The 72,089-nt window shown below is 36.4% G+C and overlaps 5 protein-coding genes across 6 annotated transcripts; 2 read left to right on the forward strand and 3 right to left on the reverse strand.

Annotated features, from left to right (window-relative positions):
- Positions 1 to 6,628: 6,628 nt before the first annotated feature.
- LOC103931765 (60S ribosomal protein L30-like) lies at positions 6,629 to 7,089 on the reverse strand. The gene has a single exon (XM_009341295.3). It carries the CDS (start codon positions 7,087 to 7,089, stop codon positions 6,757 to 6,759), a length of 333 nt encoding a protein of 110 aa, XP_009339570.1. The 3' UTR covers positions 6,629 to 6,756.
- A 784-nt stretch (positions 7,090 to 7,873) lies between these two features.
- LOC103931764 lies at positions 7,874 to 14,918 on the forward strand. Its single transcript, XM_009341292.3, has 8 exons — positions 7,874 to 8,030; positions 9,030 to 9,260; positions 11,317 to 11,422; positions 12,408 to 12,590; positions 13,299 to 13,784; positions 13,891 to 13,974; positions 14,047 to 14,132; positions 14,531 to 14,918. The coding sequence occupies exons 2-7, from the start codon at positions 9,213 to 9,215 to the stop codon at positions 14,109 to 14,111; spliced, it is 972 nt and encodes a 323-aa protein (XP_009339567.1). The 5' UTR covers positions 7,874 to 8,030; positions 9,030 to 9,212; the 3' UTR covers positions 14,112 to 14,132; positions 14,531 to 14,918.
- A 552-nt stretch (positions 14,919 to 15,470) lies between these two features.
- LOC103931779 (cystathionine beta-lyase, chloroplastic) lies at positions 15,471 to 23,023 on the reverse strand. Its single transcript, XM_009341308.1, is given in 10 exon segments — positions 15,471 to 15,629; positions 15,794 to 15,862; positions 15,864 to 15,912; positions 15,997 to 16,078; positions 16,171 to 16,267; positions 17,772 to 17,883; positions 17,959 to 18,046; positions 18,637 to 18,706; positions 22,811 to 22,881; positions 22,993 to 23,023. Coding segments are annotated over 10 exon segments (828 nt in total).
- A 4,962-nt stretch (positions 23,024 to 27,985) lies between these two features.
- LOC103931763 (condensin-1 complex subunit CAP-D2) lies at positions 27,986 to 35,679 on the reverse strand. Of its 2 annotated transcripts, none has more exons than XM_018643624.2 (16): positions 35,438 to 35,679; positions 34,289 to 34,626; positions 34,010 to 34,170; positions 32,730 to 33,912; positions 32,390 to 32,581; positions 31,403 to 32,041; positions 31,087 to 31,263; positions 30,725 to 30,792; positions 30,406 to 30,628; positions 30,223 to 30,322; positions 30,001 to 30,116; positions 29,867 to 29,924; positions 29,085 to 29,236; positions 28,796 to 28,997; positions 28,478 to 28,654; positions 27,986 to 28,393 (listed from the first exon to the last, which is right to left on the reverse strand). In XM_018643624.2, exons 1-16 carry the CDS (start codon positions 35,568 to 35,570, stop codon positions 28,290 to 28,292), a joined length of 4,023 nt encoding a protein of 1,340 aa, XP_018499140.1. In that variant the 5' UTR covers positions 35,571 to 35,679; the 3' UTR covers positions 27,986 to 28,289. The 2 variants fall into 2 exon arrangements, with proteins under 2 accessions (XP_018499140.1, XP_009339565.1); XM_009341290.3 differs by having other exon boundaries at positions 34,304 to 34,626; positions 35,438 to 35,678.
- An 8,571-nt stretch (positions 35,680 to 44,250) lies between these two features.
- Positions 44,251 to 48,604, forward strand: LOC103931762 (transcription factor ORG2). The gene is made up of 3 exons (XM_009341288.3): positions 44,251 to 44,754; positions 47,703 to 48,071; positions 48,182 to 48,604. The coding sequence occupies exons 1-3, from the start codon at positions 44,326 to 44,328 to the stop codon at positions 48,254 to 48,256; spliced, it is 873 nt and encodes a 290-aa protein (XP_009339563.2). The 5' UTR covers positions 44,251 to 44,325; the 3' UTR covers positions 48,257 to 48,604.
- Positions 48,605 to 72,089: the final 23,485 nt, after the last annotated feature.

Genomic DNA, 72,089 nt, shown 5'->3' on the forward strand with positions numbered 1-72,089 from the left:
CGAAGCGTTTCACCTAGAAATGAAACCATTTATGTAGATATATAACGAACTAACGTAAATTTGTGTATTCTTTCAAAGTACGACCAATAAATGAACTATTTCAAAACCATCGAATTTCGAAAAACGAAGAGGGGATTCGGATTCGGCACATCGAGAAACCTAAGGAAGGATCTCGAGTTCGTCCACGCGCCGCTGCAAGGTGGCTATATTGGTAGCCACGTGCTGGCCATCACACGTGCCCATACGCCTTCTTCGCGATTTCCAGATTTTTGTAGGTTTTTCTCCAACTTTCAGAGCTTATTCCGAGCTTGATACTCAACCAAAATCAATGTTTCAAAAACCTAAATGAAGTTAGAAATGTAGGGAATAGATCTATACCCATTTGAGGTCGTGTCATGGTTGGAGTTGGTCGGAAAAAAGGTTTGAAATTGGCTCGACAACCCCGGTTCTGGGTTTCCAAAAATCTAGGGAAGTCTCCCCATTCATCATTTTTGTATCAACCTTCCCTCAAATCCAGTATAAAGGTTAAAAGCAGTACCAGATCATGTTTAAAAGGAGAATCTTAGGGATTTCAAGGTCTACCAACGTCGGGGATGGTGGAACTCATTAAAGAAAATGTTGGTGAGCCATCGTCTAGTTTGATGTTGTGCAATTTGTGCAGTAAGCAAATGATGTGAGATAGGAAGGAGAAAGACGAGAGACTGTGAGGTAAGAGAGCTCGCTAGTGGTGGTAAGTGAATTGTGTATGGTGCTCGACCTCTTTTGTATTACAAAGATGAGAATGAGAGAGATAAATAGAGTTTGAGTGAGAGAAGGGTAAGGTGAAATGAGAAAGAAGGATCTGAGAGCGTTAGAGAAAGAGTGAGAGATTGAGATAGTGAGGGAGATACGAGAATGAGGGGAATGAGTGATGTGGGCTCCACTTGGCAGATAGCTCAAAGTCACAAAAGACAATACAAAAAAAAAAATCCTTCGTAAACATGAATTTACCAAAACGCCCTTCATGCTCCGTAATTCGTAAAATCTTTATTGTAACTCCAAATTCAGTTTTGCTTGCGCCCACATGTTCGCATCGTAGAGTACTCCAAGAATATATGTGTGTGTCTTTGGGTCCAGCCCAAATAATAATTAACTAGGTACGAGACCTAATTAATAAAAGGAGATTATATTCACACACCCCAAATTACTTCTCTCATTCAATTTTAATTTTTTTAATAGTTTTTCTATCAAGTGTTAGTGGTGTGTAGAAAATATTAAAAAAATTAGAAAGGTGTGAGAGAAGTAATTTAGGGTGTGTGACTATGATCTCTCTTAATAAAATACTAACGTAAACGGGCCTCCTTACCCATTTGCTTAATGAACTCAGTGAATAAGTCGTCGATATTATGGTATCCAGCCTGCAATACTGACGACTCACTATTGTCTTGATAAACAAGTAATAAATTCCCAATAATACAAAATTACCATTCTGCCCATCATTGTGCAAGGTGATAAAAAGTGATAAGGATAAGGATTCAAACGTCCACGAATATAGTCCAACAAGAGCATTTTTGTAATTTTAAAGGTTAGAGAATAAAATAATATTAAATTCGGGACGTGACGCCACAACGTTCCCTGTCACATACTAATTGACGAAATTTTTTTGAATTTTGTAAAATATTTTTTATTTGTTTTAAACTCAAACGCAAATTATACATTAGTGGGTACGTATGGTTTTAAAAATCCAAATGACGATGTACCTATAGTCAAAGCGTAGAGGACGTGATCAAGCATTTGCATTTTTTTTTCTTCACTTTTTTCTCACTTGTAAATGAATTATTATGAATTTTTTTAATGTGTTTTTGATATTTTGTAGGAAAAATAAAAATATCACATGGCCTTATCAGGTGCTGCCACATGGGTTGTGTAAGAGTTTGGACTAACCAAAAGGCGCCACCTGTCTGGGTAGTGAGAAATTCTGGTACTACCTTCATTGAAGTGGAACTAGCATTTTTTGGATGATCACTCGTGGCAAGTTATGAAATAGTACCTTAAACCTTAATGATGGCCCATAAGTTGCCACGTGGTAGAGAATTAGATATTCAGAAAGAGATGTGACGATTGGGTATTAGTGGAGACAGAGATCGAGTGGTGGTGACTGATACGTTGTGAACTGGGGAAGGGCAGTAGACAAAGAGTTTTGTTGTAGTCGATGACAAGATGTGAGTAGTGAGAAGATTGTTGCCAGTGAAATTGGGTGGTCAGGAGGGGGTAGGGGAGAAGGAAAGAGGGAGGGAGAATGGAGACGAGGGAGGATGGGGATGCATGTGAAAAGGCTAGAAGTTAATATTTTTGGAATACTTAATTTTAATTATAGAATTAAAATGATTGATTAATTAAGTGATGTGATATGTAAATATCAGTTGTTACATAGTGTAACATCCAACATCGACCAACGGAGAAGAGGTGATGTGTCTTATATGTATATGCCCACCTCCATATAACACGAGGCCTTTTGGGAACTCATTGGCTTCGGATTCAATCGGAACTCCGAAGTTAAGCGAGTTCAGGCGAGAGCATTCCCAGGATGGGTAACCTACTGGGAAGTTCTTGTGCGAGTTCCCAGAAACAAAACTATGAGGGCGTGGCCGGGGCCCAAAGCGGACAATATCATGCTATGATGGAGTCGAAACTGGGATATGACAATTTGGTATCAGAGCCACTCTGATGTGTGGTGCCAGTGTGCCAACAAGGACGTTTGGCCCCTAAGAGGGGGGTGGATTGTAACATCCCACATCGACCAACGAAGAGGGGGTGATATGCCTTATATGTACATGGCCAGCTTCATATAGCACGAGGCATTTTGAGAACTCACTGGCTTGGCTTCAGATTCCATCGGAACTCTGAAGTTAAGCGAGTTCGGGCGAGAGCATTCCCAGGATGGGTGACCCACTAGGAAGTTCTCGTGTGAGTTCCTAGAAACAAAACCGTACGGGCATGACTAGGGCCCAAAGCGGACAATATCGTGCTACGACAGAGTTAAGATTAGGATGTGACACATAGCGTCTCTAAATGAGATGTCAAAATCCTAGGTGAAATGCCATATTTGAAATAAAAATTCTTTGTAATTGAAGTGTTATTTACTGATTGAATTTAAAGACTTTGTAATTAAGAGTCAAATTTAACATCAATGCCAACATTATTTTTAATTCATTTGAATGGTGGGTCCCTTATTTCAACCAATAAAAATTTTATTTCAACATTTTTTAATAGCTACAATAATTTAAAGCTTTATTTTAATAAGAAAATAACATTTGACAATTCGGTTGATGACACACCCTAACCCAGAATGTCCACTTGAACTTCGAATTGAGCTGCGCTAGCTGACCCCAGGAAGGTGACGAAACCATAAAGTGTAGTGATGTGGAAAAAATGTGAATAAATTTAAACCTAAAAGTGCCTAAATATAATAAGTGCGCATGTGAGTGGGATTGAACTCAATTCACATGTGATGCAGAGCATAAGTAAAGTACAATAGAGGTAGGATAAGAATTATACCATCGAGGTAATCACCTATATCAAGATTTGCCAAAAATCCTCGTCAACACGAAAGCTCATCTACCCAAACCTAGAGGGGTGAAAAATAAAGATGAGTGAGCCTAAAAATAAAGTCTTGTAAAAACCTTTTCAAAAACTTAATAACCACTCACCATAAAACAAGTATGGTTTTCAAACTATACATGCTATGTATAGTATGAAAATACTTAACGTAGCCTACAATATCTCACGAAATCAATATGTCACAATATTTCGTAAATAAACATCTAACGTCTGCTAATCATATATTCTCGCATGAACAAACATATTATATCAAGTGCTCATCGACATATGCTGACACACGAGTTCATGCAGAGGTATTCTGACATGAACAAAATTAGGTGTAATAATGATTTACGTTTTAGTATTACAATCACATGAAGACTGGCGTTATGCGCATCACATATGAGTCCTAATTGCCTTTCGCAATCTAAGACAGGATTGGCACCTACAATGGATCCAAAGTGAGCGTACAGTGCGATGTGAACATACATGTGAAGACTGGCCTTGGCCCGGGCTACTACTACCACCAGTGTAGCACACGATGAGCATATAACGTAAATATAAATATGCATTGTAAATCGATAATTCTATTCGTCACAATACTACTCATGGTTGTAAATATGACTAAGGCATTCCATAGGATTTATAATGATCTCATAATTCTCATCATTACGACATTTCCTATAATGTTAATTTAATTATGGCCACGTAGAAAATGCATCGTTAATATATGTATGGAAACTCAAATAATATATATACTATATAAAAGAAAAGACCCACTCATAGATACTTGTGAAGTTGTAGCCTTTCGAACGAAGAAAGCCAGAGTCTCCAATTGTAATTACACCTAAGCGTAATATTGGGATCCGTTGGTAAAACTCAACTAAAATGATGAAATTTGGGAGTGCAGATTTGGAATCAATGTGTTAAAATACGTTAAGAAGGGTCCTAGATAATTTTCGTAAAAAGTCAATCAAGCCGTCTCAGCGGTCAACTAAGTTAAAAATTTGGAATTTCACTAAATGGATGTCAAAAACGGACTTAGGGCGTCGAATTAGCCAAGCAGGGTTTTTGAAAAAAATCCAAAAAAGTCAACACAAGGAATATTTTGAGCCCATTTGAAAATGGGCCGAGCTGGAACAATGAGCCAAAGGTTTGGGCCGGGTTTAGGCTTAGGCCCTTTTTTTTTTTTTTTTTTTTTCTGGTTGACCCATTTGGGCTTACGGGTTGTACCCGCCAGACCCAACGAAGAAGAAGGCTAGATATCGTAGGATTTGGCTGGGAAACTTCCCGAACTCCGTTAGGGGTCTAAAACTCAACCATTTTTAATGATTCAAGAACCAAAATGAAATTATGGATGCCAGGATTAAGAATGTACCATCGTGGTCTCCTGCCATTGCTGGAGTTGGCCAAAAATGGCCTACAAAAATCTCGAGCTCCGTCGGAATCTGGGAAAACAACTTCCTCGAGTTATCTCAGTATTAATTCATTGTCAAAACACACAGAGAACTCAGAAATCATACTAAAAAGTCAATAAAAAGGGATTTTGAGCGTTCTCGATCCTTACTCAAGTCGGAATAACATCATGAACTAGTCGAACATCCCGTTTGATGTCAGAGCTCATCGATTCGAGGGTTTCCACGGTTTTGTCCTCAATTATAATTTCGGGGAGAGAGATAGAACGAGGTGGTGGGTTGGGTGTGGTGGCAATGCACCTGTAGTGGCAAGGCAAGGTGCTTTTTGGGTCTCGATGCCAGTGGTTGCTGAGGGAGAAAGTGTTTAGAGTGAGAGAGAGATAGGATAGACGTGAGAGGTGAGAGAGACAAAGTGAGGTGGCAGCAAGGGAGAGGTCCAATAGATCTGAAAGGGGACATGACAACAACAGAAGAGTGGGGTGTGGGTCCCACTTTGCTCACACTCCAATCCCATAAAAGATAAAACCAAAAAATATCTCTCGCAACATGAAATTACTGAAATGCCCATCACATTCGTGGCTTTGTAGAATTTTTGTCGTAATTATGAATTCGATTTCGGTTATGCCTACGTGTTTGTAACGTTGAGTACTACACAAATATGCTAAAATAGTAGCTTACACGTGTCACAAAATGACGGTCAATGAAAGTCAACAATCTCGTCTCTAGGGCATTTTTGTCAATTCACTCTTTTAAAAATTAATAAAATCATAAAATTAGGGACGGGTCATTATAGTTGAAGAAGTACAAAATTTGACATAAGAATTCAGATTGCCATATGAACCATCAATTGTAATTTGACTCTTATAAGTTGACATTTCCTTTGAAGATGTGTTTTAAAAAGATGGTTCAAATAATTAGTCTGCCTAGTATTACCTTAAATTAAAGGGAAATTTGGATTAGTAACAAATTTTGAATCCTTAAATTGAATGCTAGCCTAGTTTTCATAAATTTTATAATTCCAACTAAATTTATTATGCTCTCACAACAAAATAAAATGCATTTTGGAAGGGGAATTGTTATTGGCACTCAAAAAATCTCATTTTACACTTCAATTTTTCTATAATTAGTAGGAAAATTACACTTGTGAGGTGAGGAGTGTAGAATGAGATTTTTGGAGTGCTAATAATAGTTCTTTTTGGAAGAATTCAAATTCATTATTTCTTTCCTTCACCATTTGTTTTCTTGATTCTTTTTCTTTAATTTGCTCTTCGTTTTTCCTGGAATTTTTTTTTCTTGTATCAAACTATCCACTGATTTGGTTGGTCAATTAAACTACCCATGGATTGATTCTTGAGAAAACGAGTGAAAAATTAAATTCTTGAAAGTTTCATCAAATTCATTCAATAATAGCAGATTGGTGTGTTATAGAAATGAGATGACTTTACATATTCTTTCATCCCTTTTTTTTTTTTTTTTTTTTTTTTCTTTTGGGAGTTTTAAAGAAACATTTTCGGTATTGTTCACTTTTAACGTAAATGATATTTTTACTCTAAAAAATCACTCATGGTACTATTCACTTACAACACCTTTTTGTCATTTTGATTAAAACTCAAAATTTTCGAGCCCTTTTTGTTAGTTTTCAATTTTATTTTTTTGTTAAAAAAAAAAAAAATTGAGCATTTCTTTCAAAGAAAAGAAAAGACAAGTCTCTAAACAAAACACTAGACTCAACATAGAGGTATCATCATTCTACTTTCCTTCACTAACCACCAGGCAGCGTCTTGATAATATCCGAATCACCTGCATCAATGATGCTAAGACAAGACACCAACAAGTACTTTCCACATGTTGTCCTAAGCTCAACATTGTTTCCATTGTAGTGGTGAACGCCAACCTTAGCGAGCATAGCATAGTACTCGATTTTAGATTTCCGCAAAAGTGGGCAATTGTTGGAAATGATAGTTAGCTTCCCTTTGGAGTTGCAACGGGCATCGATGACGGTCTTGTAGCAAAGAGTGTACTTGCCACTCTTCGTGACGGGAGTGAGCCTAGTGTTGATGCTCTCATGGGTCTTCTTTGTCTTTGGGGCCACCATTTTCGATGATTGAAGGTTTTTTATTGCTTCCCTCTCTCCCTATGCCTGAAAAGAAGACGCAATGAAGAGAAGATAGAAATAATTAGTATTACTAAGCGCAACTAAGACTTTTTATCTTAGTTTTTTATTAGAATTATAAGAGTTTAAAAAATTTGGCTAAAATTCATTTTGTGATTAAATTTCCCTAAATTAAATATAATTTACTAAAAAAGAACAAGAGTCAAATACCAAGATGAAGGCTCAATTTCTCGTTTTTTTTAAAAATGGGCAGTGCTCCACAACAATACGGTAGAGTCCAAGCATTTGTTAAAAACATACTAGGCAGCTTTGGCTTGTCCTCATTTCTTCATAGACAACGATATGATGAACCGATAATTAACACTTGGTCAAAGCAGTCAAACACTAATCCTCGTTGGTAATCATTCTTTATGAAACCTTCTTTTCTCTTTCGATATGATAAGCCACTTAATATTGCGACCTAGTATTATTTTTCTTTATTGGTAAATGAATGGTCGTAGGTTCGATTCTCATCAAAAGCGATTTTAAATCATATTATTGCTAGCTAATTATGAAGTTAAACTCACTCATTTTTTAAGTAGATAATATCGTTTGTTTAAAAAATAAAAAAAAAATCATTCAACCTGATCTCCCACCGTAGGTCCCCCCACCACCCTCCGCTAGCGCCACGTGGCGCGAATCCCCCGCTTCGATCAGTCTATTTTATCCCCCAAAAAATAAATAATAATAATAATAAAAAAGACAAATTAACTAAAAAGCTTTGGGGACCGAGAGGAGGAGGAGTTCCCCATTAAAAGCTTCGTCACCTTACGCTTTCCAATTCTCTCTCTCTCTTCTCTCTCTCTCTGATCAGGCGCTTTATCCCTCGAAGCTTTTCTCCCAGTAAAAGCCCTGGAAATTTCCAAAAGCTCGATTGAATTCAGGTAAGATCAGCTGGAAACCAGTTTCTTGTTCCAAGAGATTCCCCTTTTTTGTGGTTTGATTTTTCGTACTTTGATTTCTGAATTGTGATTGCGTTGCATGTGTGTGATTGTGTATGTATCGGTCTGTATCTATCTGTCTCTGTAATTGGGGCGATTTGTCTAGGGTTTTGCTTTGGTAATTTCATGTGATCATGGAACAAAATTTCATTTTCTGATTGTGATCGATTCGGTGATGTAAATTGATCAAACCATAACCTAATGCTGTGTTTGGTTGAAGAGAAAACCGCTCTGAGTTTCTCTGTGGTTTCGAGTAGCGGGAATTTTTTGAGAATTTAAAACTCGAATTGGTTTTGGTTTACTCCCATGCCATATTTTGAATCCTCTTTTGGTAAATGCTTTTTGTTTCTCTGATTGGACCCAAATTTCAATTTTCATCCCATATAGATTATTCTGTACAAGCATTTGAGGAATATGTGATTTTTCGCGGCATTCTTGTGAACGGAGCAATCAAAACAATCCTAGTATTGAATAATATTTTATTTGGTGTCGCGGTGCTAAGCATTTATTCATGTTTGATGTGTGTAAAAAAACAAAAAAACTAGTTAGTACAGCGGGATGTTTCAGTCGGTGTCTTCTTTTGGTTCTTTGATTTTGTTGATTTTTGGGAAGGCTGGAGAAATAGATACTACTTAAATATTCCAATTCAGTATGATTCTGACATGTTAAATTGGGTTGGAATTCAGTGTAATCTTCAGCAAGTACCATTTTGAAACGGATAATTCAAGATTTTTTTTGTTTTGAAGTGTCAACGAAGGTGTAGCTTGCCATTTTAGTTATTTGTTAAATGTCTCTCTCTCTCTCTTTGAAGTACATATTATAAGGTATTTGATACCATACGAATGCCTGGGCCCTTTTACTTAATTGCTATTATTGTTAAAGCTTATAGTTTTGAACCAATAAGCTTGAAGAGCTAGTTCAAGTCCTTTCTTTTGTCATCAGGTTGGTGCATCACATTTATATGTATACGATATATCTAAATCTGAAGTGAAGAATCCATCAGTCTCGAAGTTCACTGGTCATTTGTGGCATTTGTTTTACTAACAAGAAAGATTCGTTTATAAGTTTAAAAATCAATCAGCGTAGCTTTCTTACACAAGAATCTTCCAACTGGAACCTTGCAATATGTCGAGTGGATCCGTTAGACGGGTCTCACGTGAAGATATACAACTGGTAAGTTGTTCAACTAGATTTTTGTTGATGACCTATATCATTGATTATCCACTTATGCTTGTTTTTCTTTGTTTAAAAATACAAAAAGAAAAAAATATAAACCATTTAAACTAGGCTATAGCAGTGGAACTTTGACCGTGAGATTTTTTCTGATGTAAAGTTGCAAAATGAAATAGGAAGATAACAACACAGTGCTTTGTTATAATACATCTTTTATTTTCTATTCCTTGTTCTTCCCCTAAGTGCCCAAGCATAATTTATCTTAGTTCTTCTGTGAAATGATTTATTGGGAAGTGAAATGTACGTAGTTGACATATTTTTTCAATTCTATTTGCAAAAAGTGCAAAGTAACCAAGTGAATTTTCATGACCTTTATAGTAGCTTTATATTGTTTCTATTGGTGTTTGGCAGAACTGAGCAGCAGGGTTGAGAGTAGTTTAGTGGAAGCGATAAACACATAAAACTGAAATTAAATGAATATTATAGAAAACTGGAATCTCTCCAGGGGCATCACACTCGTTCTTGGCTTCTCACCAAGACTTTTGGCATCTCACTAAAGTAATCCCATCGTAATCCCGTTGCAGGATTAGATCCAATCTCTGGAAAACAAAACTTTTCTATATATCAACTCTTCATCATTCTAAAGGTCGGGAATTAGAAGGATATTTGTAATGACTTAAACATAATGAACACAGCAAAGTAGGCCTATTATAGGAAATAAATCCTAATCCAAAATAGAATACAAAACTAGGTCAACTCTAAAGTTTGACAATTTCTAGGATTTCAAAATACATTCAGTATCAAACCTTTCTTATAATAGCTCTATATTGTTTTCAATTCTTTTATTAAAAAGTAGGCATGACCTGCTAAATCAAGTTTTATCAATTTCTAGGATTTTGAAATACGTTCAGCACTGTTCTAAAAATCCCAGCCTAGTGCCGCCTAGGCCCCTCCTAGGCACTAGGCGGCTGGCCACCAACTTGATTAATGCCTAGGTGTTTGAAAATTAAGAAATGGCGCTTAGACCTGCTGAGGTAGCCACCTAGACGACCTAGCCCGCCCAGACCCGCCTTGCCTAGGTCGCAACTCACTTAGACAGAAAATAGATGACTTTCATTTTGCATTTTATTTTTTTCCAATAAATTGTAGAAGACTTGTTGCATACTTAAATGAACACACATTATATTCTTATTTCACATGTTTTCATTATGTTCCAATACTTCATAATCTATATGCATTCTATTTTGTAGTTTATGATGAAATTATATATATTTTAAGTCTAAGCAAACACTTATTTACATGAAATATGATAAATTTACTTAAATCCGCCAAGTCCACCTAGGCCCCGCCTAATCACCTAGGCGCTAGGCCCCAGCCCGTCATCCGACTAACGCTTAGCGTCTTTTAGAACCCTGGATATTCGAGAGTTAGATATAAGATTAATTATGAATGTTCTACCGTCAAAGCTAAGTGATGTTTAGTGCATTTAGATAAAAAAAAATTTGGTTAAATGAACTAGATAAAATCCACTTTTATCTACAATATCATATTTGACATGTATTCCCCACTTCTAACTAGCTCATCAAATCTGATATGGGACTACAAACTAGATGCTTTAAAATGCAAATCTTAGCATACTGCTAAGTGTGCAAAGTTTATATGCTTACGAAATTGAACAAGCCAAGTACTGCTTCTGTCATCTAATACATAAAATAATAACACAAGCCCAAGATAAGATTAAGATTAATTAGAGCACCAAACTAACCAGAAAAAGTTAAACTATTACAGGAATAAATGTGATGAAAAGATAAAATTATAATCTCAAGCAAAATTTTCATTATAAATTCATCCACTACTTTAGTGAATTAAAACAATAATGAAAGAATGGATCACTAATTAAGTTGACTAATGAGTTGGAGTCAAGGGAGGATAAAGCAACTAATGGCTACACGGTTGGTTTTTTCACTCAACTATATGTAGAAATTTCTATAATTTCTTTCTTTTTATTGTATCCCTTCATTCAAGTTTAACATGCAAAATGCTTGTTTATTTTCAGGTGCAAAACCTTATCGAGCGATGTCTCCAGCTTTACATGAACCAGAAGGAAGTGGTAGATACCTTACTGGATCAGGCAAAAATAGAGCCTGGTTTCACAGAACTTGGTAAGATGATATCCCGTACTATTCTATAGGCTTTCTTTCTTATTTTAGTTGTTTGTTATCCTCTTTATGTTTTCCTTTAATCTGAAATCCTTTTTCTTTGTCTCTTTCTGTTTGTTTCTCCCCTCGCTCACCAAACTGTTTATTTCATTCAGCAAACTGAACATTACACAAAGAATTGGTTTGCTCCTTTTTATGGCCCCTTAGGCATACCTTATTGTGCATGCCAGAATAGTTGTTCACTTGGGTATTTTTTCAGCAGTTTACTTTTGTACAGTGCTTGTATTCTTCTTGATGGGGCCATCAACTTCTATTGCCTTCTGCTATCATGGCCTCCATAAGCTACTAAGGCCACCATGCACCGTTATTGTCCCCACTTAACCACCTAGGCCCAACTCCATAGGTGGTATCAAGCCCAATGGACCTCAAATGTGGGGTTTTATCTCAAAAAGGCCTCGGTGCAATTAGATGTGGAACACCTATAATTAAACTTTAGATTATTGTTGTACTTCTCCGATGTCGGATTCCCTTCACATCCATCTTGGCTTGTATTGAGCCAACCTTTTACACCAACACCTACTGTTCTGAATTGGAAGTTATATCTTCTTGCTTACGGTGTTTCATTTTATTAGCCAGTCTGGTGGACTTTGATTTTGGGGTCGTGTATTAGCCATCATAGCTGCTGTAACTTGTAGATTTATTCTTTTTCTTCAGTGGTCAATGGTGATGAGAAACCTAACTTATAAGCCTTCAAATCTGAATTTGTTCTGCAGCAATTTAGAAATGATTAATTTCCTATGTAGGAAACTTTGTATCCTGAACTGTCCCATGTAATGAAATTTTTAGTTATATTGCAATGACTATGAAATGTTAAATCTCCAACATTAACTTATAAAAATATCTGCTCTGTCAATAATTAGGGAAATTTAGGGTCATGTTCTGTGTGTTTTTATGCTTATCTTGTCATTAATTCTGGCTGCACTTCCAGTTTGGCAGAAACTTGAGGAAGAGAATCGGGAATTCTTCAGGGCTTATTATTTAAGACTGATGGTGAAGCACCAAATAATAGAATATAACAACTTGCTTAAGCAACAGGTGGAGTTGATGAGTCAGTTACACTCAAGTAAAGTTGCTTCAATATCTAGTTCCAATGGATCTCAAATTTCATCAAGTAAGTTCTTCTCACTTTGATGGAAATTTTATGATGCTTAAGCTTTGGGCTTCTTTTGTATCCGTCCAAATGAAGCTTTATAGATTCATGTGGATTTTGATCTGTAAACGTATGTCATTTTGGTTATTTCACAATTCACGTTAATGGTATGCCACTGAAAATAAGCGATGTAATAGATGGGAAAAGAAGAAAGTGGTTAGGGGCTGATCAGTGTGATTTACTCTCTTTGAAATTATTTTTTGGATACTCTCTCCACCCCAACACCCCCCAACCCCCGCTGCCGCCTTCTCTTTGTCAGTCTGTCTTTTTTACCAGAAACAACTTTTCGATTAAGTTTTCATTTTGCATGGAGGAATAATAGTTGGCATTTAGAAATATATCACATCAAGATTACAGATTTTTCTTTTAAAATTACAGATTCACAGGACTAAGAGATCTGAACCCGTAACCTGATTTCGTGTCTCTGAAATTGTAGGGCCTCAGTATAAATAAATCAGCCATTTAAAAATACTTCTCTTGGTGTTACTTAACTTGTCAACAGTGATGCACACAAACTAAATACCAAGACATAACGACTGCTATTTGTCTCCTTAAATTCATCTGATCACATTTCATTTCAATTCTTATCCTTGCTTTTATATGTCATCCATGCTCTAACTGCGGGTATAACAGTAATAATTTGAAAAAAAAACCATGACAATGTCACAGTGCACCAAAACTCGACTTGCTACGCACCAGAGCAGGTAGGACCAGCGCTGAAGACAGAAAATATACACCACCAAGTTGCTTCCTGCCTACCTAATGCATTTACTAATGGTGGGTCGACATTGCACACTAGTATGCACAATGCTGTTAAAATGTCTGCTCATACCAATAGGATTGATGTCCAACCAAACATGCTTCCGAACCAGAGCTCCAACATAGGTCTGATGCAAGGAATGAATGGGGGAATTGTCAAATCAGAAGTTGGATATTCAGGCAGTTCATACATGTTTAGTGCTGATGGAAACATCCTGGAAACGCGGCCCGCTATTGGAGATGCTTCTGTTGCAGCATTCAATAGCGTAGAGTCGAACTCACAACCCCTAAATGAATCACTGCTTGATGCAGACTGTTCGTCATTTGGTTTTTTAGGTCAGATTCCTCGAAATTTCAGCCTGTCGGATCTGACAGCTGACTTTTCTCAGAGTTCAGGTGCTCTCTATCTCTCTGTCTCTAGAAATTGCTATCTAAACACTAAACATGAGGAGTCATTACACTCATGTTTATTATTTAATAATCCCTGTTCTAAATGTTTTAGACATACTGGAGAGCTATCCTAGATCACCCTTCTTGGCTACAGATAATGACAACTTTCTGGATTCTCGTGATAGAGAACATCAAGGTGAGGACTTGACGTATCTTTTCCTCATTACACTGCAAGGGGCTTTCTGATTTTGATCCGTCACTCTTACAGGAGACAATAACAGATTGGACACCATTTCAGAAGGTGTAAGTTATGAAGATTTTGGCAGTGAATAGTTATAACATTAAAATCCAAAAGTAAGTTACCCATTATATACCTTTTCTGTTATCCAATGTTTAACATAGCTTTGCTTCCTCCTACACATTTTACCTCTTATGTCAAATTGTTTGATGTTTCTCCATACATAGAAATTGAGTTTAACATTTATAAGATCTAATTATTGGATCTTCATTCTGTGGATACATTTGAAGTCCTTAGTTTCTCTGTCAGAGGCCACGATAACTTACTATATCAGTAGCTTCACCTTTGTACTGACGTGATTTAGAGTAAATGAATCTTATGACTTGTTCCGTAGCTGCTTTCTCGGAAAATCACATTTGAAGAAATGCAAATTTTGTTAGGGCAAGAGTTTTAGCCCAAATAATGCTGTTAAATTTACTAAAGGCACTGACTTTCGTCTTTGTGTTGTGTACAGGGAAATTTTCAAACCTAGGACAGAAGGGTTTGTACATACACCATTTAAGATTTTGGCTGGTGTGTAAAATTCACTGATGGTAGTGAGAATGACAGTTAGAGTGGTTCCGTACAACAAGTGGACAGCAACGCTGGACACCGCTGTGGAAGCCTTTTTTTTGTTATCTTGGATATTCTGCTAGCTGCAGGTTTTATTTTCAGTTGGTTTTGGAGGTATATTTATCGTAGAAATGTATGTCGTTTGTTCTAATGACAATGACGGTCGTGATGTGATGTTACAAAAAAGGAGGAAAAGGAAAACCAATGCTTCAGTTAGAATTGTTGACAGTTGTTAAAGAAATTTGGCTGTTTTGGTTGGTTGATCTAATGAAGAAATGTAGTTTTGTTTATCTTTTCTTGGTCTGGAAGAAATGTACGGATTTTTTTGTCAGACGGAAGAAATGTAGTCGAATATCAGATTTACCGAGACAAAAATCAGTGCGTAGGAGATTATTATTTGTACAAGTCTCACACACAATTTTCTTAAGTGGGCATATGATTACCAGATTTGTTGTGTTTAGAACGTGTCTTCTTTAAAAGAACGGATGTGTCAACGATCCATGTTTGCATTAATAACCATTTGGTTTTTAGTTTTCGTTTTTAGTTTTTAAAAAAATGAAAATAGAAAACCTGTTCAATGCTAGGTTTTGAAGTACTTATAGTTTTTGGTTTTTGAAAATAAAAACTACAACTAATTAGCAAACAAGATTTTTGTTTTCAATTTATATAAAAAATAAAAATAAAAAGAGGCATGCAGAGATTGAATGGTTCAACAACTGTTCCAGTTATGCCACTTCTAAAACTGTGTCTGAGATTCATATAAATAATCACGGCAGGCGGATATCATTATGCCAGTCATAACCCTTGGGCAACTAGAGAGGGCCGGTTTTAAGTGCATGGTCCTAGTCAGCAGTCAGACCATTTGCGTCCTCGATCCCCACAGAAATACGAATAAGGTCCTCTGATAGACCTCTGGCCTCACGCACTGCGGATGGTATGCTTGCATGAGACGTGAAGCAGGGCAGGCTTATAAGGGACTTCACACTCCCTGCAGACGCAGTCTACTCATAAAACACAGGCCACGGTAATCAATCTCTACAACTCACAAAACAGGAAAAGCCGATAGTTGAGAGCATATGCAGTGTCTAGAATGATCTAATGTTTTAAAATATATGATAGATTGATATCTGAAACGACAAAGTTACAAGCGCAGTTGAAACCACACCTGTTGCTTCTCAACATGCAATGCCATTGTCTTCATTCCTCGTAAACAGATCCAACAGTCAAATGGAGCTTAACCCAGAGCCTTCTGCACTTCGTAGGAAATATAACTGTTTCGCCAAGCTGTTAATAGTGGAAACAATTAGGAAGTCAGGTCTGGATATAAGACATACAACCAATGGTAAAGATAAGAGTAAGAAGCTTAACCTATAGCCTTTAACAGCTAAAACACCTGCCATGGCATCACTGTGTCCAGCAATAAACTTTGTGGCCGAGTGCATAACAATGTATGAAAGAATGATGGACGAACAAAAAATAATAACAATTCAAAAGGATTTGTAATTTGCAAAAGCTTGGAAGTCAGCAGGTTATTTTCTTTACTTGCTCCTAGATCCAGTGGCTGTGACAATACGGGAGACATTATACTGTTATCCACTAACACAATAGCACCATGTGCAGGAGCCATCTCTGCTATTTTCTGTCAAGGACATGAAATAAATTTGTCTTTAGAAAATAGCACCCTGGTGTACTCATCATAATTTTGTTAACTACAGAAACTAAATAAGATACAGAACTCAAAGATATTACCGGAAAAGATCAACAAACTTGATGATATCGAAGGAATGACAAAAATCACTTAACCGAAAGAAGTGAGCAACACTGTTATCTATTGCTTCCAAGATTCTAAAAGATATTAGGCGTTAGTCGGACGATAGACCAGGGCCTAGTGCCTAGTGTCTACTTTTACTTAAAAAATACATAATTGTATTGGGATATAAATCTAAATAGAATGACATATAAATTATATAGTATTAGGACACTGAAAACATGAGGAACAAACATATAATGAGTGTCCATCCAAGTATTTAACAAGTCTCCTATAATTTATTGAAAAAATAAAATGCAAAATGAAAGTTATCTATATTCTGTCTAAATGAGAGTCGCGGCCTAGGTGGGTCTAGGGGACCTAGGCGTCCTTTCTTAATTTTCAAAAGCCTAGGGATTAACTGGGGCGGTGGCCAGCTGCCTAGCGCCTAGGTGGGGCCTGAGCGGGGAGTTTTAGAACAGTGCTTGCTTCATCTATCAACAATATAACCCAGCATCAATGCAAAAGTAGTGTAAAGAGTCGGAACTAATTATTTATTGAACTTTGCATTTGGGTGGTCATGGCAACCCATGTGCCTTTCAAACTTTCTATTTAACCCACAGATTACTTTCCTTTAGTAGATAATTAAAACCATAATGTTACATAACCCTGCTGCTGTACCATAGAATCCCTGAATTACTCTAACATACTTGCCACTAGAAACATCTATACCTACAAATCAAAATTTTATGCAATATGCTACCCACTCAAGTTATATTATGCCTTTGTTGTTCACAGTATATTTCAATAGCTTTTCTAACTACTAAATGGCTAGCTTACATATCTCCTAACCATTTACAACTAATTTGGGTACTCTTATCTATAGATTGTAGAACATGGAACCTGGGTTGAAGTATACAAAGAAAGTTACAATTTGGTCTACTACGTCACTGGTGGGATCAATGAGCAACATAGCACAAAAAGTAAAAGAGTCAGGTACAAAAAGGAAAAATTAGAAGCCACCATACTGCATATTTGGCCATGAACTTTGATCTACAGAAAAGCAAGCACATAAACTATTGGAATGGAAAAACAGTATGAAGCTCTAAGTACTTTGATTAAATAGTACAGAAATTTGAAACACAATAAGAACAATAATTTTCATAAGGCAAAGACAACCGCACATCAACTTCTAAGGCAAAGACAAGTGCATATTGAACTTCTATATCAACTTCTAGTCAAATGACAAATATTTTATTGCTTCGCAAGATATTTTACATTACAACCTCAAAGGGTACTTCCGAGACCATCTTTAGCGAATGGAAATTCATTCCCAAATCATACCAGCAATCAAGCACTTATGAGCTTGTCTAATGCTAGTATATAAATATCTTACACGAATATCAGAAATGATTTGTCGAGGATTGGTAGGACTCTCCAGCCACACAAGCTTCGTCGAGGGGCCAATAGCAGATGAAACCTCATCTAAATTACTTGTGTTCACTCATCTGTGTGATAAAGCATTATAATTCAGAGTTCACTCAAACTGAATGAACATAAGAACAGAAAAAAATCATACTAACTTCACCACAACTCCAGTCTTTGGGATTATTTGTGATAGTAACGAATCGGAACCTCCATAAATGTCATCTCCAGCAACAATCTCCTCACCTAAAATGGCATCATTTCCAATTGACAATATTCAGATAGCTTCCAAGAAGTAAAATTTATTTGAGTACTCGTGTACAAAACTAACTTGCTCCGAGAAAGGACTTACAACAAACTGTAGTCCAGATCATGTGATGAATATAGGCAGATTGCAAGTTAAATTAGGACTCTCAATCCGGCCTAGCTAGCTCAAAGCTCAATACATCGCCCAAAACTTTGGGAGCTGCGCTTTATGAGTTCCATGTTCAGGGTGATTTTGGGCCGTATAAGGACTAGCCCTATTATGGGGCCCATCTGCTGATTTTATTTCAATCATCCGAACTGTCTGTATTCAGGTTTTTCCTTTGATTTTTTTCTTATATATATTTTATTTGTGTTTTCATATTTTCACTTAACATTTCAAAAGGCCTCAAAGCATCCCTTACATATTTAATTAGTTATCATGTTCCACTCACTAATCCGTGTTGTATCTGATGCATGTTGGGGCGTATTACGGGAGCAAGTGTTTAGCATCTTAACCGAGACTCTTACTCGAATCTAGTAACTAAACTAATCTGTACGGCATTATATGGTACTATAGTTGAAAATAACACCTGTTCCTACATGATGAGCAACAGCAGCCATTCCACTGGTGAAACAAAATGCTCAATCTGAGCTTCTCCACTATAATTTGTTTCGATTTAGTTATTAAGATTTTAGAAGCAATTCGATCTCTGTGAGACGATATCCGTGCTTATATGCTATACAATCATCCGATTCGTATACTTGTGACCACTAAAATTCAAGACTTAATGAGTTTAATTTTTGTTATCTAATTTTCGCAACAAATTGATAGAAGGATAAATGATGCTGCTAATTTCATAAAAGAAGACGAAGTATATACAATTACTCCAAGTATAACAAATGCATAATTAGTTCCACAATTGCCAGTTCAACCTTAGGAACCAGAAACAAATACAACTAAGAAAGACACTAAATGAGTCCCAGTTCAGCTCAAGGAGTCGGTGATCAAGACAATGAGGCATCAAACATTCTATGAATGGATTGTTGAGCCACTTCTGGTTGAAAAAAAATAGGAAAGTGAGAATTCTGAAGAAGAACTAAGACAAGAAGTGATGACTCAAAGCCAAACTAATACTGCAGAGTATTAGAAAATGAGGACAAAACTTTGTCTTCAAATGTTGAATAATGCAATCAACAGTTACCACTTCCAGAACACTTGTATTTCCAAGAGTGGACTTCATATTCAAATGAACCTTGTAATCGTAAGAAAGTAGGAAAATTGTTCAAGATAATGATACTTTGAAAATGGAAAAGTAAGACTTGAAAAAGCAGAAGCAGTTGGAAAAAGAGAATAAGCAATTGAAAAAACGAGAAGAACGAATTGAAGGAAAAGATTAATCAATTGGAACAGCAGAAGAATCATTTGGAAGAGAAGAATAATGAATTGTAAGAACATAATAAGGGATTGTAGAAGGAGAAGATGAACTGGAATGGAATCAGGAAAAGTTCTATAAGATGTGCGGAACCAATGCAATCTACAAAGAAAAAATTGATAAATTGAAAGAGAGACTAGAAGTCCTTAGACAATCTCCAGTGGAGTCTCTAAATAGGGACAATCATCATATAAAGTGATTATAAAACAACTATTAAGACAAAATGATTCTCCAATGAGTCGGAATGTGAGTCCTTAAAGTATAGGGACTCACCAGATACTTGGTATATGTACCCATACATAGGGATTGTATAGGGGCTAAAATGGTGAACCCATTGTACAATTTCATTGGAAAGGTGACCACCAAACCGAGTGCTATGCAACATGATTCCTACTTGCTGCTGACATGCGGCTAGAATTATGGTCGCCTACAGCAGCTGACGCCAGCTGTAGGCGTGGATCCCAGTCATATGGGTTGTCTTTTTATTTTTTATTTTTTATTTTTTTTTTTTTTAACCGTTTAAAATGGAGAGTTCAGATTGATTCTTTAAAAAAAAAAATTACCGTTAAATGATCAACTACTCCATTTAAATAATTGTTACTACTCTCTCTCATCTATTTCAAACACCATCTTTTCCATGTTCAAAGATCAACAAGTTGTGACTAAATTTTTTTTACTGTTGAAAGATCAACGGCTAGTTTTGATTAGTGTTTTTACTATTGAAAGATCACTCCAATTAAATAGCCGTCACTCTCATATTGTTCTCTCACCCCTAAAAATAACAAATCATTTAATCAAAACTTACCACAACTTCATCTTTTATGTTCAATTCACTCATTCTATATAATTTATTTTGCTTAGTTTGTTGATTTATTTTATTCATCAATGGCGGGTTCAAGTGAGGCTCAAATTTGCTTTATGTCGTGCTTTTATAGCCATTAGTGAAGATCCTATTATTGGGAATGACCAAGCCTTGATAAATTTTTGGGAACGCGTTTTCAAGGTATTCAATGAGATCATGGTCGGCAAAGGAGGAAAACGAAGTGGTAAAAGTCTTAAATCTTGATGGTATAATACAATCAATCCAAAGTGTACCAAATTCAACGAGTATGTCACGAATATACATCAAAGACCTAGAAGTGGGATAAGTGATTTCGATAAGGTGATATTTTTATTAAATTATATTTTTAATAGTTACTTGCACAAATTACTTGTTTCATTTTTTGTGAACTAACTTAAACTTTTTTTTTTTAAATCATGCATAGATAAATGATGAAAAAAAAAGTATCGTGAGAAGGTAAGCCATCATTTTCGCATGGATTATTGTTGGGAGATTACAGAAACTTTAGCAAAGTGGCCGAACAAAATGGTTCCCAATTCTCCCCATCTCAAGCGTTTCCATATATTGTCGGGGATGACGATGAATTAGAGACTGTTCTCAAAATCCAAAACCTCACAAAAAGGCTAAAGAACAAAAAAGAAAATCAAATGAGCTAGATGAGGGTAGCGAAGTAGCTAAATAAATGAGAGAATTCAGAAAATGTTTTGAGAAAAAGGTTGACTTAAAGACGATGTTGGCTGATACTTCTCATATGAGTCTAGATTCAAAGGTGTGGATTGCATACCCAAAAACAGAAATAAAAGAAAAATAGGCAGCTCGTGCTATAAACTTGATGATGACTACCACCCTGCACCACCACCATCTTAAATTATGTAATGATGTATTTCTTTTAAGCTAAGTATGAATTTAATGTTTTATTAGTTAGGTATTAAATCAATGTATTTCTTTTAAATAATAGTACACTAATGTCATCTTATCTTCCATTTTCCTTATATTTATATATGATTTTCAAATTCCAATAAAAGAAAAGGATATGATTCTGATTAACCCACATTCTTATCTTCCAATATGTTAATCAAATTGAGAAACCAAAAAACAAAGCAAGAAACCAAACGCTTTACTATTTGAACGTCCACAACTGTCCATTTTTCTAAATAAAAATAAAAAATAAAATCATGCATAGGTAAATTACTTGTTTCATTTCTCACGCATCGTTATCCTCCCTCCTTTTCTCGGGAAACAAACAAACAACCAAACTCAATTCAGATGCATTTACTAATTATTTTATTCATTTTAAATTACAAACACACCAACTATTTACTTAATCAACAAGATTTAACTAATAACATTACAATGATATTTCTAGTAACTTATTGAAAGCATAAAAAATTGATTTGCAAATTATTTAATTCTCCACTCCTCATCCGTTCTACAAGTGTTCAACTAGATCATTTAAAAGAGCAATGTGGCAAACTGGATATGTGATAGCGTTGTGACGATGCAAATATTCATAAATAGTTGAATGATCTTGTTCAATTTCAATTAGGGCACCATTCACGATATATTCATCATCAAGGCCATCTTCGTCACGCTCTTCCTCCACAATATTACTATGAGGAATAATACAAGCTTGCATAATTTCAAATATCATATTCAAATGTCATTTTCACCCAGGGCCCTTAACAATTGCAAAACGAGTCTGAATGATGTCGAATGCTCGCTCAACATCCTTTCAGAAAAACCTTTTTTTAGTAAATTTTTTCATTTTTTGTCAAAAATAACATATATGAATGCCACAATAAGCGGCAAGGCATGAAAATAAGTGTATTCTTCTTTTGCTCTTTTAGTGAATGAATGAGCCCTAGGCGTATGAACGATAATAAATTAGTCTCTTGTTTCATGGAAACATATTTTTTCTTTTCCTCAGTAGGTTGTGATTGATTGGATGATGGTGGTCCACTTCAGATAAATACCATCTGGAAGATAGTATTCTTGACTATATTCTTTTCCATTAACATAAAATAGAAGTATCCTTGACTATATTCTTTTCCGTTAACATAAAATAGAACCCTTGGAGCACGTCCCTCTAGTATATCATTAAATAAAGATGAAGAGTAAAGTACGTTGAGATCATTATGTAAACTTGACATTCCAAAGTTAGCATGCCATATCCAAGTATCGAATGATGCCATAACTTCGAGAATGATTGTTGCGCAACCATGGTGGCCGCCAGTGTATGCACCGTGGTGGGCCACAAGACAAATTTTCCACTCCCAATACATGCAATCTAAGCTTCTAAGCATGTCAGGAAACCTCGTCATTGTCCTTTCCCCAATAGCCTGTAAAGGGCAGCAGGCGTTAGTGTGCGGAGGTATTTAGGCCCGTTCCAATGCCTCTGGACCTGTGCTTTCTGCGATATTTAAATATTCGTAGTTTAGATCGGCGGGCGTCCCGTCCCCAAAGCTGGTGGAGAGCAGCTGTGGACTTTACTTGTGGTGAGAACCCAAGTTTCCCCACTGCATCAGGTTTTTGATCAAAGAAATTGTCGAACTGAATGGCTCCTTCAAGGGTCATATTAAACAGTGATGGCCTCATGCGAAATCGTCTTCAAAAATGAACAGGTGGATACATAGGAGGGTTATCGAAATAATGACGTATAAGAAGTTCATTACCAGCTTCTTCGGCTTGATGATGTACCTCCATGTTTAGCATTTGTCACTGTCTTCCTCTAAAATCTTTGTCATTCCTCGTGCATAGCCGTCATCATCACCATAGCTTGGTTGTCATCGTTGGAGGATGAGCTATCATACCCTTGTTGTGCCATTGTAGTTTGGTGATTGGGAAGAGTAATTTGAGTGTTTAAAACATGTATGTAGAAAATGGCATAAATGTGAAAGAGAGAGACCTCACTTGTATTGTGAGAGGATAAAAAAATAGATAACAATCCAACATATGAGATTGAGATAAGAAAATCTAATCCAATGATTCCAAAGAGTTGAAATCTTATCTAGATCAGAAATAATTGATCATGACACAAGCATGACATAATCTAATAACGAAGCCATGGCATAGGCATGACGTAATCCAATAATGAAGACATTCTAATTATTTTTTTTAAGAAAAAATTTGGCATCAAAATATGAAATATTTTTTTTTTTTTTGGTCAAAATGTTCTCAAAATATTTTACGACAACATAATGTTAAATTAATAAAAAAAAGTTTAGCACCTAATCAAATTATCATATAAAACTATAAAATAAAATAAAAAATTTCTTAGGGAGACGAAGATTATCATATAAAACTATAAAATAAAATAAAAAAATTTCTTAGGGAGACGAAGATTCCATTTAAGTCTTTAAATGAGTACTCAAAAATAGTGGTAGGGACTCCCATTGGAAATACTCTAAAGGTAGAGGATAAAATGTCTTTGAATGACATGGTGAAGAAGTTGGAGCAAGAAATTTGTGAGCTGAACAAGACATGGGTTTTATCAATGGAGGTAGATTCTTTGCCCTCTCACTTCCCATGCCCTCCTCTTTGTCTAGTCACGGTTAAGCCATGTCAATATTTATTACTATTCCTTTTTGTCTTATTATTTCTATAAAAAAAATAATATAAAATGTTGATGTGACTTAACCGTAATCACACAAAACATCTGCCTCCTTTATCAATGATGTTGATCCTGAAAAGAAAAATGGATCTGAGGAACCTCTTCATCATGATAAAACTGATTATGCTTCTGATTCTAAAACCAAAAGTGAAAAGCTGGACTCAGCAAACAATAATATTTGGTTCGGATCAAGAGGCAGAGATTGAGTCTGAAAAAAATCTGCAGACTCTAGAAAAATGACCAACTGAGTCTCAAAATTGTTTAACCTCGAACTCTATCAATGGTCCGGAATATCCAGAAAAAATGTAGTTAATAATTGAAAACAATAAAAATGAAAATAAAAACAATATTTTAAACAAAAATAAAAACAATAAAAATAATGGTTAGTAATTTAATACATATATATATATATATATATATATATATATATATAAGAATAGTCAAGAACACTCAAATGTTAATTAATTAGTAATTTAACATGGCGCTAATCACTCATTTAGACCTGGTTTGGTACTGAGGTGATTCTGAAAAAAGCTGCTATCAAAAAAAGCTGGGAGCTGTTTTTGTGTTTGGTAAATACTCAGCTTCAGCTTTTTTTCACAGTTTTGGATGAAAAAAAGCCAAAAACAAGAAGCTGCAAAACCTAGCTTTGAAAAACCATCTTTTTTTCACATCTGTTTTACATAAAAGTTTACCAAACACTCTAATACTGCTTTTTTTTTTTTCAAAAGCACTTTTACAAAAAAGTTTACCAAACACTCTGCTGCTTTATTTCACAGCTACTTATTCTCACAGCACAGCAGAAGCAGCTTTTTTTCAAAGCACAGCAATACCAAACCAGCCCTTAGACTTGTTTCGCAACATTATAATCCAAACCGATTATTTTATCCCTGTAAAGCTTCATTGGAATCGGTAGATGTTTATTTCTCTAACTAGGAGTTTAGAAATAGACAAACACTGCATTGTCAGTAAATAATGAAATGTTCACAATAATGATTAAACGGCTAAAAGATTTTCCGATATAAGTAAATTTTTACAACGATAATCTATGAATGAAAAATTAAAAAAAAAAATGGTTCGAATTATAAAATTACTTTATGGAGTGGGTCGAAATGAGTGGTTAACACCAATTCAAATTACTAACTATTAAGCATTTAAGGGTTTCTGTAAGAATATGTAATATTTGTGACACACTCCGACTCGGAATGTCTACCTGGACTCTGAATAGAGCTGTGTTGGCCGACACCAGAAAGGTGATGAAGTCATAAAGTGTAGTGAGGTGAAAAATATGAGCAAATTTAAACTTGAAAGTGACTAATGCAAGAGTGCGTATGTGAACCGGATTGAACCCATTTCACACGTGATGTCAGAGCATAAGTAAAGTACAGTAAAAGTACAATAAGAATTATATCATTGGAAGTATTCTCCTATATCAATAATCACCAAGAATCCTCGTTGACACGAAAGCTTTGCCACTAAAACTTGGAGGGGTGAACAATAAGGGTGAGTAGGCCTAAAAATAAAGAAATATAAAACCTTTTCGAAAATGTAATAACCCATCACCGTAAAACAAGTATAGTTTCTAAAATAGCATACTATGTATAGTATGATAATACTTACAATAGTAATATCTTAAGAATGCAATACTTTACAATATTTCGTAAATAAACATATAACATCCGGTGCTCATCAACATATGCTGACATACGAGTGCATGCAGAGGTATTCTAACATGAACATGATTGGCTGCAATAATGATCTACTCTCTAGTACTACGATCACGTGAAGACTGGTGTTATGCGCATCACATACGAGTCCTAATTGCCTATAGCAATCTAGGACAAGACTGTCACCTACCAAGATCCAAGGTGAGTGTATTGGTGCGATGTGAACATACACGTGAAGGCTAGCCCTAGCCCCGGGTGAGTACAAACACCAGTGTAAGCAAGTATGATGAGTAGTAAGTATGATCATGCCATGGTAAATCAATAGTCCATATAATATTGCTCTTGACTATAAATATAATTAAGGTATCCCGCAATAATATGCATACATGTGCATCTCGTAAGATTTATAGTGATCTCAAAATTCTCATTATTACAACAGTTCTTATAACTTTAATTTAATTATGGCATCACGTGGAAAATGTATTATTAAATCTATATGGAAACTAAGTATAATACATATAATATTTAAAAGAAAAGACCCACTCACAATTACTTACGATATCACATCCATTCGAGCTAGGAAAGTCAGAGTCTCCGTTAGTAATCACACCTAAGCATAATATTAGAACCCATTAGTAAAACACAAATAAAATGTTCGAATTTGAAAAAACGGATGGTGGATACAAAATCAGCGTGTCGAAATATGCTAAGAATGGTCCCGGACAAATTTTGTAAAAAATCAACGGTCAACCCAAAAAAGTCAACCGAGACACCAAGCCAATAACAACGTTAAAACTTCAAAATTTCGCTAAAAAAATGCTAAAAATGGATTCAGGGCATTGAAATTAGTTTAGGAGAATTCCCGAAAGAATGTCAACGATAACAAAATTCTAGAGAATATTTTAGGAAAATATTCCAGAGAATATTCTAATTGAATCTGGGTCGGGTCAACGGATCAACGGGTTGATGTCAGATCTGGATTTGGATTTGGATTTTTTTGTTATCGGGTCGGGTCGACCCGATTTACCAGAAAACTCATAAGAAACTGGATAAACTCGTTGAATTTTTTGGGAAATTTTCAAATGGTCATATCTTTGTCATTTTTCATCCAAATTCAACCCATAATATATCAAAACGAAGCTAGAGAAGAATAGAACAAGATTATACCTATGTAGAAGCCAAATGGTGGCCTGTGATGCATGGAAAAAGCCTGCAAAATGTCGGAGGTTGCCAGAAACTGGAGAAAGTTCTAATAGTTATAACTTCTTCAATACTCAACAAAATTGGGTGATTCAAAAGTGAAAATCATGCCTCTCGATGAGAGGAAAATAATGGTACCTTTCTCGACAACTAACTCGCCGTGGTTTGGCTAGAAAATAGCTGGAAAAGTTGCGGCCCGTTTGAGTTTCGATCTGAAAAGAATTTCGAGGCGAGGTTGGGTGTTCTAAGCACGTGAGGACAAGACAGCTCGTGGTGCTCTTGGTTTGGGCAGTGGTGGTTGGAAAATTTGTGCACCGTGTGTGCACAGTGACAAAGGGAGAAAGAGAGATGAAAGTGAGACTAAGAGAGAGGGAGAGGAGAGTTAAGTGGGATGTGGGCCTAATGAGCCACAAAAATCTCCAAAAATATTAAAAAATATATATATATAATAATTATAATATAAATAATAAGTAATAAAATAGGTAATGAGTAAACTATAGGAAATAGTAACCTTACAAAAGTATCTTCCAAATTCGTATTCCATAAACCTTCGTTCTCATTTTGAATTCAATTCCGTTTGCATCTACGTGTTTGTAGAAACAAGTACTACACGAATAAGGTAAAATAGTAGCTCATACGTGTCATAAAATAATGGTCAACGTAAGTCAACATCTTTGCCTCTTGGGGTACTGTGATCAATTCACACTTTTGGTATTAAAATATCGTAAAATCAACGACAAATCCTAACAATTTGTCACTTAATGGTACAATTTAGTAGTTTGAGAAAAGAAAAAAATACTACAATTTAGTGGTGGAATTATGGATGTTCCGACAAATCAAATCAAAACGAGGTTTCAAATTTATATTTCAAAATTTTTAATTCAAATCGAACCTTCCAAAGCCAAAATTTTCTAAAATAATGAAAATAATTACTAAACAAGTTTCCACTCTTAAAAACACGAGAAACCAAAATGATTATTAAACAGCGCTTGTTAAATCAAGTGAAGTTTTGCAATCAGATTGAGTATCCCACACCCAAAAAAAAAAAAAAATTCTGTCATCCATTTTGTTTAATTTCTCTAGAGAATGATAAATATACACCCTTTTTAGCCTTCATACACTTCTATTTAAGCTCTAGAGAAGTTAAAACAGCATGAAAATCACCTACTCTCAAATGCCACATTACAATTAAATCATCTAAATAAGAGTAGAACTAGCAGTGTTAATTGAGACAGGACTACATAACTAAACAAAAGCTTTACAAGCAAAACAAATGTAGCTTGGGTCGTACCAAAAATCAAGTCTCCACTTGGATAACTCTTCTCCTTAAACCAATACAATATTTGGTTTCAGTTTTTCTTCTTGATTGTGGTAAAAAGCAGTCAAAATATTACCCTTAAACATTACAAACACTTGAAGCAACTCAGCCGCAAAACAGATTCTTGCTTCTACTCGCCAAAAGTGATTAACCCCAACCCACTCTTTACAACTCTTACCTTTGCTTTGACCTCATACTTTTCCTTGTGGATGCAGAAATCTTACTTTGTTCATCCTTCTCTTTCATGTTGCTTTTCTTGGCTTTCGATTTCGACGCTCCTGTGATACGTCAGCAGTTTAGAGCAAATGCACAGTACACAAGTAACGTTACAAAAAGCTGTGGTGCCTAAAGCCTTAAACTACCTCTTATGTTAGTTTTTGCTGATTGAACTTCGACATCACCTGGTTCTGATTCTGTCAACTCACTCGAAGCACCAGAATGTTCTTCTGACTCAGACGATACAGATTTTGAGACGTCATTCACATGCTCAGTCATCCCTTCGACACATGAATCAATGACTTCGCCGTCGGTTTCTACACCTAATACCCAAAAGGTTAACAGTAACTCAGAAGCATAACACATGCGTGAAACAAAATTCTTTAGTAAACACAAGCTCATGTAATGTTTCCACATTTGATTGGTTATAACAACTGGCCTCAGCATAAGTTGATTACACTAACCTTCGGTAATATCAGATTCTGAACTCGCGTCACCACCTTTCCCGGTATCCCCAAAACCTTCCATGCTGCTGATCTTCTGCTTATGAATTTCGGCATTTCTCGCTGTCACTTCTTGTTCCTTCTTTTCCAAGTGTAACTTATTCAGCTTATCCTCAAATTCCTCAATGCACGATTTAAGTTCTGGTTTTGCAAACTTCTTTGCCTGTTTCAGATTAGCTGTAAGAAAACAGAATACACATTTTGGCCTATATAAATTTGAAAAATTCTACAAGAGGGGATAAACGGATACCTTGTTTATTATGTTTCTAAAGTGGTCCATCACAGAATCCTCCGAGAGGACTTGTTTATACGTCTTGAATGACTCTATAAGCTTTTTCATTCCCTTTTCAGTGAATGCCAGCTGAGAGAGGCAATAAGAAATACATTCCCATTGTCTGATATCTGCAGAAATGGACTAGCTCAAGACCGATTCTAACTTGAATTATTTAAGAGATGGAAAACATCAGCATTAACCAATCTTGTTTTCTTAAGACAACATTAGGAACAAATTGACTCTGAAAATTCACAAACATGATTTAAGGCAGATAAAAAGCTTCTGTATCCCAGGCATGATGTTGCATTTAACAAACTGCATCAGCTAAACTAGGAAATAAATGATAATAGCCTTCGTGGATCACTTTTAACATGTGGAAATAAGACTCAAATAGACATGAACTTATAACAGTGTTCTCCCATTAACTCACAATAGATGATGAACCAATATGTAAGTAACAATGGCTCTGTTAAACAAAGCAAACTACTCAAAGGAGAAACCCCAAAAGCAAGTTCACAAATCACTATAGCAATAAACAGAAAACAACCGTCTCACCAAAAACACTCAATGAGGTCAATCTGAAAACTTGTAATGATCAGGTAACACTTTACTCTATGGTAAATGCTTAACCCAAATAAACGTCATTGGGACTCTTATGAATTGCATGACTGCCATAAATTCAGAATTGACAAAATAAAACATCTATCAAACCATAATATTTTTCAGAGACAACAGGAGAAAATTAAAGGAATTGTTACCTGTATCTCCACTAAACCTATTGCAAAGCTTTTCAACAAGGGCTTCCATTTGTTTGTCCTGAGTATGCAAATAACATAAGAGCTTAATAGGAAATGAATAATTGCTAAAGGAACCAAATTGAAATATATTGTACCTTCTTGATGGAACCAATTAAAAACTGCATGATGTTGCAAAAAGACTCTCTCTTCAAATTCTGGTTGGATAACTTTCCAAGTATATCTGGAAGCAAATTATATATCGGATTGCTCCCTGTAGGCATATTTGTGAAGAAAAAAGTTTAATTTCATTAAGAAGGAAGACTAGAAGAAAAATGATAGTACCAAAACAAAGTAACCGGATGGATACCAAAGTTTACCTTTCTTAGATAACTCATTAAAAAAAAGTTTAGCCAGATTTGAAATCCTCTCATCCTCATCTTCTAGTCGTATAGCCATTTCATTTATGTAACCTTTAACCTGAACACACAATAAACATAATTAGAGGCCCCGTATCATAACAAAATAAAAGGGAACAAGCAGCATTTCCCAGCCTCTCAAACCTTCATCATGTCATTTAGTATAAGGTGTGAGAGCACCAGAACAGCATTCTTCCTAACCGAAGCTGAAGCGTCCTTTAACCTGGAATACATATTCTCTGTCCATGGTTCTAGCAGATTGGGGAACCGAACTGCCAAGTCTCCAAGACTAATAGTACAATTAGAACGAACGATTTCTGATGGTGCACTCTCCACAACTGTAAAGAGAAGCTGGAGATTGGCATCACTGCAAGTTACACAGAAAGTCAGTGACCATGTTCAAATGTTCTAAATACATGCTTGCACACATACGGAGAGATAGAGACAGAGAGACAGATCTCACCAGAAACTTGCATCAATAATCATAAACCGACATAAAGCAAGCATTGCAGACACTTGTAGCTCCGGGTACTGAAAGGATATGGTAGTCAGTCAATCTACTCAATTAGTTTTTAATAATTTTTCTGTTGATATATCAGGGTACACACATACATTACTATTGTAACTTTATGCATGACATCACTCCTAAGTTTTTGGAATTCAAATATAACATAATATATATATATATGTATATATGATTTAATATGTTCAATCACCTCAAGAAAGGTCTAGAAGCTAATTCCACCTTTTTATTTTTCTCTTTTTGGGTGGGAAGGCTGTTGACCGAATTATAAAGGATTTCATCACTCAAATTAGGGAAATTACCTTCTGCATCAAACTGAAATTTCTACAAAGTTTTGACAAGAATGGTGCACAGTGTCCTATCAAGTTCTTTTCAGTGGAACCGCCACCAACTATTTCTTTTTCTGCCTTTTCAGAGAGTGTATCAAGTACTGCATCTTCAGAGGCTGCAAGGCCAAGCTCAGCATTGATACCATTTTCCTGCATCATAGCATTACAGAAGAAAAATATTACAATATATTTAAAGTTTTAAACACAGATCAATTAGTAAACATACGGAAAGATTTATAATAAACTACCCGATGTCATTGACGGTTACTTATCTAATATCCAATCTCACCTTTGGGGTGTTGTTAGCATTCTGGTCAGAATCCATCTTCTCTTTCCAAATTTTTTGTTTCTGAACCTTCTTAAGGCAGGATTCAATATATACCAGTTGGTTCATGGCAACATGGCTTACGACAAAGAGATATCTACTAAGTTTTCCGACCTGAACAGTGGTAAGCATGCCAGTACTAACACTAGTGATTTGATCCTGCAACTCCTCACCTCCACTAAAATCAAAAACAGAACTCAGGGATTTTTTCACTAGATTGGAAGCTAAAGTTTCCGGGGTTGGATGAATTGCATATATAGCAGCTATGGCTTTATCAGCAGCAGCATACCATATGTTTGCTGGAAGCCCAAACCCAGTAACCAAACTCTCTAAAATACCAAAAACCCGCCGTCCATTATTAGACAACAATTTTTTCCTATCTTCCACGGACAATCTCTGAAGAGCAATACACGCTGTCCTAGCAAGCAGAGGTTCCATTTTAGCCCAACGACCAAACCCAATATCAATAATATCCTGTAAATGAGAGCCAAGAACTGCGGTGGATGATTTTGCAGCCATGCAAACGACGGACAACGCACCACGGCTTTGCTCTGCAGTAGTTCCACTTATGTTGAAGCAAAAGAAATCCCATAAGGCTGATATCTGCAAAAACAAACATCTTGTAACTGTGGTAACTGTGGTAATCACAATCAGATTCAACTTTATATGCTTGCTTTTTTAGACTTATACGGGCAGGGAAAATGTAGCTGAACCAATCATGATATCAAGCATACTACAAACTGTTTATAGAAACCCACATGGTGAGGGGGAAAGGAAACCTCATCTCTCAACTCTCAACTTTAAACCGATAAATTAAGATCCATAGTTGAGTCCATTTTGGCAACCTGATCTTTGCATGCAAAATATGAAATATGTTCCATTGACTCACAAAATTAGGAGCTTTCAACAAACTTAAACAAAAGACTACAGTGAGTCGAAAGATGGACTTACCACACCAGTGGATATATCACCTTTGGACACCAAGGCAGAAACTATAAACTCAAGAGCAGCTAGATCGCCAATATTTGATTCTACCGCAAGATTCATAAGATTCTTGGCTGTTTCTACTGGGTTTTTCTTTATGTAAATTGTGATGAAGGCATTTTCAACAGCTTCATAGATGGATTTGTCCTGAGAAAATACCTACAAGAGCCGAGACACATTTAGCTCATGTACTAGTCAACAATGAAATCCAGAGTTATTACTCAAGATTGAACAGATAGGAAAAGTTTTGACCCAAATGAAACATTGCATCGTTAGTTTTAGAGCATGAAGGAAACGAAAAACATACCAGTGGCAACATCTTATGAAGACATGCCTCTGAGGCATCAATTTGAAACTGTTTGCACCTCATCAGCAAATTTATTGTATTCTCAACATCAGTGACAGAAGATGATGCCATCAATTGAACAAGTGTTGGGATTGTGGCAGATATACCCTTTGAAAATCTTAACCCAGCCTCAAGTGATGCTACCAAGGCCCTGGTCTGCTCTAAGTTACCTACATCCGGCACAGAGCCATCCTTTTGAACTATATTTTCTTCCATATGAGGCAAGCAACTATCAGATAAACTCTCCTGCTGCACCTTATTCACACCTGCATTTGCATCATCAACCTCACTATCCGCAGAGGTATTATCATCAGATGGCACCCTATTCTTATCACCTTCTGAAGAGGTATCTGGATCAAGCTCTTTCAGCTTTTTCTTGTACTGATGTAAGGTTGCTTCAAAGGAAGCTATTCGAAGTTGTGGGCCGAATGGGTTATGTTGCAACATCATGATAAGTAGATTTAGAGCAGATTTTCTAACCATTGCACTCTTATCCTCCAACCTCCCGGCAGCAACTTCTGCAAGCTCATTCCACAAGCCAATTGAAACAGAATGTTCCTCGCATAGTTCAGCCCAAACCTGAAGAACACGACTCCTTGTATATGCTGAAACATCTCGACACCGCTCAAGCAAAATATCCAACATGGCTTGCTTGGTTCTAAGACGAACACATTTAGAACTTACTTCACCTTCAACATCCTTAAAAGCCTTTGCAACCAGCTTTCCCAAGACACCAGCAAGAGCATTCCTTATCTTATAAGATTCCCCACCAAAATGTGGGACAAGAAGGCCAATGTTGGTAGACACCAGTTTAGGCAGCCGATCAGAAAGTTCCACCAAAAACCGACCAACATTTTCAGCCCCAACAGTATCCTTGATGTAATCTTTTGGATTTGTCCTCCCTATCTCTCTGATAAGAGAGCTGGCTAGACTTCCGTCAGCATACTTCTTCTCAGCCCTAGCCACTGCATCGGCAATGTGGGTAGCAGCAAAATCATATTTGTGAAGTAGATGCATGATTGATGCACATGATTGTGCCATGTACTGGTATTTCGTTGCACAAGCCCCAATTATACGGCACAGAGCATCTTTTGTGTCAGAGTCTTTTAAAAGTGTGCCGTTCTCAAACAGCAAAAATGCATTTCTACAAGACCACAAATCAGAAAAGATCAGTTTATAGTTAATACTAAAGAAAAGAGATAAACTGAACCTGATTGAATTGTAGTAGTAATCCAACTTACTTGGCAATGAAAGAAATATAATTTTCTTCCAGGCCTGATGAGCCAAAGAGCAAGGAAAGCTTGATCTCTAATGAATTAGCAATCAAATTAAGTATGCGACCTCTTTGTGGCTCCCAATTCCATGTGTTTTTAGGATGCTTCTTCCTGGTACTAGCTGTCACCTAAATCCGAGCACAAGGTTTCAGAATACTGTTGGGCGAAAAACTGGTACTATCACACCCACTGTAATTACAAAGATACATATCTATAACATTTTAATTTTATGTATGCATAACATACAGAGAAATGTAACACCTTCACATTGTTGTTGGAAGTGATGTTGGACTCCTCACTGAGAACAACAGTAAGGAGAAAGAACGTGTAGATTTTAAAAGCATTGCGATGTGATGCAACCCGATCTGGCATTTGAGTGACATCATCCTGGCCTTGAGAAACCCGCGAGAGTGAATCAACATTTGGGAGGAGAACACTGAGATTGGACCGAAGACTCTCTAGAAGATTAACTTTACAAGATGGGGGTAGAATATTGTAACCCCGAATCAGTGAGTACACACGGTCGAACACATCTTGCTCTTCAATACAAAATAGCTCTTTATCAGAGAGATCAAAAGATGTGCCTGTTGGTACCAAAAACAAAAGACAAATTAAAAAATTGCGACTAACAGATGAATTTCAAAAGCCGAGGATGCCAGAAGTTTAATATTTTCGTATTCAATTGTTCTTGTAATTACAGTATTCATTTCATATAAATACTTGTTGGGATCAAAATATGCACATTTTCAGTCCTACTTCCCTATTGCACTTAAAGTTTAGAACAATAAATAAAAGAAAGAAAAAAAAAAAGCTAATAGAAACAAAATTCAAATCCCGTAAGACGATACACAGAATGATTTTTTTTTTCTTAAAAATCAAGAGAAAATATATGTGCTCGAAAAATAAATCAGCTCATGAACACAGAATTCAGCTAAAATCCATTGCCCCTTTTTTTTTGTCAAACGGTAAATTTTGTTAGTTTAGATGCTAAAATCCATTACCGTTGGCTCAACATTCTTAAACACAGTTTAGATTTTTACAATTTCTGCCATTTTAATAATACCAATCGCCACCAAAGCTAAATTTTTAGTTTTTCTAGGGTTTCCATAACAGTAAAGTCAACCTCTACGCCAATGAGGCAAACAAATGCTAAATATTCGAACTTAACTGAACCGGAGAAGTGTAGGGGAGGAATCACCTTCTTGTGCATTTCAATTTAGGATTTGGCTACAGTACTTAGATGTATTCAACAGTGAAATAGTATAATTTGGAACTCGGAATTTTTCTTTTACTGTAGATTTAGTGAATTTTCTCGGGAACCAAACAGAGCGTTGGAATTGGAAAATGCTATGGATTTAGTTGAATTTCGTGAGAGAGGGTGAGGAAGGGAGGTACCTTTGACGAACTCTTCGAGTTCGGAGGGACGAAGAGCGGCGATGTCTATCGGGTTCTGGGCGCGGATACGGTTGTCTTCCTGTTCTTCTTCCAAGGCTCTCAGGCTCGGGGGGAACACAAAGACGGAAGCCATTTCACCACATTCACTGGTTCACAGATTCACAGAGAGAGAGAGAGAGAGAGAGAGAGAGAGAGAGAGAGGTTGTCTGCTTTTTTGCTATTTTCATTTCTCCCCGTACAGATTTGAAATGTGAAACTTGAAATTTTTGAACGAGCGGGAACTATGACCTTTCGATTTGCCGGGCCACAACGGATGGATGCAGAGTTTTGATCCGAGCCCACAAAGAGAGAGACCCAGCCCAAACCAACTGGTCCAATAATTAATTAAAGACTTATATGTCACAATGGTCCCTGTGTTTTAATCTTTGGGTTAATTTGGTCCTCTTATTTTTAATTTGGACTATTTGATTCTCGTATTTATCTTTGTTGGTCAATTAAGGACATTTCATCCAATCTCTATTAAAAAAATTATAAATTATTATAAACTTATGTACAATTTTATCTATTTGATTTAAAAATGAAATAAAATTAAAAATTAAAAGACAAATTACTCTCCTTCCTAACGTTCTATCCTCTCCTAATTCCTCCTTTCTTTCCTATATCACACCTTAATAATTTTTCAGATTGAAAGTTTTATGTGTTATTTCTCATTGATTTGCATTTTTCTGTAAATTTGAATTTAAATAAGGAGAAAGGGTAATGTATGGCTCGCAATCATAGTCTGTTTCTCAATTTCAAGGACAAAATAGAAGCCAAGGTGGGTTGGGTTTTTTTTTTTTTTTCATTTTGAAATTATATTTCTTTATATTTTAATTGAAAATATTTTTTTGTAATAGGTTACCAAAATTTTTATAAATTTTAACTAAGGACGGATGAAATGTCCTTAATTGGTTATTTTTAACTAAGGTCGAATGAAATGTCCTTAATTGGTTAACAGAGATAAACACGAGAACTAAATTGGCCAAATTGAAAACACGGGAACTAAATTGGCCAAATGCCATATGTGACATCCCACATCGCCCAGGGGAGTGATCCTTAAATGTATATTCTCATCCCTACCTAGCACGAGGCCTTTTGGGAGCTCACTGGCTTCGGATTCTGTAGGAACTCCGAAGTTAAGCAAGAAGGGGGCTAGAGCAATCCCATGATGGGTGACCCACTGGAAAGTTGCTCGTGAGTTCCCAAAAATAAAACTGTGAGGGAATGGTAAGCCCAAAGCGGACAATATCGTGCTACGGTGGTGGAGCGAGCCCAGGAAGTGATCCGTCCCGGGCTGGGATGTGACAAATTGGTATCAGAGCCTAACACTGGTCGTGGTGTGCCAACGAGGACATCGGGCCCCTAAAGGGGGTGGATTGTGACATCCCACATCGCCCAGGGAGTGATCCTTAAACGTATATTCTCATCCCTACCTAGCACAAGGCCTTTTGGGAGCTCACTGGTTTCGGGTTCTGTAGGAACTCCGAAGTTAAGCGACAAGGGGGCTAGAGCAATCCTATGATGGGTGACCCACTGGCAAGTTGCTCGTGAGTTCCCAAAAATAAAACCGTGAGGGAATGGTAAGCCCAAAGCGGACAAATATCGTGCTACGGTGGTGGAGCGGGCCCGGGAAGTGATCCATCCCAGGCCGGGATGTGACACCATACACATGGACCGTTTTGACATTTAAGTCTTAATTAAAATAAGGATTAAGTACCTAAAAATTCCCCAACCTTTTAGTGCATTCAAAAATGGTCATAACGTTTTTTAAACATTCCAAACAAGTACCCAACTTATTGAAAATGTCACATCCATTAAGCCCCAATTAATTTTGGAAAATTGCCAAAAATGATCCATTTTCATAATCTTAGGACTGAAATAGGACAAACTGGCTATGCACACGTCATGTGCAACAATAGGACAAAAATAGGATGTTTCTAAAACTTACAATTACCAAATTGCCCTCCCATATAAATGGTTACCAGAAATTCCAACCCTCATTTCTCATTTTGTAGAAAGAGAAACATAGAGGGGGGAGAGAGGGAGAGAGAGAGAGAGAGAGAGAGAAACATCACTGACAAAAACACACCAACCTAGTTGCTAATCTTCAATGAGATGAATAACCTAGTTCCGGAAATGGCAGCAAACCGAGCTCTAACAGAAGAAGATTCATGGGTTCTTTCTGGCTTCTTCACCTCCAATTAGAAACTTGAAAATAATGGAGACCCAATTGAGATTATAGTAAATTGTAGCAATGGTCCCTTAACTTTAACTCAATTGGAGCAATGTTCCCTCAACTAAAAATTCATTAGCATCAGTCCCTCAACTCATCAAAATGTGCAACTATAGTCCCTCAACTTTAATCCAACTGAAGAAATGGTCCCCCAACTTTAACTCAATTGGAGCAATGGTCCCTTAACTTTAACTCAATTGTAGCAATAGTCTTTCTAACATAACTCATTTTGACAAAACTAGCAAAATTAACGAAAAGGATCATAACTACATGTTTTGATGAGTTGAGGGATCTCAATTGTAGCAATGGTCATTCCAACATAAACTGAATGATGACTTTGAGGTATGACTTGAATCGTTTCCTTAAAGTGTTACTTGCTCCCACTCGAACGAGTTTGCTAAAGGGTTCTTGGAAAATTTGTTCCAGGATACAACAAAGTATGAAATATTCGATTAACAAAACCGAATTATATTCTCTTAGAAATAATTAGAAAGAAATTGTATGAATGTGATGGAGAGTAAAGAGAGCAAGGAAATTGTGTAGATAACAAATTTCTGAATGAATCTTCTCTTCTACCAATGTTATTAATATATAGAGAGAATTGCATCTATTCAAGTTAATTGAAAGTACGTAACTTTTGGAGTCATATTGGTTCAAATAGGTCATGTCTATTTGAATATATACAAAGCATTATCCATAAGGCATTTCAATGGGTATACCTAATGGAGAGCACCAATTACCTAATGGTCATATTTGCTAGGAGAAGGAATACACTTGTTGACCATAAATCATGTCTTTTCGGGAAACATGAAAGAGATACAATGTTTAAATTTGAAGAGATATGATTGTTGGGCAATAACCCAACTCTATTCTTTGCCAATGCAAAACGCACGCATATATATATATATATATATATTGAAATATTCAACATGATATGCTCACAGATCTGAGCTAACCTAAAAATCTAGAGTTCATGGCTCTCTCTTCGAAGTAAGAAAAATGGCATCATCACCTGTGAGTTGGTACATTTTATAAGTGGGTATTTTTGTCATTTCACTTTTGCGGATGGTGTGCATGGCTTGTGCATGTTGTGCATGCCCGGTTTGTCCTATTTCAGCCCTAAGATTAAGAAAATAGGTTATTTTTGGCAATTAATATACATGTGACAACAATGGATCCCACTTTTTAGCTTAGTTGAACACTAAATTAACTTCAAAAAAGACATGAAGATAAAAAATAAGAATAAATAAATTCACAAATAAAATAGAAAACAAAAATGAAATGAAATCGGGAAATATCAAGCCCCCGCCATGTCCAAACTCAATTTACGACCACTGAAACCCCATCCCAATTTTTATATTCAAAATCCACCAACTGGGTATGTCATGCTCAACATTAATATTAATTGCTACAAAATTAATTTAAATTTCAAACATAGATTATACAACAAGGGCAATCTCCTAACAGAGAAAAGGGTTAAGAATTCAAATAGGGTTTCAAGCAGCTTGTTTCTATTCATGTAAGTTCTTCATTTGGCAATTCTTGGCCGGTAAAGCTTCCAGTTCTTCTTTGTGGGTAGTGAAGATGGTAGTGGCAGCATCATGGCAGTCCATACCATTTCAGCAACCTCCATGACTTTCTTCTCAATGTTAGTAGCGTGTAGTTGATGGTAGTGTGTTGCATTTGGAGGTGATGGCTTGATAGGATTGGTGGTGACTGTTAGTTGATGGAAGCTATTATGCTTCCATGACGTTCTATTGATTTTGGAGACAAAGTGAGCTCAAGTTAATCTAACAAAAATTTAACCAAGGCGTAACGGATGTGACATTTTCAATAGGTTGAGCATTTATTTGGATTGTTTCAAAAGGTTGAGACCAATTTAGATAATATTAAAAAGTTTAGAGGTTTTTGATACTTAATCCTAAAAATAATAAGAGTTTTTATGTTTTGCAAAGTCATTTCTTCACAACAAGTTTGATATGAAGGACTTAGGTATATATATTGCACTATGTTGTGCGAGCACGACTTGTTAGTGCTTGAACGGAATTTTAACTCAAATCCGCTGTATTGTTGGAGTTTTTTTAGTGGAAATTTCCTTTCATCTCATTTGTCCCACATTGATTAAGTTGTGAAGTTTCACACGTCTTATAACATCGAGTCCAACAAGTGATTTGAAAGATGGACTATTAAGAAGAAAATTGGGCTTGAGTCTTGAGTTTGGGCTTTTGCTTTTAATATTTATTTAGTTATCAAAAGATGGACATTGGTAGGGCTGGGTTCGGTTCTAATCGGTTCGGTTTTTTCTCAAAACCGAAACCGAACCGAAATTTCGGTTCGGTTCGGTTCGGTTCAATTTTTTTTCGGTTTTTTTCGGTTCGGTTTTTTTTCGGTTCGGTTTTTTTCGGTTCAGTTTCGGTTTTTTTTTCGGTTTTTTTTTTTTTTTTCTCCCTCCAAAATTATTTAAAAAAAAAATGGAATCTGGAGAAGTCTTATATTATATATATATGAATGCATGCATGCGGCCCCAGGAGAAGGCATATTATATATATTGGAATCTGCATATAGTGTACTTGGCACACTTTTATTATATTATATATATATATATATATATATATATATATATGAATGCATGCATGCGGCCCCAGGAGAAGGCATATTATATATATTGGAATCTGCATAAAGTGTACTTGGCACACTACGAAGGCTTCAAAGTTTGAGCACCAAGTTCAGCAAGCAGCATGCGTGATTTCAGTCACCAGCAACACAGGATTGCAAGGAAAGGCAGTCGGGATGCAAGGCAGCAAGCAATGCAGTGACGGTGCAATGGTTGTGCGGCGATGGTTCGATCCTATACATGTACATTTTATAGAAGAACCTGTAGAAGTAAAAGAAGTGCAGACTGTGCAGACGGCGTCGATGTGTGAGGTCGCAGCACTGCATCAGGTCACAGTGAAGAGTGAGAGTGCTGCTGCTGCAGAGGAGGATAAGGGAAAGGGAAGGCCGGCGGGGTTTCTCTCTGAAACAACTGAACACTGAGGTAAAGACGATTGTATAGGGTTTCTCTCCGAACCGGCGGAGTGTTTAGGGTTTCTCAGAGAGAGTGCTAGCCTAAAACGACGCCGTTGAAGATAAAAAAAAATTATTAATTTATTTCGGTTCGGTCCGGTCCGGTCCGATTTTCAAACCTCAGAAACCGAACCGAACTGAACCATATTCGGTTCGGTCCGGTTTTACCCTTTCGGTTCGGTTTTTTTTTCGGTTCGGTTTTTTCGGCCTCGGTTCGGTTTGGTTTTCGGTTTTTTTTCGGTTTTCGGTTTTTTGAACCCAGCCCTAGACATTGGGGCTCAGGCTCTAATAATGAAATTCAATAATTAATTTTTTTTTTGGATTTAATTAATCTTTTTACGTTTAAAAGACTCATTTCGAGTAAAGTCTGAGAATGTTGTAAAACACTAAGAAAAAGATGAAGTCCTACATCCCTATTGAACGAACTGTCACCTCCCAATCTTATAGTTGTTGTGAACATGCATATGCATACTATATATACATGCATTTGCATTGCATTCATCACTCAGAAAAAACACACCTCTCTACTAAATTCCAACAATATATAGCAGTTTTGTTTCCAACAATATTTGTGTTGAATTTTAAATAAAAAATTCAAATAATTTTTAATTGCACGATATACAACGAATGATTAAAATGTAAAAATCTCTAAAATCCTCATAATTTAAATCCAAACATAATCCAAATCCGTAAACTATGAATAAGAAGAAAAATAAGGTCTCCGTCCATGCGACACAGCTGCATATGCACGTGGAATATGCAGTAAACTCGCTGCTAGGCTCGTGTATGCTTATATTTGACACGCGCTGGCTGCACTTCCAACTATTTTTATTATTTTAAGTCTTCCTCTCTGTATTAATTAATTCTTCAAATTATCAGTTGAAAGTGTCCCTAAAAATAAAAAATACAAATTGCTCCCGATAATTGTTCCAAATCTATCTGGGTAATCAAAAGGGCTCGTTTATATTGTTTGTTAAGATAAACAAAGTGTTTTAAGGGTGTGCTTCTTTGCAATAACTAACCTTAATTTAATAGATTGGACTAAGTGTTAATGTAATATCGTGTTTATTATTTGCATGAACTAGCTTTAATGGCATTACAAGAAACTTGCTTTGACTAAACAACTCGCTGGACGGTCTTAACGAAACCCACCCCCAAAAAACAAAGAGTTGCTAACACCATCGCTGCTTCGCTTCACCAAAATCTACTTCGCTTCCCAGGCAAAAGCTCATAAAGCCCCTCCCCAAACCCCCTCCACAACCCGGTGTGCAACAATACGGTGATAAACATGGCCTTGATGGGTGTGCTCGTTGCACTAAGCATAAGATCGATTAAACAGCAAAATGACATCGAATCGCTGAAGGTGGAGAAGGCGTCGCTCATCAAGTCGAACAAGGCGGCGAAGCAAACCTTGTGGGACTGAAAGTAACAGCTCTTTACGATGCCTCCGCCACCGATCCGCCCTGGTTCCGCTTAAGGCTCAAAGCCTTCTACGGCGAAGCCCTAGTTTCACAAATAATTGGTGAGGCCGTGAAGAAGGAAATCAAAATCTGCTGCCTCCAAATTTGTGATCCAAAAGCATTTTCATAGGAGATGTTAAAAAGTTTACATCAGTAATAACGGTAAAAAAAAAGACATTATTAGTGTTTTCCAACCTAAATGTTAATTCTTATGTGACATGACATGGAAAGGCAAAGAAGTTGCTGTCAAATTTAACATCTTCAAATCTAATTTTAGTAATTAATATATGTTTTTCATAATTTTTGTACTTATCTTTTGTTTTAAAATACTAAACAACTATAAAAAGTAAATAATGTAACAAAAATTTGATATATCGATTGGAGAACAAAATTTATAAAAAAAATCAATGTGCCACATAAACCTTCAAATTTAAATTTTATGCTTAAAATTTGATATCTCTTTTGGAAATGGTCTGATGAGTTCTTTTTACAAGTTTGAGTCTATTCGAAGTCAATTTAGCTTAGTCTCTAAAATTAGTTTAATCTGAAATAATCTGGTGAAATAAATGCACCCTTAGGATATGGGTTGTTGAGTATTAAATAAAAGCTTGCCCAATTTCTTTGTTCAAAAGAGTTTTGAAACAATTATTTTCGGTAGATAATGGACTCAAAACTTTTATTATTGATGTACACAATCTCTTATTATTGTCGTCTGTTTTATATAAACATGAAGAGTAATGTGCCAATTTGATTCTTAAATATTCTTCTCAAGTAAAAATTAAGTGCCTAAATTATTCAAAAATATGTCTAAATTCATTATAAATAGTCTCAATCTCCCCCTTATTATTTGATTCAAAGCTATTGATCTTTTCAATTTCTCGTTAATTTATGTTACATGACTTGCATTGCATGTGATACACTTTAGAGGGTAGAATAAAAGTTTCTAAAAATTTAAGGACTTGTTTTTTCTTCAAAAAATAGGTATGAAGTTAACTTTATAAAGCATGAATATAAAGTGGACGAAAATAGTGTGTTGAGCACAAGAATTATGGTGGTATGGACACTAATTGGTAGCTTTGTTGTTTCAGATAGTTGAACACAAAATCCATGGTAGTATGGACACTAGTTGGTTACTCTTCGGAGTCGGTTTTGGTAGCTGTCAAAGAGCATCCCCTTGTTCATTATCCTACAATTTTTGTGAGTATAAATGTACCAAATCGCCAAGTGTTTGACTTTTCCATCAACAATGGAGATCTTTTGGCTTTGGATTTGGAGTGTCATCTAAGTCTTTTAAGTGAGGATGATTTCAAGACTTGAATACGTTCATTAGCTTGTTTTCAAACATGTCTCGCCCTCAAATTGACTAGTATGGTGGCAAGTGACTAATACTTTGTTACAGCTAGTAGTAATGTTGATTTTGTTACCATGATATGTATAGGAGGCCTTTAAGAAGGGAAGGATTCCCATCTTTTTAAAATGGGGATTAGTTGTGGGGCCCACACCACATTGAACTTTAACGATTTGAATCGTTTATTTTTCAAATTGCACCTCATAGATCATCCTTATAAAATATTAACCAAATTGAAAATATTTGACGTAGCTAACTGAGTTCAAAGAAATGGATGAGCACTTTGTTCTTTAAGAAACATTAAAATTTCATCATGATAAATAGGCAAATGGTTTCAGATTGAATTGAATTTTTACAAAGATATTAAATGAATTGAGACTTACAAACAGATAGTTCAGATTGTTGAAGTTCGATATGAAATAGGGCCCCACAACTAACCCTCATTTATTTCAAAAAATAAGGATCTCTTCTCTTAATGGGCCTATATATATCTTAAAGTAAACTCTGTAATATACACTTAGAGAATTGTATGATTAATTATTACTTAATTTGGTTAAGCCACCTAGATCTCTCTACACACAGAAAACACATGCCCACACACGCCATGCTGTGGAAGTTGACAATTCACTTTCCTCAGCCATCTTATTATAATGCATGTTTAATTTGATTCTTTACAGACGAGCCAGTTCTTTAAACAATTGCATAATTAAGTGCACTCGCATAATCGATCCTACATTTTAATATGACGTCTGTTTGTGTGTGTGTGTGTGTATATATATCAGAAATGGTCATCTCACTTTCTAAGCAAAATTGGCATCAGGTAGCGCAACCCCAAAGTAATCAGTCGAAGATGTTAGCCTTGTCTCCTCCTATGTTTTCAACCATTGGATGGCCCATAGATCAAGATCTTACAAGCCACGATTACTACAAGGACCATATTACCACTACTAATGATCAAACTGCAGAGTCATCCTCCCTTCATATACTTCCATCTGGTCACCCACAGTCTGAGCTTGATCGTTCCACACCATCCACAACCATAAGCGGCGAGTACTCCAGCGTTTCCCCGGTGGCTAAGAAGCTTAACCATAATGCTAGTGAGCGTGATCGTCGCAAGAAGATCAACAGCTTGTATTCCTCATTGCGTTCATTGCTTCCTGCGGATCAACCGGTACGTAGCAAAATGAATTCGTTCATTAACATATGGGACACGAGAAACTACTATGAATAAATTTATTGCTAGTTTACTAATCTGTAATCAGAATGAGTAGAATTGAATTGAGGAGGAATTATAATAGGCTATAGTCAGAATTAGATTCCTGTTAAAATTGTTTACTAATTTTGTTTGGAATCGGAGTAGAAATCGTATTTATTTATATAAGTTATTTACTTAAACACATGAATCGGAATGAAAACTAATGTAATTATTAAAATGCCCATATTCCAAGTAAAATTTTAATTCTTTTTTATTTTAAAAACTTTGTAAGAAATACAATATTTTTTTGGGAAATGCTGAAAAGATATTTATGTAGTTAATATATATATATATATATATATATATATATATATATAAATATCATCAAACGAGAGCCCCTCCTTAGACCATCTTTAACTTTTGGGTTAAAACCTAAAATTTTTAGCTTAGAAAATTTAGGTTTTAACCTAGAAACAACTTTTTTTACTTCAACCCTTATGAGTTAAAATTTTAGCCCTAGATTATTAAAGAATGAATTTAGGCTTTTTTTTTTCCTTTTCTTATGGTAACTTTTTAAAAAGAAAAAAAAATTATGTAAACTATCCTAATTTAATTTTATAAACATTTTAACCTAAAAATATTTAGATTCCGATAAATATTGAAAAATCACTAACTGACACCATGAAAGAATATGAAACACATAAAAGTTTTTTTTTTAATTACTTTAGCCATTGGATTTAAATTTGGTCCGTTAGATATTTTTTCTTACTGTTAGATTTCATCAAATTAGATCTTAACCGTTTGATTCAATGAATTTATAAATATAAAACTAAAAAATATATAAATATATCATGGGTCAACCTCACTAACCCAGGGTTGGAGTAGGTCTGACTATGTGATGCCCTTCATCACCATCCCCCAATTCTTTTTTCTTTCTTGTGTCGCTGCCCATAGGGACGGAGAGAAACAGACAAAGAGGTGGAATGGATAAGGAGCTAAGAGTATTTTGGGATGAAAAAGATGATTCTAGATGGTGACTTTTTTCTTTTTTTTTTTTTTTTTTTTTTTTTCTGTTAGACGATAGATTTGTTAGATTAGATGTTAGATTAGGAAGTCGACATGGTTCGAATCCACGCCATGGTACAAGGGCAACACTCATCTTCACCACTGTGGTATAGGGCCACTTGTAGATGAAGACTTTTTCTTGAAATTCAAATCCTACCTATTATTTGAGAGTCTAATTTTGGGAAAATTGGGACTTTGATTCCCCTTTCATTATGGGGAAATTGGGAGTTTGAATCCCTATTTTTATTCTCAAGTGTTGGTAAACACTTGAATAACTTGGAATGAGTGCAAATCTCATTCCATTGATCGCACTCCCCTTAGGTAAGGGTAATGGTAAGGAGATTAAATTTGTAGACAAAATTTACAAATTAAATGGTGTGTCACCAATAGGAACAAACATGTTTATCAACGCTTAAGTGATAATCCAATTATCAACTTCTTTGCGGTTAGTTTACAAAATTTTGTCCCTTAAATTATAAATTAAAATAGCAATGCTAGGTAGAATAAATTTACAAACTAAATGATATATCACTAATTAGAAATAAACATGTCAATCAACACTTAAGTAATAATCTAATCATCAACTTTCATGTCATTTAGTTTACAAATTTAGTCTTTCTAGCGTTACCCAAATTAAAACGTTAGTTTACCTTATCAAGAATAGTCCAAATCAATAGTCTGACAAGAGAAACTAGTAAATTTGCAGATAGAGTAACTATCGATTTCCCCCCTGAGCTTTTACTTAGCTTTTGATTTTCCACCTAAACTTTTCAATTAGAAAATTAAGGAATCAAATTAATTTTTTTTTTTGCCGATTTCCCCTACTGTTAGTTTTTCATTCATTCCATCCAAATTTCCATTAAATTGAAGTATGTGCACAACATGTGAGGGTAGTTCGGTCACTTTGTTCTTTAAAACAATTGAAAAACTTAGATTTCTAAAATGTCGGCCTATGGAAATCTGTGATTTTATCACTATTTTAAAAATCCCTGCCTAGCACCGCCTAGGCGCTAGATGGCTGACCACTGCCCCGATTAATGCCTAGACGTTTGAAAATTAAGAAAGACGCCTAGACCTGCTGGCACCCACCTAAACCACCAAGTCACCCGCCTAGCCTGCCTTTACTCACCTAGGCACCCGCTTAAGTCGCGACTCATTTTGATAGAAAATAGATAAATTTTATTTTGCATTTTATTTTTTTCAATAAATTGTAAGAGACTTGTAGAATACTTAAATGAATACATATTATATGTTTGTTTCCCATGTTTTCATTATATTTCAATACTTCATAATATATATGTCATTCTATTTTATAGTTTATGATGAAGTTATATATTCAAGTATAAGCAGACACTTACTTATACGAAATATAATAGATTTATTTAAATTTGTCTAATCTGCCTAGGTGCCCACCTAGCCGCCTGACTGGTGTCTAAAGTTTTTTAGAACCTTGGATTTTATAGCTTTTTTGTTTGAAGGTCTAACGAAGTGACAACTTCATCCTCAAAGGAGAGTCACGTGGTGTGCACATAATAAGAGTTAATGTTAATTTGGAATCTATGGAAAACTAACGATAGGGGGGGGAATTGGCCAAAAAAAAAAGGTTTAAGTTCTTGATTTTCCAATTAAAAAGTTTAGGAAAGAAATTAAAAACTAAGTGATAGTTCAGATGGGAAATCCACAGTTTACCGCCTGCAGATAATAGTAAATTAGTTTTCATCGATATTATTAAAGAGACTGCTGCTATTCGCACACCTAAAAAGTCATCACGCTCTCCTTGTAAAAAATAAAAATTCTCTTCTTAAACACTGGAAAACAGCGAACCAACTCACCGTTCCAAAATTTGTTCCGTGTCATAGTTACAGAAAAAGTTAAGCATTCCGAATACAGTTTCGCGTGTGGTGAAATACATCCCGGAGCTCCAAAAGCAAGTGGAGGGATTAATTCGAAAGAGGGAGGAGCTGTTGTCAAGAATAACTAAGCAAGAAAGTGCATTGCGTGAGGAGAAGAACCAAATAAAAAGTGCAGCTCGGAGCTCCTTATCTGCTGTTTCAGCATATCAGCTTAATGACAAAGAAGTAGCAATTCAAATTTCCTCCTTGAAGACCAAAAACAATTTATTATCTGATATCTTGCTAAATTTAGAGGAGGAGGAGGGGCTTCAAATACTAAATGCTTCTTCCTTCGAGTCGTCTGGAGGAAGGGTTTTCTATAATTTACAATTTCAGGTATTTACATTTATGTAAAATTGAGGATCTTTTACTATTTTGGTGTTCATACTATATAATTAATGACTTCTGTTCCGATATATTTTATGTATCATTTGATAATTATACAGGTGGAAAGAACTTACAGACTAGAATATGAGAGTTTAAGTGACAAGCTCATGTCCTTCTCTGGACAAGAATATTAAGCAAAAGAGTTATTTCCATAAGAACTTTTTGCCGTAGAGATGCAACGATTAGTGGCTGGCTCAGTTGGGTTAACTCAGTTGGGTTAACTTACTGCGGCAGGAGATGTCCATCTGAAAAGGCAAAGTTTGGGAAGGCGTGGTGACAATGTTGCCTGAAAGATTGTTCTCTTTGCTGTGGTGGTTTGAGGGTTAATGTGACTCCAAAAATTGGAATCTCCTGTAGTAGAAAAGTAGAAGTGATAGTATTATGTGAATACATGGACTGTACTCTTCGGGAGTTTTAATTAATATAGATTTTCTATGTATAGGATTATGTTGAAATTAATTCTGACATGTGAGAAATTTGACATTCCCTCCTCTCATTCGGGATAACCCCAAGGTCAAATGTAGGTAATTTTATAAGTGTATATAAATATGCAAGAGGTAGAAATCACCACTATGATTAGTAGTATATGATAAATGATCTTGTCGAAACATAAGTTAACCATGTCTAATAGAAGAAGGATACATGGACAATATGATATGACAGTTTTACTATTGACGTCATAAGTAGATCATAAATTTGCCCTAAGGGAATAAGACGTAGTGTGTCCTATGATAATTGGGCTTTTATCCCACTAACACCCTATGGGCTATCTGAGCCGCCTATGACACCTATTATGGGCTATCTGGACTGTCCATAATACGTCCCGCTATCAGGCTATACTCAGTCCAGTGGTAGCAGGGCACTGACTTTATGGAGTCTCCCTTTAGGTGTTTGGTGCACTTGCACTACTACAAAATTATCTATAACTGGCGGTCCAAAAATTGACAACAAATGTATATTACTGTTGGATTTTAAGCATAATCCGACGAAAAATGGATGCAGTGGCAGATATAATAAGCAACAGAATTGCCAGCGTCAGGAAATGAATTTTCCAACAGAAAAAACTCTAAAACTGACAGAAATTGTGTCGGATATAACCGACAGAGAATATATTAATAATGAATAAATAAGAGCATTTTTGTCGGCTAAAACCGACAGAACTTCTGCTGGATATAATCAACAGAAAATTTATTAATAAGAATAAATAAAAGCATTCTTGTCGGATAAAACCGACAGAAAATATATTAATAATTAGAAAAAAATATAAACAACCACTTTTTGCATTTTCCATATCCCTTCCATTCACTGCATTTTCAATATTCACAGCAAGATCAGACATTCACATTCCATTAGAATCACTCAATCACAACATCATTTGTTTTTACCTGCACACATTCACATTCCATTAGAATTACTCAATCACAGCAAGCATTTCTCATTCAATTTAATCTCTCCCCGAAATCGAATGAAAATCGAAATACTTACAGTGTTGATGAGATCTATGATAATGGAGAGCTCCTGGTGCGCTAGCTGCAAGTTCTCCACCATGCTCTACCATTGTTGTGAAATCAAATAGTTAAACCCTAAAAAGCACCACTACAAATAGCATAAGAAAATCGAAATTAACCCTAAAGAAATTGGGAGAGAAGATATGAAAAGGGAATACCTTTCGATCCTTTAAGTTATTGGTAAAAAACCCAATAGAGCAAAAGCCTCCAACTCCAAAGATTGTTGTGGGATTTTGAAGAGAGCAAGAGAGAGAAAATATCAGAAGAAATGAAGCAAGAGTCATCACAATACATCAAAAGCCTCCAACTCCAAAGACTGTTGGTTAAACCCACGAATTCAAGCTTACGGTAGCCCAACAATACATTAAAAGTCTAAATCGAGCTAAATACCAAGAAGACACTTTGAACTTAACGACATTTGTTGGAATTCGCCGCTGTGATGACATGCATGCACAGATTCAAAACAGAGATTAAACCCCAGAGATTTTCGACATAATACTCATCACAGATGGATTAGAACCCACACAACCAAGAGGGGAAAATAATTCATACCTGAGATGGAGCTCGAGAGAGCTGAAGCTCTCAGCATTAATGGCAAAGCACACGGTGATGCACCAATGATACATGCAACGCTGCAGGTTGATTCCCCATGTCCCAAGGATTTGAGGTTCAGATTTTTGAGGGTTGATTTGGTTAGAATTGAGAAGAATGGTGGGGGTTCCTTCTTGGAGCTTAGAGGGAGGGATAGTGTCGAGAGTTAAGAGTTGGGTTTCAGAAAAATGAATGAGATGAGTGGGGGCCAGATCTGGATATAACCCCACCCAGAAAATTTTTATTACTGTCGGTTAAAATCGACAAAAACATTTTTTAAAATATAAACCAACAGAAAAACAAATGGCAGAAAAATTCCAAAATTCCCTCCCAAAATTTTAAATTCCCCCCCCCCCCCCCCAAAAACAATTGTTATGATTTAAAAAAAATAAAATAATAATTGTTTGGTTTAATAAATAAATAAATAATTTGTATTTAAATAGAATAAGTTTTTAAAAATTAAATAAATAATTGTTTTTTTTTTGTCGAAATAAATAATTGTTTGGTTTAATAGATAATAACCCATGTAAAATATGCAATAAAGAAACAAAAAGATAATTGTACAATGAAAATGTCATTGTTTAATCTACCGTTTTAACACGATATGCATTCTATGAAACTTTTTTCAACAATCCAACTATCAAACTTATTTGTACACACTCCGAGATTGCATACGTAAAAAATCGTAAAAAACAAACATTCAGAGATTACGTAAGGGAACAAAAGCTTTTGACGGTTATAAACGAAAAATCACAATTTAACGGTTATTTTAGCTCTAGTTTTGATGATTTTTTTTACAGCTACACTCATTGACCCTACAAGAATGCAATGAACAAATTTGATCTTCAATTTAAAATATTTACACTAGTGGATACCACAAAATCTTATTTTATACTTAATGGAAGTATAACATTAACTCTTAAGTGTTTATTTAATCTACCATTTTGATGTGACACACATTCTACGAAACTTTTTTCAACGATCCAACCTCAAACTTATTTGTACACACTCCGAGATGCATACGTAAAAAAATCGTTAAAAACAAACATTCAGATATTACATAATAGAACAAAAGGTTTCAACGGTTATAAATGAAAAATCACAATTTAATGGTTATTTTAGCTCCGATTTTGATGATTTTTTGCAGCTACACTCCTTGATCCTATAAGAATGCAATGAATGAATTCGATCTTCAATTTAAAATATTTACACTAGTGGATAAATCTTATTTTATACTCAATAGAAGTATAACATTAACTCTTAAGTGTTTGTTAAATCTATCAATTTGATAGGATATGCATTCTAGGAAACTAGTTTCAACAATCCAACTGTCAAATATGTTTGTATATACTCCAAGATAGCATGTGTAAAAAATCGCAAAAAAAAAAAACATTCAGAGATTATTTTGGCGCCCACCCAAAATTTTGCTTTGTTCGTGTCGGTTATATTTGACAGGGCCATGAGTGAAAAAAAAATATTTTAAACATGTGTTTATTTATTTATTTATTTATTTTTAATCATTATAACATTTTAAAATAATAAAAGCAAACATGATAGAGTACACTAGATGTTGATGTGTGTTTATGTGCAGACAATGTGCTTTGTGACGTATTGAAAAAAATTGTTTGAATTTCTTTGTATCTTGTTGCTTGCCTGTGAGGGAGCATAATCCTTATTACAAAAATGATAGAGCTTCAGATTCTAGTTTGTTGTTATTATTCTCTCATAAAATTTATGGCTCGTGGGAATTGGGTTCCTTAGACTTTAGGGTCATGAGTGAAAAAAAGAATATTTAAAAGTATGTGTTTATTTATTTATTTATTTTTAATCAATATAACATTTTAAAATAATAAAAATTTCATTTTTGTAGGTTATAACTGTCACATCCCGACTCGGGGCAGATCACTTCCCGAGGCTGCTCCACCACCGTAGCACGATATTGTCCGCTTTGGGCCCTCACCACGCCCTCATGGTTTTGTTTCTAGGAACTCACACAAGAACTTCCCAATGGGTCACCCATCTTGGGAATGCTCTCGTGCGCTACTCGCTTAACTTCGGAGTTCTCATGGAACCTGAAGCCAGTGAGCTCCCAAAAGTCCTTGTGCAAGGTAGGGATGAGAATATACATATAAGGATCACTCCCCTGGGCGATGTGGGATGTCACAATAACCGCCAGAATACTAAAATAATTACTGCCAGAAAGTAAAATAATAAAATAATCAATTCTGTCGGTTATAACCGCCACCATTAACTTAAAAACCGCCAAAATTTGTCAAAAATATTTAAAAAAAAAAGATTCAAAAATACTGTCGGTAATAACCGACAAGATTTTTTTGATATCCATCACTAAATATTTGTCAGGAATTTGTGTCGGATATAACCGACATGATTTTTCTAATATCCGCCACCTAAAGTTAATATTGTAGTAGTGTTGCGCTCTTACCAACATGGACCTTTAAGAATGCTAGTAGGAAAAAAAAATGTAGAGACTGGTTTGTATCATTAAGAATTCCGTATAGTATGCTCTGCAGCTTCCCCTCCCAACTGTTTGCTAGGGTTTCTTCCATATAAATAGTCAAGTCAATTAGAGAAAATGGTAACGCCACTTACTACTTAAAACTCTCTCAAGTTCTCTTTTTCTCTATATTGTTTTTCTGATATTGGCATTGGATGCCCTTTGGTGGACACCCTTTTCTCTTTTCAGGGTGAATAAATGGGCTTTTATCCCATTAATGCACCATGTGCTGTCTGAGCTGCCCATCACACATATTATGGGCTCTCTGGGTTGTCCATAATACGTCACGCTATTAGGCCATCCTCAGTCCAATGGTAGTAGGGTACTGACTCTCTGGAGTCTCTCTTTAGATGTTTAGAGCACTTGCGCTCTTACCAACATGGACTAAATCTTTCGGAATGCTAGCAGGAAAAATTGTAGAGACTGGCTTGTATCATCAAGAAATCCTTATAGTATGCTTTGTAGCCTCCCATCCCAACTCCCTACTAGGAATTCTTCCCTATAAATAGCCAAGTCAATCAAAGGAAACGGTAACACCACTTACTACTTAAAACTCTCTCAAGCTCTATTTTCTCTCTATTGCTTTTCTGATTTAGGCATTAGAGGCCCTTTGGTAGATACCCTCTCCCTTTTCAGGGTGTTCGTCAATTAGGCTAACGACATTTGTTTTCTTGTAGTTGAAATTTTGTTAATTCAGCCATGTGATAGGAGCATATTTATGCGATTTTGTTAGCCTATTTCCTAGCATTTACTCAATTAGTTTCTATTTGTTAGAGTGTTTTAAGCCATTTTCGTGTGTTTGTAGGTTTAAATGGCAAAAGTGGCAAGAAAAGGCAATTTGGAGCATTTAAGAGCAGTTTTGGGTTTGAAATGGATAACACATGCATGGAGCAAGGTGGAAGGACATTTTTGAAGATCAAAAGAGGCTAGGAATGTGCTTAACATCTGGAAGAATTAGATTAAGGCTTGGAAGACAAGGAATCAGCTGAAAACAAGGAGATGTTATCCAACCTTATCTTATCTTATCCCATATTATCCAAACATTATCCTATTTAACCCAACATTATCTAAACTCATCTCCAGCTGCAATAGGAGTCCTTATCCTATTCTAAATCCTTCCCATCGAAATTTAGGATTCCTTATCATATTAAATCACCTCTTATCTGATTTAAGGAGTCTTAAAACTATGCAAACAACTAATCATTTTCCTCCACAAACAATGATGTGCCCTACCTATATATATATATATATATATTCAATCCTTGCCGCAAGTTTGGGGAGAGAGCCTTAGAGAGAGCTTTAGAGAGAAAATCAGAAAAATACATTGTGCCACAGCTTTGCAAGGAAGGAGGGAGAAGACAAGCTTGGAGCCCTGCTTACCATCCAAGACCTTTGGATTACTAGAGTGTTTCTGGGTGTATTCTATCCTTAGTTTTAGTTCAATGTTTGTTTTAATTTGGTTTTCAATTATGATGAACATGTGGAACTAATTTCGTTTTAGCTAGAGATGAATTCAAAGCCATGAACATATATGTGACATGAATGGATTACATCCAGTTATTGTTTCATAAAACATGAATGTGATTTACTTATCTGTTTGATTGATAACTTATTCTTGTACGTTAATTAAGGGTGCACACTTAGTTTGCATGCATGAATTTGATTCTAAAATATAAAGGAATTTCACCTAATAGTTATGAACTTATATTTATAAGTAGTGGAAATCACTTGTCATGATTGTGTTACGTAAATCCATGGCAGGAGTATCATGCAGTTCATAGTTACGAATATCATGTCAATGCTTATGATTTTCATAGAACTTAATGATCTTTGATATGTATCTCTATTATGTAGTTCATATAGGGAACTTGATAAGAATAATTTGGTTGCGTTGCTGAGTCCAATTCAATGAATTTAGGAAAATCTGATGCTTAATTTGTGCAGTTCACGGTTAACTTGGGGCATTGTCATTCATGGTTTATTGGAATAATAATTGGAAATCAATTTGTATGCATATGTGTCATGTGTGGAGAAGGACCCTCTGACTAGCCTTTCACCCTTTAATTCACTCAATTTTGTGCCAAACTTAATTTGTTTTTGCAATTTACTTAGTTTTAGTTAAATTCGTCAAAACAACCCCCATTTAGTATTCTGAGATTTTTTTAGTTTAATTTTCGTCCAAACTTCTCTTTAGTTCATGTTTTGAGTCAATTTAGTTAGATTTTCGTCCAAATCACTCCTTAGTGCTTGTTTTGGGTTATTTGAGTCAGTTTTGTGTTATTTGAGTTAGTTTAGCTTGTTTTGAGTTGTTTAAGTTTAGTTTTCTGTTTTTGAGTCTAGTTTAGTGATTTAGAGTTTAATTTGTGTAGATTAGCAGCCTTTCTAATCCCCGGCCTAGAACGATTTATACTTTCACATACTACAACTATCAAAAAGAGGTTTAATTTGTGTGTTAGTTTATATCACATCAAATTTTGGTGCCGTTGCCGGGGACTAGTAAAATTGCTAATCCCTCTGTTTTTTGTTTATTTTACTTTTGATATTTGATTTAGTTTTCTTTCTTTGATTTGAGGCACTAGAGAAGCAAGACATGGCAATTGCTAGTGTTCAAGCTCAAATGGCGAATCTTACTTCTCTTTTGTCACAGTTTATTAAAAGGTCCCGAATGCAAAGAGTTGGTACATTTGGTGTGTCCTATAGGCAAGGATATCAAACTATTCAACATCCTCAATTAATTGAGAATGGAGGTTGGGATAATGTCAATGCTTGGGGTTATCTTGGCCATAATCAATCAAGGAACAACTTGTTTTCCAACACTTACAATCCATGTAGGAGTGATCATTCAAATTTTATGTGGAGGAAACCTCAACAAGTTCAACAAGAAGGATATTGGCAGCCATCTGAGGAGTTATATTGGAGACCTATGCAGCCACTACAGCCTCCCCCACAACAATCCCAACCAAATTTAGGTTCGTCATTGGATTATGATAAAATTCTTCCAATACTAACTTCTTTGACTAAGGGTTTAAAAAATCAAGCCAAAGAGATGGGCGAAGTGAAGAAGCAAATTGGGCAGATGGCGGAATTCATGGGACAGTTTAGAGAACAAGGCAAACTGCCTAGTTCAACCATTGTCAATCCAAAGGAAGGTTTTGAAACAGCTAACACCATCACTTTGAGAAGTGGCAAGGAGATTGGAACAAGTTCTAAAACGTCAAAACCAACATAAGAGGAGGACAAAAAGTTGCTGCAACAAGAAGAAAGAACCACGGCAAGGGAAGAACACCCCTTGCCGCAGCCCACTAAGCACCTTATGCCGTCCAACTCAACTAAGGTAGGTCCAAATTCAATTCCTTCTGACGTTATTCCACCAAATGTGCCTTTCCCTGGTAGGTTGATAGTAGCATATTTATGCGACTTAGTTAGCTTGTTTTCTTCATTTACATAGTTAGTTTTCATTTATTATAGTGTTTTAAGCTATTTTCGTGTGTTTGCAGGTCCTAATGGCAAAGTTGGCAAGAAAGTACATTTTGGAGCCTTTTGGAGCAGTTTTGGGCATGGAATGGATAGCTTGCATATGGAGCAAGGTGGATGGACGAAATTGAAGTCAAAAGAGGCTAGGAACATGCTACAAATCTAGAGAAACAAGTTCAAGACAAAGAAGATAAGGAAAGAGCAAGAAACATGGAACATTATCCAAACAACCTTATCTTATCCAAACCTTATCCTAACCTAATGTTATTCTACCTTATTTCTAGCTGCAAGGGGACCTAAATACCTGATTTCTAGAAGTCTTATCTGCTCCTAAAAGGGTGCTGCACCCTTCCCCTTTATCTCTTCTAGAAGTCTTAATTTCTACCACAAAATACATTGTTTCTAGAATCCCTAGAAAGGTGGCGCATCTCCCTCTTCTAGAAGCTTTAAAACCTGCAATCCTTTTCCCTTTCCTCCTTGGTCTCTGCCGTGTAACCCTAGTCCTTTTCCCTTAGGATTATGCAATCATTTTCCCTTCAGAAATTGTGCAAAACCCTAGCCTATAAATACATGTCTTTGCCGCATATATCACCACCATCCATTCACTCATTCATTCATTCATTCATTCAGCCATCAAACACCATAATTCACACCACAAACACCTAAATCACCCTACTGCCGCAACAAGAAAGGAAGGAGAAGAGGACTTGTGCCGTGCTTGCCACCGTCCAAGGGAGTACTGTGCTTGCCATTAGAGTGTGAAGTGCTTCTGGGTTATTTCTATCCTTAGTTTTAGTTCAATGTTTATTTTAATTTGGTTTTCAATTATGATGAACATGAGGAACTAATTTCTTTTTAGTTAGAGGTGAATTCGAAGCCATGACTATATGTTTTATATGAATTGATTACATCCAGTTATTGTTTATTGAGTCTTGAATGTGATTTGCTTATCTGAGTTATCAAAACTTGTTTATGTATGTTGATTTAGGGTTGACACTTAATTTGCATGCATGAATTTGATGCTAGAGTATAAGGGAGTTTCACTTAATCGTTATGAACTTATATTCACAAGTAGTGGAGGTTGCTAGTCATAATCGTGTTAAGTAAATTCTTGGTATGAGTATCATGCTTTTCATAGTTACGAATGCCTCGTCAATGCTTATGGTTTTCAAAGAATTTAATGACCTTTGATATGTCTTTCTATCATGCTTTTCATAGTTAGGGAACTTGATAAGGATAATTTGGTTGCGACGCGTATTCCATCCAATTCAATGAGTTAAGGAAAATCTAAAAGTTAATTTGTGCTTTTCACGGTTAATTTGGGGCATTGTCATTCATAGTCTAAAGGAATAATAGCTAGAAGTTGGTTTGTATGCATATGTCATGTGTGGAGAAGGACCCTCTAATTAGCCTTTCACCCTTTTCAATTCACCAAATTCGTTTTTATAAAGTGTTTTATACAAAGTTTCTGTTTTAAGTTTTAATTTCGTCCAAAACAATCCCCTTTCATTGAGTCTTGTTATTTGAGTCAAAATCTGTTTTCTTTTAGTCTTTTGAGTCAAGTTAAGTCTTATTTTCATCAAAACCACTTGTTAGGTCTAGAATTAAGTCTTTTTGATTGTTTGTTGTTGTTTTGAGTGTTTTGAGTCGATTTTGAGTCTATAGAGTCTAATTTAGTGTTTTTAAGTCTTATTTGTGTTGATTAGCATCCCTAGTTAATCCCTGGTCTAGAACGATGCTTACTTACATATATACTACAATTGTCAACATTAGGGTTTAATTTGTGTGTCAAGTTAATTTTCAAATCAAATTTTGGCGCCGTTGCCCGGGATTAGCAAAATTGCTAATCCCTCTTTGTTTCTGTCCGTGTGCTTTGGTTTTGTTTTCTAATTTTATTTTGTTTTGTTTGATTTGTTTTAGGTACTAGTTAATGACTCGTAGTTCTCAACCTGTTTATGAGCATATATTGGAGTTTGACGATGATTTTGAACCAACGTTGAGAAGAAAGATGAGGCATCCAGAACTTAATCTACCTAGTTCTGAAGCAAAATCTGAAGAAGAAGAAGTGAAAGAGGATGAACAAGCCATAACTGCGAATAATCAAACAATCAAGGAACTTTCAGCCTCGGGATTAGACAATGCGTGCCTTTATGCATTCAATATGCTAGGGCAGCTCAAGGCAAAACTGATGAGTTCGAATTGAAGTCTAGCTTGTTGCATCACATTCCCAAATACTATGGGTTGTCTATGGAAGATCCAAACAAGCATCTTAAGGAGTTTGAAGTGGTATGTTCAAGCATGACACCCATCAATGTCAATGGAAACATTTTGAAGATGAAAGCCTTTCCATTATCTCTTTTGGAAAAGGCTAAGGATTGGCTCTATGAATTGGCACCCAGAATCATCATTTCTTGGGAAAGCATGAAGCGAGCATTCTTAGAGAAGTTTTTCCCAACTTCGAAGTCATTCTCTTGAGGAAGAGAATTAGTGGCATTCAACAAAGCCAAGGAGAATCCTTTCCAGCGTATTATGAGGGTTTCAAGACTGTCGTTGCATCGTGCCCTTAACATCAAATGAAGGAAGAGCTTTTAATTCAATATTTCTACGAAGGACTCTTTCCAATTGAGAGACAAATGCTAGATGCCTCGACAGGGGGTGCTTTGGTTGACAAAACATCGGTGGCTACCAAGATCTTAATTGCAAATCGAGCCTTAAATGTACAACAATACGAGGAAGTTGGACAAAGAGACCCCCCAAGGCAACAACAAGTGAATGAGGTAAGTGCAATTTCTGAAATTCAATCTCAATTATCTAATCTCACTGTTCTTGTGTCACAGGTTGTTGATGGATCCAAAGTGCAAAAAACTAGTGTATGTGACGTGTGCACCATGCAAGGACACCCTTTTGAGCAATGCCCTCAATTGATTGAGAATGGAGGATGGGAGTCTGCCAATGCCGTGGGTTTTCAAGGCCAAAATCAACCTAGGCATGATCCATATGCCAACACTTACAATCTAGGGTGGAGAGATCATCCAAATATGAAGTGGAGGGAGCGTCAACAAACTTAACAACAAGAGGATTTCGTCCACCACCCCCTGGGATGTTTCCAAGGTCATATGCACCAATTCAAAACCAACCACAATCTGCCCAACCAAAAACAGGTTCGTCTATGGATAATGATCAAATTGTTCAATTATTAACCATTTTGGAGCATAGAGTCCAAAATCAAACCCAAGCAATGCAAAATCAGCCAAAAAGGTGGATAAATTAGAGAAGCAAATGGGGTAGATTCAGAGTTCCTTGGGTAGTTTTGAGAATAAGGCAAACTTCTTAGTTTAACCGTTGTGAATCCAAATAGAGGCTTTGAAACCGCCAATGCCATTACGTTGAGAAGTGTTAAGGAGCTTGGAAATCATCCAAAACCATTCAAACAAGGCCTTAAAGAGGAGGAAAGCTACTGCAAGAAGAAGAACAGGAAACAAGGGCCACGGCAAGGGAAGACCAATCCTTGTCACAGCCTTTTAAGGCCCTAAAACCGTCCCAAACCACCAAGATAAGTCCAAATTCGAATTTTTGTAGTTCTATTCCACTAAATGTGCCCTTTCCTAGCAGGTTTAGGCAATCAAAGAAAGAAGAGAATGAGAAAGACATTCTGGAAACCTTTAGGAAAGTTCAAGTCAATATCTCGCTTCTTGATGCAATCAAGCAAGTTCCTAAGTATGCCAAGTTCTTGAAAGAGCTTTGCACAACAAGGAAGAGGATTTCGAACAAGGAAGTGGTCCAGGTAAGTGAGAATGTTTCTACGGTGTTACAAAGGAATCTACCACTTAAATGCAAAGATCCTGGTAGTTTTACAATTCTTTGTGTTATTGGCAATACTAAGTTTGAACATGCTATGTTAGACTTAGGAGCTTCAATTAATGTCATGCCTTACTCAATTTATGCATCTATGAACTTAGGAGAGCTTAAAGAAGATGGTGTGATTATTTAATTAGTCGATCGTTCTAATGCATATTCGAAAGGAGTTTTGGAAGATGTTTTGGTGCTGGTTAATAATTTGATCTTCTAGTGGACTTTTATGTGCTTGACATGGAAGATATAGCCCATTCTACCCCATTGCTGATCATCCTTGGGAGACCTTTCATGAAAACAGCTCGCACCAAGATAGATGTGTTCAAAGGGACTTTAATGATGGAATTTAATGGCGAGATTATTCATTTTAATATTTCTGAAGCTATTAAATATCCTAAAGATGATCATTCTTATTTTTCTATTGATGTGTTTGATTCGTTGGCGCATGATTATCTAGATTCGTTGGACAAAGATCCCCTTGAAACAACAATTGCCGAGGGATTAGGCCTAGAACCCAATTTGGCCGTGCCTAGTGATGAAATTGGCGAGATGGTGGCTGCCCTAGGGGCATTGCCACAACATCCTAGTAAGTCTCCAATCCCAATTTCAATTCCCGTTTCTACTAATAAGTTGTTACCTTCAGTGATTCAGGCCCCAATTCTTGAACTTAAACCATTGCCAAGTTATTTGAAGTACGTCTATTTGGGAGACAAAGAAACGTTACCGGTTAGAGTCTCTTCAACACTCACGGCATTAGAGGAAGAAAAATTGATTCGGGTGTTGAAAGAGCACAAAATAGCCATAGGATGAACCTTGGCCGACATTAGGGGTATTAGCCCTACAACTTGCATGCATCGCATACTTCTTGAGGAGGGGGCTATACCAACTCGAGAGGCTCAACGTCGACTCAACCTTCCAATGATGGAAGTTATGAAGAAGGAAATTATCAAGCTTCTCGATTGTGGAGTGATTTATCCCATCTCGGATAGCCATTGGATTTCGTCGGTTCAAGTTGTTCCAAAGAAATCGGGAGTTACAATGGTGAAGAATGCTGAAAATGAGCTTGTGACAACCCATATCCAAACAGGTTGGAGAGTTTGCATTGATTATAGGAAGCTCAACGCCACCACAAGGAAATATCACTTTCCTTTACCATTCATTGATCAAATGCTTGAAAGGTTAGTCTGTCATTCTTTTTATTGTTTTCTTGATGGTTATTCGGGATATAATCAAATTGTTATAGCTCCAGATGATCAAGAAAAGACTACTTTTACTTGTCCATTTGGTACTTTTGCTTATTGTTGAATGCCATTTGACTTATGTAATGCACCAGCCATCTTTCAAAGATGCATGGTAAATATCTTTTCAGATTTTGTGGAGAAGATTATTGAAGTTTTCATGGATGATTTTAGTGTTTTTGGTGATTCGTTTGATGATTGTTTACATAATCTCACTTTAATCTTGAAACGATGCATTGAAACTAAACTTGTTTTAAATTGGGAAAAATGTCATTTCATGGTAAAACAAGGTATAGTTTTAGGTCACATTGTTTCGGCCAAGGGTATTGAGGTTGATAAATCGAAAATAGATCTTGTACGCTACTTACCCTCTCTTATTTCGGTGAGAGAGGTTCTTTCTTTTCTTGGACATGCATGATTCTATAGACGATTCATCAAAGATTTTTCTAAAATTTCCCAACCCCTATGCCAACTTCTCCAAAAGGATGTGCCATTTGTGTTTAATGATACATGTGAGAAGGCCTTCAAACACCTCAAGGAGATGCTCACTTTGGCCCCTATCATAGTTCCACCGATTGGAGTCTTCCTTTTGAGCTTATGTGTGATGCCTCAGATTATGCATTAGGAGCTGTTTTAGGCCAAAGGAAGAACAAGCAACCACACGTCATATATTATGCATCCCGAACCTTAAATGATGCTCAATTGAACTACTCCACAACGGAAAAAGAACTTCTTGTTGTTGTTTTTACTTTAAACAAGTTTCGTTCTTATTTACTTGATACTAAAGTTATAATCTACTCTGATCATGCAGCGTTGAAGTACTTACTTACGAAGGAGGCCAAACCAAGACTTATTCGTTGGATGCTTCTTCTCCAAGAATTTGATATCGAAATCCGGGACAAGAAAGGAAGTGAAAACATGGTGGCTGACCACTTGAGCCATATGGTGCATGAAGAGGATGCCGTGCTTATCCCAGAGACATTCCCAGATGAGCAGCTGTTGTCCATCGAGGTAAGTGCGCCATGGTATGCTGATTTAGTGAATTATTTGGTGTCTAAACAAGTTCCAAGCACTCTAAATAAGCACTGATGAGATAAACTTAAGAAAGATGCTCATTTTTATGTATGGGATGATTCTTATTTGTGGAAATATTGCGATGATCAAATCATTCGTAGGTGTGTGCACGATTATGAATTTCATTCGATTTTAACTTTTTGTCACACTTATGCATGTGGAGGTTACTTTGGCACTCAAAGGACTGCACGTAAAGTACTTGAATGTGGTTTTTATTGGCCTACTATCTTTAAGGATGCTAGAATGTTTTGCATAACATGTGATTGTTGTCAAAGAACTGGAAATATTGGTTCAAAAGACCAAATGCCGTATGCCCCCCATCTTTGTTGTCAAAATTTTTGATGTTTGGGGTATTAATTTTATGGGTCATTTTTCGTTCATCTCATGATTTTGTTTATATTTTACTTGTGGTTGATTATGTTTCGAAATGGGTGGAAGCAAAAGCCACCCGTACTAATGATTCCAAAGTAGTTGCAGATTTTGTGAAAACTAACATATTTGCAAGATTTGGAATGCCAATGGTTCTTATAAGTGATGGGGGTTCCCATTTTTGCAATTGATCCATTGAGGTGCTGCTCAAGAAGTATAACGTCATGCATAAGCCAAAGTTTCTAATCGGGAAATCAAACAGATTTTGGAAAAGACCGTTGGGCCAAACTGAAAAGATTAGAGTTTGCGTTTGAATGATGCATTGTGGGCGTATCGTACGACCTACCAAACACCAATTGGAATGTCCCCATTTCGGCTCACCTATGGGAAACCATGTCATCTTCCCGTTGAATTGGAGCACAAAGCACATTGGGCAGTCCAAACATTCAATATGGACATAGATGCCGCTAGAATTCATAGGAAGCTTCAATTGAATGAGCTTGACGAGATAAGGAATGAGGCTTATAAGAATGCTCTTATTTACAAAGAGAAAACAAAGGCTTTCCATGACAAGATGATTCGTAGCAAGACGTTCTCTATAGGGCAGAAAGTGTTACTTTTCAATTCTCGCCTTCGATTGTTTCCAGGTAAGTTATATTCTAAATGGATTGGTCATTTTGTTATTACTATTGTCTTTCCTTATGGTGCAGTCCAAATTCAAAGTTTAAAGACCGGAAACGATTTCAAAGTGAATGGACATTGTTTGAAGCCATACTATGAGCACTTTGAGAAGCATGTCGTGGAGGATATACCCCTCCAAGCTGTGGGCTCCAATGAAGCTTAAAAGGAGGTATCATCCGGCTAGAAGACGTTAAAGCAAGCGCTTATTGGGAGGCAACCCACGCAAATAAAGAAGACCTAGGAATCTCCAACACTCCACAACCAGATTTGCGTTCCTAAACCGTACTCTTTATTGCTTGTACTTTGCCATGATGGTCATGTTTGTTAGTTGTTTTGTTTGATTGTTTTCGTGTGGGTCTTTGTTTAAAACATTGAGCACAATGTTTGGTTTAAATGGGGGGGGGGGGGGTAAACAAGCTGTTTTTGCATGATTTTCGTGAGATTTTATCACCTATCACTTCTAAAGTTGTTACTCACTGTTTTTAAGTGTTTTTAGTATGTTTTGAGGTGTTTTTATGTGTCTTAACAGAAAATCCGAAAATTTGAAAAAAATAAAATAAAAAAAGAGTGTTTGAAAAACCCAAAAAAAGTCGTTTTTAGAATTGTTTTTGTTTTTATGTTTGTTTGTGTCTTAGGGTACCTTCCAACACAATGATGAGGATTTCGTTTTTAATTGCATGATTGTTAAGGATTCCTTATCATATTAAATCACCTCTTATCTGATTTAAGGAGTCCTAAAACTATGCAAACAACCAATCCTTTTCCTCCACAAACAATGCCATGCCCTACCTATATATATATATATTCAATCCTTGCCACATGTTTGGGGAGAGAGCCTTAGAGAGAGCTTTAGAGAGAAAATTAGAAAAATACATAGTGTGCTGTAACTTTGCAAGGAAGGAGGGAGAAGAAAAGTTTGGAGCCGTGCCTGCCATCCAAGACCTTTGGATTGCTAGAGTGTTTCTAGGTGTATTCTATCCTTAGTTTTAGTTCAATGTTTGTTTTAATTTGGTTTTGAATTATGATAAACATATGGAACTAATTTCGTTTTAGCTAGAGGTGAATTCAAAGCCATGAACATATATGTAATATGAATTGATTACATCCAGTTATTGTTTCATAAAACATGAATGTGATTTACTTATCTGTTTGATTGATAACTTATTCTTATATGTTAATTAAGGGTGAACACTTAGTTTGCATGCATGAATTTGATGCTAAAATATAAGGTAATTTCACCTAATATTTATGAACTTATATTTATAAGTAGTGGAAATCACTAGTCATGATTGTGTTAAGTAAATCCATGGCAGGAGTATCATGCAGTTCATAGTTACAAATGTCATGTCAATGCTTATGATTTTCATAGAACTTAATGATCTTTGATATGTATCTCTATAATGCAGTTCATATAGGGAACTTGATAAGAATAATTTGATTGCGTCGCTAAGTCCAATTCAATGAATTTAGGAAAATCTGATGGTTAGTTTGTGCAGTTCACGGTTAACTTGGGGCATGATGCGAAAAGTATACGCACACAAATTAAACCCTCTTTTTATCAATTGTAGTAAGTATGTAAGTAGGGATCGTTCTGGACCGGGGATTAGGAGGGATTGTTAATCACTTGGATTTGACTCAAAAACGTAAAAACACAATATAAGACACCAAACTAAACCATATTCTAAAAACACAAACTAAATTGATTTCTAACTACTATGACTCAACAAAGTAAAGGGGGATTGGATTTGGACGAATTTAAACGAAAATGGACGGATTGTAAAGAAAACAAATTGTAAATACGAATTTGATGGAATTGAATGGATGGGAAGCTAGCTAAAGGGTTCATCTCCACACATGTTATACTTGCACACAAAACGATTTCTAATTGCTTTTCAATAAACCATGAATTCTCAACGCCCCAGATTAACCGTAAATTGCACTAATTAACCCTCAGATTTTCCTAACGTTATTGAATTGGATGATTGCATACGACAACCCAAAACATTCCCCACAAGTCCCCTACATGATTGCATAATAGAGATACAAGCAAGAATCATTAAGTTCTATGAAAACCATAAGCATTGACAAAGCACTTGTTACTATGATTGCATGAAACTTACGCCAATAATTTACTTAACGCGATTGAGATCATCAACCTTTACTACTTGTGAATATAATTCCATAACGATTAGGTGAAATTTCCTTATATCCTAGCATCCAATTTATGCATGATAATTAAGCATGCACTCTCAACCAACACACACAAATCAATGTAATTCACATAGATAAGTAAATTGAATTCACAACTTATGAAACGTAATTAGAAGTAATCAAATCATATTGCAAGCATAAACATGTATTTCGAATCCCCCCCTAGCCAAAGGGGGGTTTAGTTCCTCATATGTACAAGACAAAGAGAATTAAATTTAACCATTGAAATCAAGGGGAGGAAGCACCTAAAAATTCCAACAACTCAAACTTGAATTGTATGAACGTTTAAGCCCTCTTCTCCTCCTATTTGTTGTGGCACAAGGTCTAAGGATAGGTTGATGGTTGAAGTGTTTTGGAGGGATGGGGAGTGGTTGAAATGGAAGAGGAGATGCTAGAAATGGTTGGGGAAGCCACGGCTAGGGAGTGTTCTAAGGGGAAGATGGTTGTTGTTGTGTGTTGTGAATGGAGGTGTGGGAATGAATGACAATTGAATGATGTTTTGTGGCTGCAATGGATGCTTATTTATAGGTGGATGAATGATTAAAAGAGGGAATATGATAGCTAGGAGAGAATGTGGCTGCCATCATGAAGAGTGAAGCTGGAAATGCAAAGGGGAAAGCTGGAAAGGCAAGGGGAGGCCACGGCAAGCTTGTTTTGGTGGTAGAAATGCATGTGTTTGCATGTGAATTAAAACTAGAGTGAATGATGATGAATGCATGTGGATTAAAGAGTGAATGGTGGCTGCAATAATGAAATGGAATGGCTGGAAATGCAAGGGGAATGCATGTGGAATGACAGCTAGGTTGCTTGGTGGAAAGCTGGAATTGCCAAGGTTATGCACGGCAAGGGATGTGTTTTGGTGTTGGAAATGAATGTGAAAGCATGTGAGTGACAACTAGGGTGAATGATTGAGGAATGCATGTGGATTAAAGAGTGAATGGTGGCTGCAATGATGGTGTGGAATGCTGGAAATGCAAAGGGAATGTACGTCTAAGGGTTGTTGTTTGTGTGAAGTGTGTGTGGATGGTGGTTTTACATGGCTTTGATGGATTGTTTGATTAAGCTAGATGTTTTGTATGGCTCAAAGGATTGTTTGATTGGGCTAGGCCCTTTGTTTTATGTCCTAAAGTGCACACAAGGCTTCAATTTCGTCCATCCTCTTGGCTCCATGGTTAAGCTATCCAATCCATGCCCAAAAATGCTCCAAATAGCCTCAAAATGCACTTTCTTGCTCCCTTTGCCATTAGGACCTAAAAACAAACGAAAATAGCTTAAACTACTAAAACAACTATGAATTAAAAACATAAATGCACGAAAACAAGCTAAGTAAGTCGCCTAAATATGCTCCTATCAAATTCCCCCACACTTAGCTTTTGCTAGTCCTCGAGCAAAACAAAATAACCAAAACAAGCAAAACACATTCTAGACCTTCCAACATGTACCTCAGGGATTTCCAACGAACATGACACATTAAAGAACATCATTCCCACGGTTTTTAGCTTTCTTTATACTTCCACAAACACTTAATCATAGTTACTACTTATTAGTTCACATTTAATCAATTAAAACAACGTTTTGAATGTAGGATGCCTTAGAGAATTCCCTCAATTCCTCACTAGAATGCACTCTATTTTCACACAGATTTTCTAACTTCACACTCTACACTAGGTATATGTGAGAAGATTGATGTAAATATGAAGACTAACACTCACATATGTTATATCAAAGAAAGCATTTTCTGGATTTACGACAATGACATGAATATGATCTCATGAATGGAATGCTACTACTTAGAACGAGAACCAGTGATTCCATATGCTCATATCAACTTCAAACTCCACATATTGAACACATAATATCAAGATAGAAGTTGAGGGTTGTAAGGAGGCTTAGGTATTGGCTAACAAAGAAAGGTAAGGATAAACAAAAGTTCTTAAAGCAATAGTAAGCAAAGTAATGAATTTGACACTTAAACTCTCTTCAAATGGCCGAAATCAATTAGTACACACAAGGGGAAGATTCATGCAACATTTAGGGTCAAATTCACTCTTTTGGACCCTTCCTTCAACAACCAACACTTGTGAGTTCATTCTCACTTATTTTTCAACTCCTTTTCTTTCTTTTGAACACTTTTCTATTTTCTTTTGATTTTTCCACGAATTTTTTTTTCTTCTTTTCTTTTTTTGTCGTGTCCTATCATCTTCCCCCACACTCATTTTCTGCCAAATATTGACCAAAGGAGTTCACTCTAGGTCGTGCTTCACTATCCTTTAAGAACAAAGGTATGGAAAGTCCTAATCTAGGCTAGGTGAGGATAATGTGGCTAACAAAGGAAATAGTCTTTGATAAGGCTCAAGAGGGTTAATCCTACAATACATATGAAAAGGGATAGGCTTTTTGGCTCTGGCTTGACTAACAACTTCATCTTATTGTATGTTATGCAATCAATACCATGCTTTGAATGAAATGGGCATGAGTTCTAGTATTTGGAACTATAATGAGATGCATTCCAAGTAGTAACCAAGCAAAGAATGATGAGATCATGCAACGACTTTAGAAAACAAGAAATCACAGATTATACTCTCCAAAGAACGTTATAGGCTCAAGTCTCTCAGGGTTGTAGCGTTAGTTTGAGTTTCTTCCTTCAAGCATGTTACAAAAACTGAATTTTTTTCCTTTGTGATTACATGTGAATTCATAAGCTATAACCATAACCAAGCATAAACCAAAGCACAAATCAACTTCCAGCCATGTTCACAACATTCTTTAATAGTCATGCAATTAAAAACCAAATCCTTATCATTGTGTTGGAAGGTACCCTAAGACATAAACACACAAAAACGACTCAAAACACTCTTTTTAGGCTTTTCAAAACATGTTTTTCAAATTTTTATGTGATTTTCGGAGTTATAAAACAAAACACACTAAAACACTTCAAATCAGCTTAAAAACTTTTTTAAAACAGCAAGGAACAACACTTGAAGTTATGGGTGATAAAATCCAACGAATTTGCATCAACACACTTAGTTACCCCCCCCACACTTCAATCAAACATTGTCCTCAATGTTATAAGCCTAAATTCACACCAAACAAAAGTAAACACATAAACAACAACTAAACATACTAAACATGGCAGAATGTATCTAACAAAGAGAATAGTTTAGGGATGCAAATCTGGTTATGGAGTGTAAATTCCATCTTCTCCTTGGTGATTGCAGTGAGGCTTGATCTTGAGTTTTTCCACAGGCTAATCTTGAACTGAGCTGGAGGATTCTAACACATGGCAGGCAAACACGAGGTGGAGGTGATGACCTGTTTCTTTGTTCAATCTTTCCCATTCGTATTGAAGAGGGTTAGAGGATAACTCAGCATATGCAGTTGTTGCGTTTGCTGACTATCCACAAGATTGATGTTTCCTCGTCACTCGTCTTAGCTGTTCTCCAAGCCGATGTGGTCCCTTCTCTGGAAGTGTATCAACCTTTGAAGATGACTACTCGAGAGCAACACTAGGTAAGCAATCAGGGAATAGATTCCAGGTAGTCGGTTCCAAATCGGAAGACTGACTCCAAGTGCCGGCTGATTGCTCACTTTACTTTGCCATGCGAGTAATAACAAGGACAAAGGAAAGGACAGTGAAAGATCATGATATGAGATACCTTTGCTTTCGCCCTTGATGATATGAGATACTTTTGCTTTTGCAGAAGCAGCGAATGAATCAGCACATATATTTGTTGCGCTTGTCTCCACATGCTTCGATCCACCATTTCCTCTTGCCTCATCTGTACTCCAGGCATCTGGTATCTTCTTTGGGGGATACATCAATGGTTGAATATGTGTTCTCAAGAGAAGAAGAAAACTGAGCATGTTTGAGAGGTTTGGTTGCAGCTACATTTTCGGCCGAGAAGAAGAGTCATGCGTTTTTGGGTGTATGCCTTGCCATGAATGTTGATGTATATAGGAATTGTAATGGCAAGTGGCAATGCGGATGCGGCAATGACCTTCACGCGTCTTCAGCTTTGTCAGAGATCTTTTGACAAAGTTGCACGCGTTTTCTGAAAAGTCGGGATTTCGGCTTTGTCACCCATGCTTGTTGGCAAAAGTGTGTAGCTGCTTTCTCGGCCTCCATGCGTCTTCAACTTTGTCAGAAATCTTTTGACAAAGTTGCATGCTTTATCTGAAAAGCCGGGATTGCGTCTGAAGAGTTGGCGAACTTTACGCAGGAAAATCCGGCTTTGAAGAGTGGTGTCTCTTCAATTCTGAATTGGTGATTGTGTCGCCTCTCCTTTTATAGAGGTGATCGATCACCTCTAACATGCACGCTTTGAATATTGCCCATCCGTGAAAATCCTCTCCGACCCTTTGAGATTTTACTCCATCCAACCCTTCTCTTTTAACTTCTTGAAAATGGCTAACTCATCTAACCCGTCTAACATTTGCTTAGATTTGAGTCTCAGCAGTGATCCGGTTGCGCTGCGCCAGGGTCAGGTATGGTGCCCGTCTTTCTTATCTTCTAATGGCCCTCTGACAGGTGAAGACTCCGTGATGACGGATGCAACAACAGCTATGATAGTAGCTCGGAACCTCCTCACTCCTAAAGACAGCAGGCTGCTTTCAGGACGGTCCGATGAGTTGGCCGTTCAAGAGTCCCTAGCTCTTAGTGTTCAGTGCGCGGGCTCTGTGTCCAACATGGGCCAACGCCTACTTGCTCGCTCCCGTCAGGTTGAATCATTGATGGCAGAGGTGGAAAATCTCAAGCAAGAGATCAAACAGCTTAAGTACGAGAATAGAAGTTTGCACGTGCTTGCCAATAATTATTCGACAGGCATGAAGAGGAAGCTTGATGAGATGCAAGAATCTCAAGGTCGAATTCAAAGTGACCGTCAAAGGCTTACGTCTTTCTTCTAGAGGCACCTTTTTCCTGCGTCATCTAGCGTTCCACCAAGTATTGGGACCTCGAATGATCTATCTTCGGTGCCTCCCGCTCCTATGCCTCTTGCTCCGATGCCTCCTGCTCCGATGCCTCCCGCTCCTAGAGTGTTGCCACGTAGTGGGGCTTCAACCTTTGTGAAGGCTCCATCTTTCTCTTTCTTTGTTAGATACATTTTTTTTTGTTTTGTACTCACTTGTAATCTCTCAGAAATCAATGAACAAGCTTTGTTTTATTCAGTGTATTGGGTTGCCTCCCAAGTAGCGCTTTCTTTTACGTCTTGCAGCCGGACGAGACCTTCTTTTCTCACTTAGGACCCACAACATGGAATTGATCTTTGAATGGGGGGTGATACTTGAGATGATCCGGTAATGGTTTAAATTCTAGAGTAGGTGCCTGAATCATTAACAACATATTAGTATAAAACAAAATTGAAATTCGGGGAAGTGGCTTACCTGTGTGCTCCAATAAGAACTCAAGGATAAACACATCTTCTTTGAATGTTTCAGGGACTTTGCACTCGGCCAGATGTGGTGTGAGGATTGGTCCTTGTCCTGTGTCATAAAATTCAACTTCTTTGGGGTTGTTTGCCTCAAGAACATCCTCTTTGACGAACTCTTGATATTCCATACCTTGCACCTTTGGAAGGGCTTCCAAGATGTCTTTTTGACTTTCTTCTTCCTTGGAATTCATGAACCTGCAAGGAATAGGGATATTGGGTGGAATGGGGTTAGAAAGAATTAAATTTGGAACAACCTTACCTGAATTGGATGGCGTAAGAGCAATAGGTGCCTGCGGCAAAGGTGTTTCCACCTTTGCCGTGTGTTGGGTGTGTTCCTCTTCCTCAAATTGCAATCTTTCATCTTCCCTGTGATTTGATTTTGATGGTTGAGGGTCCGTTCCAACCTTCTTGCCACTTCTTAACGTGATTTCCTTGGCAGTTTCAAATCCTTCCTTCGGATTTACAATGGTTGAAATAGGGAATTTGCCTTGGTCATGAAATTGTCCTATGAACTCCGCTATCTGCCCAATTTGCTTTTCCAAGTTGTCCAACCTTTTGTCTTGATTTTGCATTGCTTTGTTTTGATCTTCTTGCCCCTGAGACAAATTGGTGAGTAACTCACTAACCGTATCATTATACAAAGACTTACTTGAATTTGTTTGGGCAGGTTGTGGTGGCTGCATAGGTGTTGTATAGAACTCCTCATATGGTTGCCAATATCCTCCTTGTTGAGCCTCCTCGACTTTGTTTTGTGAGCCCTGCACCAAAGAAATTAATTCATTAAGAACTTGATTATAATCTATTGACAAACCTAAGTTTGGTTGGGCATATTGTATATGAGGTTGTGGTGGATGCATAAACGTTGAATAAAACTCCTCATAGGGCTGCCAATATCCTTCTTGTTGAATATGTTGAGGTTCCCACCACATAGAGTTTGAATGATCACTCCAATCTGAATTGTAAGTATTGGAAAACACGTCATTCCTTGATTGATTATGATCAAATGTACCAACTCTTTGCATTTG

Source organism: the organism of the source record quoted next, unplaced genomic scaffold (assembly GCF_019419815.1).
Source record: "Pyrus x bretschneideri cultivar Hongxiangsu unplaced genomic scaffold, Pyrus_bretschneideri_v1 Contig9, whole genome shotgun sequence".
Lineage (NCBI taxonomy): Eukaryota > Viridiplantae > Streptophyta > Magnoliopsida > Rosales > Rosaceae > Pyrus > Pyrus x bretschneideri.

Bases quoted from the DNA above. Each gene is read 5' to 3' on its own strand.
- LOC103931765 (XM_009341295.3), bottom strand. From the start codon at position 7,089: ATGGTGGCCCCAAAGACAAAGAAGACCCATGAGAGCATCAACACTAGG.
- LOC103931764 (XM_009341292.3), top strand. From the start codon at position 9,213: ATGTCGAGTGGATCCGTTAGACGGGTCTCACGTGAAGATATACAACTG. The intron at 9,261-11,316 runs GTAAGTTGTTCA...GTTTATTTTCAG, and splicing joins CACGTGAAGATATACAACTG to GTGCAAAACCTTATCGAGCG. The intron at 12,591-13,298 runs GTAAGTTCTTCT...ACAATGTCACAG, and splicing joins TGGATCTCAAATTTCATCAA to TGCACCAAAACTCGACTTGC.
- LOC103931763 (XM_018643624.2), bottom strand. From the start codon at position 35,570: ATGGCTTCCGTCTTTGTGTTCCCCCCGAGCCTGAGAGCCTTGGAAGAA. The intron at 33,913-34,009 runs GTAAGTTGGATT...GTGGTCTTGTAG, and splicing joins TATATTTCTTTCATTGCCAA to AAATGCATTTTTGCTGTTTG. The intron at 32,042-32,389 runs GTAAGTCCATCT...TTGTTTTTGCAG, and splicing joins GTGATATATCCACTGGTGTG to ATATCAGCCTTATGGGATTT.
- LOC103931762 (XM_009341288.3), top strand. From the start codon at position 44,326: ATGACGTCTGTTTGTGTGTGTGTGTGTGTATATATATCAGAAATGGTC. The intron at 44,755-47,702 runs GTACGTAGCAAA...TCCGTGTCATAG, and splicing joins TGCTTCCTGCGGATCAACCG to TTACAGAAAAAGTTAAGCAT. The intron at 48,072-48,181 runs GTATTTACATTT...ATAATTATACAG, and splicing joins TCTATAATTTACAATTTCAG to GTGGAAAGAACTTACAGACT.